Source organism: Dermacentor andersoni, chromosome 6, assembly GCF_023375885.2.
Source record: "Dermacentor andersoni chromosome 6, qqDerAnde1_hic_scaffold, whole genome shotgun sequence".
Lineage (NCBI taxonomy): Eukaryota > Metazoa > Arthropoda > Arachnida > Ixodida > Ixodidae > Dermacentor > Dermacentor andersoni.
The window spans coordinates 60,166,672-60,238,760 of NC_092819.1; the positions used below are offsets into that span (position 1 = coordinate 60,166,672).

General features: G+C 46.2%; 1 protein-coding gene and 1 long non-coding RNA gene across 2 annotated transcripts in view; one reads left to right on the plus strand and one right to left on the minus strand.

Annotated features, from left to right (window-relative positions):
- Positions 1-13,603: 13,603 nt before the first annotated feature.
- LOC129382396 (uncharacterized) lies at positions 13,604-29,249 on the plus strand. The gene is made up of 4 exons (XR_008610462.1): positions 13,604-13,871; positions 15,162-15,338; positions 23,252-23,374; positions 28,303-29,249. It is a non-coding gene; the product is annotated as an uncharacterized lncRNA (long non-coding RNA).
- Positions 29,250-48,522: 19,273 nt separating this feature from the next.
- Positions 48,523-72,089, minus strand: part of LOC129382502 (uncharacterized) — a 122,243-nt gene continuing 98,676 nt past the window's right edge. Inside the window, exons 28-32 of the mRNA XM_055066555.2 lie at positions 70,389-70,506; positions 67,290-67,475; positions 63,239-63,307; positions 55,160-55,234; positions 48,523-48,770 (exon numbers count right to left, since the gene is read on the minus strand). Coding sequence (XP_054922530.1) covers positions 48,630-48,770; positions 55,160-55,234; positions 63,239-63,307; positions 67,290-67,475; positions 70,389-70,506 — 589 coding nt within the window. The 3' untranslated portion in view covers positions 48,523-48,629. The remainder of the gene's footprint in view (positions 48,771-55,159; positions 55,235-63,238; positions 63,308-67,289; positions 67,476-70,388; positions 70,507-72,089) is intronic.

The following is a 72,089-nucleotide window of genomic DNA, read 5'->3' on the forward strand; positions in this document are numbered from 1 at the left end:
TGCGTTTGCGAACTTTTGTTCGGTGGAGCAAGAACGAGGTATGTCTCCGACAACATGGGACAGGAAGTAGCGGCCACGTTCTTTCAGCAGCTGCCTTGGCGTGCCATGGTGAAGCATCACGTCTTCAAGTAAAAAGTCTGCTACATCTGTAGCACAGCTGGTGGGCAGGGCATTTGTAATGGCATAGCGCGTCGCATAGTCTGGCAACGGCTATCCATTTGTTTCCTTTTATGTATGTGGGGAAGAGGCCAAGAAGGTCCATGGCGACACGGAAGAAGAGCTCCGTGGCCACATCGATTGGATGAAGGTGACCAGCAGGTTGCGCACATGGCGTCTTTTGACGCTAGAAGATGTCGCAAGCCGCAACGTAACGTCGCAAAGAGCGGTAAAAGCCTGGCTAGCAGAAGCGGCGTCGAACTCTGTCGTAAGTGTGGGAGGTGCCAAAGTCCGGCAGTGGGTGCGTCGTGAAGCTCAGCAAGAAGAGTAGAACGGAGATGACGAGGGACAACCAGCAGTAAATCTACTCCATCAGAGCTGACGTTGCGTGGATAAAGAATGTTGTTATTAAGCACAAACATTCTAAGTGAGCGATCTTATTGTCCTGAAGTCAAGCGCTCTATGCTGGTCCGGAGAGAGCCATCCTTGCGCTGCTCAGTAACGATGTCGCGAAAATGAGAAATGGCCAGAAGGCAAGTGTCCACATCATGTTCGTCGTTGTCAGGTCACAGCTCCAAGAGACAGTCTACCACGTCCTTTTCGTCTCCTTCTTGAGCGCACGGTCGTGTCCTTATGCACCCTAACCATATGGTTCAGCGTATAAAGTTGGCTGCGCTTCTATAGTAAGCCTATCAACTTCTAGTGTTATAATCTTGTCCCTCCCCTCTCTAATGTGCAGATGTGACTTAATGGCAAAATCAACCAATAAATAAACCCCGAAGTCAATAAGTAACGCATCAATCATTAGGAAGCTGCCTTCGTTCATTAGCGTTACATACATGACAACCAGGAAACCAACAAAACACTATATTGTGGAAAAATTTGACGGTGATGCGGCACTGCAATGAAACAAAAAGAGGTACACATGCTGTTCTTCAGGGTGAAAGTAGTTACAAATTATAAGATTGCATACGTCGACTTAGAATTGATACGGTTTTCTCAGAATTCCTTCACCATGCATAAAAGCGTGATTAAGAGCCGCCACACATCCACTAAGCCTTTTTACCATAACTGGGGCGCTATAACGTAAAACTATTCCAAACTTTTCTATTCCAATAATGCTATCAGCCCTCCACGACTGGTCGAAAACGTTTTTCAACCAGCCCCACTTCACCTGTCTGTCACGCGACGTCACGAAAACCGCGATACCTCCCCATCTGATATGATGTGTACACACTGATTATGCATGATTTGACAGGAAAAAGAAAAACAGTTATTTCTGATTCGTCCCCTTTTCGCCATTAGCCCTCGGCTATTGGTAAAAAGTTTTCGGGCTGCACCCACTTCACTTGCCTGTCACGCGACGTCACAAAACTGCAAGAACTCACCGCGTCAAGATGACGTGTACGCGATAAAAATGCATTAATATGCCGAACAAGACTGAATTTTCTCCGGAATAGCCGCAGGCTGCCCCGTTCCAAAAGGAATAAAGGATGGCTGCCGCCGATCGCTCAGACGCTGGCTACTCGCACCTGCCGGAGAGCATGGGTATATTTGCGTATAATAAAACTTCTTGCGTGGCCGTGTAACGTTTTCGAGCACTTTCGGCACGTTTACCCCCTCATTCTGCCAACTCTTCTTTGCTGAGGGTCCGTTTTAGCGTCATTCTTGAGCTTCCGTTGCATGCCGTTGCATGCCGTTTTTCAAGCAAACAAAAGTGACCTCCTATGACCGAGGAGAGCGTTTGATTGGTCTGTTCAGACAACCCTGCGGGTGACCGCCCGGTGCTTGCGTTGGTGGTTACGCAAATTTGACGTCAATAGATTGGAATAGAAACATATTAGAATAGCTTTACGTTATAGGGCCCCTGGAAAGCTATTGTACTATTGACATTTTGAAAAGGCACAGATACGTAATTATGCATGCCTACCATCACTACTACGAGTCTCGTTAAGAGGTGACACGAGGGAAGGCACACTTAATTAGATGCCCGAATAGTAAAATCCAGCGAAGGCTCTGAGTGAAGAGACTGGTCTATTTGCTTTTGCATGTTGGACGGACTGATAGAGGCGCGGGGCCTGTGTTACTTCCCCTATCTCCCACTTTCCGGCACGGTAGCCGGAACACAGCGGGAGACGGCATCCTTTCTGTTCAGCTCCTTCATTCCTCGCATGGCCTGGCCTGAATGCTCTCAGCAGCAGTTGAATGTGAAGAAGCACGTTCACAAGCGCACACATAAGCACAAGTGTCACAAGCTTCTTGCGAGAGCAGTTATTCTTCATTGGATAGACGCGAAACCTCACCGACTTTTAAGAGCGTGTTCCCCACCGAAGTTGCGGGCTGCCGATGCCCTCAGGCGAAGCAGTATGCTTTGGTACTCCTGCAGTCTGCTCTTTGCTTTGTGGGGGAAGGACCGTGTCCGCATACGGAGGAGACAAAAAAGAGAAGCGAGGTTCGGTGTCACCTTAAACATGATGGCGATCATTAGCTCTGTGCGCGGCCGTAGGTGTAGGCGGTTCACTTTTTGTGGTTATGGCGGTGGCAGGTGAATTGTTTACCTCGTGACGTAAGTGGTCTCTGTGCCTGTGGCAGAGGGCTCCATCGTCAAGCGGTATTTCAATGGACGGCAAGTTCGTACGTATGCTCTCAGCTAATGGTGCCCACGTAGACTCACAGTCGAAATTTACTTGTGAAACTACGTTCCTTCGACCATGGCAAATAAGCTTTTTTCACTGATGATTCGCGGAGCAGCTTTCGTTTCAGTGCCTTGTATTGCACTTTGTTGTGCGTGTTTCGATCTAATCGGTCCGTGGCCGTCTGCAACTGTCGGCCCTTCAAGAGCTCCGCCGGGTGTGCTCTCTACATGCGCACCTATATTAGTTTCCGCGGGTTTTCGTTTGTACTCATGAAGTTCATTAGCGCGCATTCGCAACTGCTAAATTACAAGTATTGCAAGTGTGGCGGTAATAGGTACTTCAATAGATTACTATCGCGAACTGTACAAATACTGTCTAACCGACCGCAGATGCGTGCACTGTAGCTTGGAGGAGGCGACGTGTAGGCGCTTTCCAACCATACAGAAAGGTCGCTTCCAAGGAAGCCGTTCTTACGCGTGGCTCAGCTCCATTGTTAGTGGCCTAAGTACCCACTCTGAGAATTTGCTCTTTGAGCGAAGATCTCTGCCTAGGCATCCTTCCATTTGGCGCCTCAGTCTTGCGCGGCGATTCAGTATCGGTTCCACTTCCTTAGCAATCACTTCGCCGATGTGCGAGACAGGCAGCCAAGACCGTGAGTTGTTTTGAGTAGCGCCTTGAACACGCTCTTAATATATTCCCGGTAAGCGCTGAATGTTTTAATTTCTTCTAATTTTCTTTTTCTCCCACTAAATTTAAGTATTGTTCAAGTTCGCTGAAAATATATCGTATATGTAGCCGCGTTCATGCCCGCCTGCGTTTGGGTGACTCCGAAACCACGATGTTAGAACCATTGAGATGTACTACGCCGTGTCACTTGCGCACGTGTGATTCGGGAACTACGAGGCCGGAACCGTTTAGGAATCGTTCTATATTGAGTTGCCCATCGCGATCAGGAAAACACTTCTATCGCGGATAAATGAAAGAAACTTTTAGGCATGTAACATTTAAAGAATGAGCTGCAATAACATGCGAAGCGCGCTGCTGATTGTACCTACTTAAATGCCCCCTTCTACTATCAAAGCGAGCGCATCGTGCACGTTATTATTATTCGTAACACGAATAGTAGTATGGGCTCTGTGCCGCACAGAAAAAAATAATTGTCGTGCGAAAGGAAGAGAAAATATCACGAGAAAGTTTACAGTATCACGCACATCACAAGAAAAAATAACGTAGTGACAACCAGTAGAATAGTTCACACTACAGATCTTCATCACGTAAGAAAGGTCGTAGTTCGCACCCATTCATATACGCTTATATCGAGACGGAAATTGAGCGAACGGAAAAGAGAAGTATTTTCGCGATCGCAGCCCTGTTTGCAGACGACGCCAGCAATAAGGCATGCGGCGAGCGCGTCGAAACAAAGCACTGTATAAGTGAAGGTCTGTCTGCGGCGCCTCCTCTCAATCGCGCGCAACGCCTCACCCGCGTGCTGCCCCTCGCAATTTTCCGATTAGTGAGGCAGACACGCCCCACTTCGTTTGTTTTCGACGTGCCGCACGAGACAGATTGTCCCCGCATGCGAATACTAGGTGTTCCAGCGGACGCTTTGGAAATTTGTTTTCAATTGCCTGTCTGATTGGCCTCTATGGTCGCATCGACTATAATTTTGCCAACTTTGTGAAGGACATATGCTGTTCGCAATAGCTGGAATGTTGGTTAATTTCTTTCTAAAAAAAATATCACCGACGATTATATTTCCTAATGCGAAATTGGAGCACAGCTGTATACGTGTTTCCATTTCGCGATACACAGGGTGTTTAAGCAAGCACATTCAAATTTTTAAAAATTCACCTGCTGCAGACGGCGCAATTCTAGTGCATGAGCTGCTCTACTCAAAGAGGGGACATTAGTCACGAAAAATAAATAAACGTGCAATCGACTAATTAAGAAACAATCAATGATTATATATTATTTAGCAAACGGTCAGTAATTATCTTTTAAGTAATTATATTATGGCACATTTTGCAATTTACAAATTCTAGCCGGTGAGTTCGCAAGGCTTCGAACGAATTCTCACACAAGTACCACTTTCCTGATATTAATTCTCCAGCCTTGCGGATAAATGCCTTTTCGTTCTGGTTAGCTCTGTGTTTCAACGTATAAAACGACACTTTGTTAAGAAAGTAAGTGGTACGATAGTGCATTCTTACCGCTAATTTGACGGCGCATATCTACTAAATGGTGCCATCCACACAATTCTTTTCAAGTGGGTATGGCTCGCAGTCTCGCCCGCTGGAATTTGCAAATTCCAATATGCTCCATAAGATTTAATTAACATGAAATTATGGCGTATTACGCGCGAAAACAACCATCTAATTATGAGGCACCCCATAGTGCGGACTCCGCAAAATTGGGCCATCTCGGGTTTTTTAACGTGCACCTCAATCTAAGTACGCATTTACGTACGCAATCTAAGTAAATCGCATTTCGCCCCATCGGAATGTGCCGCCGTGACCGGGATTCAATCGCGCGACCTCGTATTTAGCAGCCCAACACAATAGCCACTAAGCAACAATGGCATGTGGGCCATAAAATAATTCGTTCAAAAGTTAATTAGCGAATTTTTCTGAATTAGTTGATTAGGCCTTTCAATTCTTAGTGCAAGTAATGTCCGCCTCTTCGAGTAGACCAGCTTGTGAAATGAAATTGTGCTGTCTTCCGCAGGTAAATACATAAATGTTTTAAAGTGTTCGCTAACACCCCTCTATATCGCGAAATCAAAACGGATAGAGGTGCGCTCAAATTTCGCATTAGCAAGTAGGCGAACGTTTTACAGAAACAAGTTAACCAATATTCCAGCTATTACGAAAAGCATTTGTTCATCATAAAATTAGAAAAAATTACCGATGATGCGACCAACGCAGCCTATCGGACAACTCGCCCTACCGACATTATATGTGCGGCACGCGTCAATTGGGATTGGGCGACCGAAAACTCAGGGGAACGTCGCCGCGGTGATAGGTAGCAGTGTACATTTCAAAGCCTTGTCAAAAATAACACGCTTTCCGTGGAGCGTTTCATGTGTGCCTTATTAGGAGAGCCTGCCCCAATGAGTTCACAGGTTTGTGCGAAAATGGCACAATGCTTTCAGGGTTCCATTAATTACGGTTTACTGTATAAGCAAAGATGGTATGACTGTTTTGGCAGCGAAGCTGTTCGCCTGGCAGATCTGTATGAATTAGCCGTATGCATGGTCTCGTAGGTGGGGGGACGGGGGGGGGGGATCTGGTATGGCTAACGTCTGTAAAGAGAACAAGAAAATGGCGGCGCTGCGTGGTCTCGTGGCAGGTTATCTGGACTGGCTAACGTCCGCAACGTGAACAAAAAGATAACGAACGATAGTACAGCGCAAAAGTAAGAAAGGACACGTGATTTCATCCTGCGCCCCACCTGCGCAGTGGGCGAGTGCATCCGCACTGACCGCCGTTGCTTCCGGCTGCGTCTGCTGTCGTGTGCCCTCTGTACTCAATACCACAGCGCGAGAGTTGTGGCTGGAAAACACGGGGACGTGTGCCTTGGTAGCCGCCGCGGCGTGTAAGAACCGGATTGTGCATTGCAGAGGTAGAGCATCACAACTGTTGCAACTCCCACAAAAATGGGAAAAATGAGGAGACCACGCATTGCGCCCACGGCCGAAGAAGCCGTGATCACCATCGTTTCTAAATAAGATAAATAAGAATTATGTATAGATGTATACGTGTGTGTGAATGAATGATTTATAATGGGCAACCGAACCATTAAACAGCTTCGCTGGCTAATCTACCACTACGTGAATGGCCCGGACCAAAATTTTTTTGTCCTCTAGCTCGCTTGAAAGGCTTTGTGTCCTTAGAGAAGACTCATATGGCTAGCTAGGCAGGCAGAACGCGCAATGCATTCCGCAGTTTCTTCGCTGAAATCCTTGCGAATCGTCAAAATTAGGAAATCGACAGCAAGGACCCTTTCGGCTTCAAAGAAACACTTACATTCTGCGCCATAAGCGAGAAACTTGAACGCAACGAAGGAGCCGCCGTGAAGAAGATGTCGTAGCCATCTTTATTTATTTTAACATTGTTGCCAGCACAAGTAATGGATTCTTGAGTTGCCAATAAGTCGTAGTCTCACCTGGAATAATGTCTTTTCTCTCTCTCTGTCGGCGGGAATTCATGACATGAAAATTTTGTCTGTCATGAAATTATGCCATTGTTATGAAAAATATGTCTACCATTTTTAGTGCACTTTACACGCCTCCTGTAATCATATATATTATCGCAGGATCCTGTGCTTGTGAAGCTTGTTGAGGAAGCCCCTAAACCACCTGAATTCGGAAATTGTTGCATAGTGGCTGACGTGGGCTGGTTTATTGTGAACATATGGCAGAAATATATATATATATATATATATATATATATATATATTGTGCAGCAATATATGTTACAAGTGTTTGATGGGCAAGAACGCGGACACTGTTTTTTCTTGCCGCTGACCTACACTATCCCGCCCACTCGAGTGCTCTCTCCCTTGGCGTATAGGCTCACCAACTTCACGCAGTTCAGCCAAACCTGCCAGTCGCGTCAGCACGCCAGCAGAAAACGTCCTCTCTATCCTCCCATATCCGTCTGAAGCTGACTGAATGGAAGCTTCATATATTGCGTAGCGGTGCACAATAGGTGAGCCCTACTTCCCTCTCGGGACACGCAGCCGGCTCCTGTCATGCTGGCACTCTCGTTCCTCGACAACCGAGCAAACTACAGCTTTAACCCTGGTGACCTCACTTGGAGCAGCTCGTTGAGCACCATGGAACCACCAAGAAGCCAAAGGAGGAGCATGGAACTCTGCATTTGTTGCACTTCCATGGCACTTAGCGATGCCGAGTTAGCCATAAATCGTGGCCCCGTCGTTCTCTGCGCGATGCGCGTGTTCGCTTTAAATGCGCAAGAAATGTCAGATGTAGTTTATGGGCTGTTTATAAATAAGATGTCCCAAAAATCCGGAGACGACAAATTTAAATGCGTTCTTGCGCCGTTTTATATTTAAGTGTTGAACCTGTAAACGTACCCATCTGTCACTATTACAGCTGCCTTCCTTTTGTCTCAACAGGAGTACATTCGTACCTGATGTATTAGCTGCATACGCATACACAAGACAGTTCGAGTCCGACGTTGATAATTGCAGAGTCCAAGTTCCACACTTTGCAATGGACCCATGGAAAATATTTCCAGATCTTCCTTTCGGCAACTCAGTAGTAAGTAATTTTCTCGGATACATAGAGCCGCTAAAGAAGTGTAAATTTTCTGTTCTTAATTATGATTTCGCGCGGCGTCGCTATAAAGGACAATACTTTTGCGCAAGTGTGTTGCGACAAGAGAAAACCGTACATCCAGAACACATAGCAAGCTGACCAACTGAGATCTGAAGAATGAGGTTTTGTTGTAAGCACTTATTAAACGTGGCGCCCCAAGCATTCCGGTAACCTAAAAAGAAGCTTTAGCTCGGAACCAACTCCGGTACCGCCTATTCAAATATATCTAAAACACCGAAATGCTTTTATGAAGCAGATTCTGGATTGATATTATAATGACATTAGTAAGATTTCAGGGAGGAAGGCAAATTCTAGTGACTATAGGAACCGTGTGTAAAATTTAGGCCCTAAATCTTTTTACAAAAACTTAAAATTAGAAAGATAAAAATATAGATGCGCGAGGTTAAGGAATTGAAAACTGCTCCTCAGACGGACACCTTGGTTTGGTAAACAACATCTGCTAGACCATCTAAAGAGGACAAATGTGATATACAATTTATATCTTACGTAAATGTGTTACAGTGTTTATCGAGGTTTTCCACAAACCATCTTCACATATTAGGAGCATATTTAATGCTGATGCCTAATAGACCACTTTTCGCCTATGTATAATATTAGGTGCAGATTACAGAATTGTATAGTTGTTTCTGATTGCTAATTGAAATTCTCATATTCATTCACAGCTCGAGCTACAATTTTTCGGTCGCGTGTTTTTTTCGTTCCGTGCATATGTAGCATGTGTGAATCCACTTCGAATCCGAACCATGCTTATAATGGAGAGGGGCTTCTTTCGATTCCGTTGGAAAGTAACTACTGGCTGTGTGTTTCTGTACCTGCTCAAGCTGTCCAGGAATAAGGGAGGACTCGAAATTTCCTATCTGGACATCGTGGCTACTGCACTACACGTCAGGTGGACCCAAGTAGCTCCTAACACTAATATGCTGTTGACGTGAAGCTTTACCTCATTTTTCCTTAGCGCTCGACTCCGTTTGCTTTCATAAAGCACATTCTCTCACTGGGCCTCTTCGATTTTCCACTTCTGGCTAGCTGCAGACTGCCAGAGCCAGCCAGAGCGCCTTTGTTTTTCTAGAACTGCTCCGTCCACCGCGCCACGCACTTCCGCCTGGCGTTCATTTTTCTTGGGCTGGGTGGTACTGGCTACCCGTGGGCTGCCAGAACCAGCCAGGACGATTTTAGTCTGGCCGCTTTCTGAAAGTTATCTGGCTAGGTGACGACTAAAGGAGACGATGAGCGCTCACCACTATCTTTGTCGGGTCTTGACGGATTGCAATGCGGGCGCTTTACCTCGCTCAGGACTTTAGCTCGCTCAGCAAACTGGCTACGATCATGTTCGGATTTCCTTACTTCTAGCGTTAGCTCCTTAGGTTCCAACGTAGCGTTCTGCATTGTCAGGGAGTGCGATACGAGCGGCGGGGAACCGCTTGAAGCTTTTCTGTGCTTGCGTCCCGCGAATACTCCCGGCAGTGAACCGCGCGGCGCGTTCTCATGCGTGCATGTTATCTGCATCGTGTTCCGCACAAGTTGGAGACACTCATTCACACATACTGCAGTTCATCCTCGGTTCATCTTTCTCTTGTGGCGTTCCTTTTCACATATCTCATCTATATATGTGGTGATGTATCTCCTTTATCTGCAGTTAGGGAAGGCGTCGCAAGTAGCCAGTGTTCGCTCCGTCTCTTCGTCGTATGTTTGGGTGGCAGCTCGAGACCAATGTATTCTAACTAGGCCGTTGATGTTAAGGATGCACTGGTTGTGTAATAGGCGCCCTTTCATTAGCTTATTGCTCTCATGATCGCCACCAGTGTTGTTTTTCGTGCGAGACTATTCCATGGTCAGAGGTGGCGTGCATTTTGAGGTGCCAGCTGCAGTCCCAGCTCCTTAGGGTCAGAAGAGAAGCACCATCAGCCGAAACAACCTTTCTGAAATCGAAACCCAAACAGGCTGGCACGAAATTTTGTGCGTATAAGACGTACCCGATATCCTGTTTTTTGATATCTTGCCAAGTGATGACACAACGCCAATTCATCAATGTTGCCGTGGTGGGCGACGTGATCGCTGGGAGCACGCTTTCTCGAGCGATCGATTTTGAGGACGCAATCAATTACGCGTGATTTCGCGTCTTGGCATCGGATGCGTGGAAGGCCATCTGTTGCGCTGTGCAGTATGAGGTCGGCCCAGTGCACGTCCTGTGTCGAGCCGCATAAAATCTCCTGAAAGTGATCGTGTCGCTTAATGCAACTACATATTTTCCAGCTGGCAGCGCATAAATGGGCCAACTACGCCGAGTGCGCGTCGGCCTTGCTGGGCGCTGCCATGTTGCTGGTATGTTTACATTTATCCCGCGGCCTGCTGTCCCGCCGTTTGATTTTGCAAACTTCGGTCAGCTTCCCGTTGCCTTGGGATCTCAGCCCACGTGACTTCCTATCAGGACTGGAACTAGCAGGCTGCCAGCGGGCTGCCAGAACTCCTAAAAGCGAAGAGGCCCACTGTGTTCCTCGTTCTGGATACCCTTCTCTCTTCTAGGCGATGGCTGCCAACTCTCTGGAACGCCTCTTCCAGGTTCATGCCGACAATGATGTAGTTACCCCTCCGATTCAGCCATTCGGTAATTTCCTAACCCCATGTCTCCCTCATTGTTGTTTATGATACAATACATCCTCCCGCAAAACAAGCTGGAAACTCATAATGGCCAGCTTTCTTGACTATAGGTGAGCTAGTTCATGAACCTCCTAGCGCATTGCTGTCTGCCCATTAGCTGCAGTCTTTTCTCAGCCACAATGAATCGTGTGTTCGCTTTTTGCGACAATCATGGGATACGGTCAATATATTTTTGCTGTGATTTTGCTGTGGTTGCTTTCCCCAGCTCTCCTTAAACGAATAGCTAGTCTCTTTGGCTTCCCAGGTGTTACCTTACAAACTGTCCGCTTCTTGCACTGCTTGCTGAAGCAGGTGATCAAGATTTTCGTGCTTCTCCTCATACCAAGTTTGATTCGCACGCTGTAAATGCAAGTTTTGGCAAGCGGGTGCCGGCCTTTATGAAGTGCTTGCAAAATCCCAGGAGAAGGTCTAGTTCCGCCTCGCCCGGCACTTCTTGTATCTGACAATGGCACAACTGTACAGTGTAACTTTAAGTTATTACCAAATTCAATGAACGTAGCTTGCCAAATGACACAATCGTCGTCGTCGTACCTGACTATCTGCGCTAGCCTCTGCAGGAGCTCACACCCATCATCGTCATCTTCCTGATAAGCTGATGCGTCTGAACGCTGGCTGCTGCATATCTTAGCTGTAATAATGTTCCAAATATTTAGCTTAAATGTTTCCCTCGTGTTCCTTGAGCGTATAGAGAGAGTATGGTATCACTGGCGTACACGATGTCCAGGGCTAAGGAAAAAAAAATTACATATTTTTTTTCCTTTACTCCTACATTCGAAACATCTTCCGAGCAACTGCGGCCTATCCAAACCAAGGACGCAGTACTTAACCACATGCACATTTTCTTACTAAAGGTGTGTGCAGAAACTTGTAAACTTAACTCACGCTCTGGCTACCGCAGACTGCGCCACTCGCATATGAAGTTCATAGCACCTTACTGCGGCATTTGAAGCACAGCTCCTATATCCTTACCTCGGACGCTTGCGTACAACTAAATGTAAAGAAATCTGAAAGCATGAAGAATTACCCATGACAGTGGTTTAAATAGCGCTAGTGCACCGTTATGATGATGATGATGATTTATTGGCATGCCCTTTCCAGGTAGCACACAAGGTCTTCAAAACGTCGTATTATTGCATTTAACGTCTCAAACAGATTTTTGACCAAACTCGACGCATTAAAAAGTCACAAGCAGGATAGCTTAAAAACTAGGGGTTAATACGTTTCGAAAACGTTTTCATAAGTCTGGCCGTATCTGTTCAGTTAGCGTGCTGGGTTTTCGATGGCGCCATTCTTGGCGGGAGAATTCTCCATTTATGAAGCGGCACTCATGCCAATTGCTGCTGTATTCGCCCTGCATGAGCATGAGTTCGGCTAGGAAAAAGAAGCCTTTTGGGGTGTTGACCTCACGTCAGAAGAGACGAACGATTGCAAACGAAGTTGTCACCGCAACAGGCCACGAAGGAATGGTGCGCGAATGCAGTAACATTGAAGCCGCTCTTTGTGACGCGGACAATGGCTCCACATTGACTTCGGAGGAGCGCTGCCGGTCAGTAGACCATTCGGGTGTTAGTGCTGATTTTCACAGCGCATCCTCTACTTCAATAGCTTCCGCTTTCTCATAAACTTTATCATCATTTAATTCTTTCTGACGATTTCTTTCAGTGCCCTGCAGTAATTTTTTTTTTCTCATGACCACTTGTGCAAACGTGAAACGATCGATATGTCACTCTCATGGTGTTGCAAATGTATTCATACCACGCACTATCATAGAATGGAACAACTTGCGATCGCACGTAGGCACTGAAGGGTACGGAGCAAAATTCAAAGAGCTGCTACACACTGAGCGCAGTGCCCGACCTAATTAATTTGTTTACTTTTTACACGTTTTTTTTTTCAGTTTATTACACAATGGAGACCTATTTTACCGATGGCATGTTAGTTGTTCCCCTGTTCCATTTTGTAAGCATTCTCATGCGGTGTATAAGGCTTAATGTATATTACGCATGAGTAAAGGGATCGAGTTAAAGAGCGAACATCACTTTCGATGGCACCGAAAGAATGCTTCGGTACATCCGTTACTGTATTAGCTGTGCTCTGCAGAAAGTGTTGCGGTGAATTCTACTGTGAGCGCAATGTATACAAAGACAGGGCAGAAACCACCGTCGATGAATGTCAGTACAGGCGAATAGCCCAAACGAGCGAGTGAGCGAAAGAACGAGAGAGAGCGGGCGAGAGAGCAAAAGAACGACCGATTGTGTTCCTTGCACATCAACAGTACTTACTACCAACCACTGACCTCTTAACAGGCATAAAAACAGCCGGATACAGTAAGCTATTCGCTTTAATATTCATGGGACTCAACAGTATGGTCTCGGTACGGTTGGGCGCATAGCTTGGTGGATTCAGGGATGGTCAGACGCGCCGATCGTCTAACCGCAATGATGCGGCACTGACGGCGTCCGAAATGAATGGCCTGCGAAATGCACAACGGGAACGGCCAGCTCACTGCTCTGGTTTGAGTCGGAGCGGCATATCGAGCAAGCGAGCCAGCGCGCGAAAAAACAACGGAAAAGAGGACGGCGTCTGGCTCTGCGCGGCATGATTCGCAGTCGATACACAGAAACGCACAACGCGCGCGACGCGCCGACGCGCAGACCAAGCGCTCACACCGCGGGGCTTCAACAGTCCGTCAACACAATCCAACCTGACGCAAGGTGGCGGTACGATACCATCGTCACATCGGTCACATGACCAAGCGTGTGGCGAAGGCTGCAGTGGGAAAGCGGTCTGTGTACAGTTTCGTAATTGTGCTCGTTTGGGCAGTCATGTGTTTCTCACTGTTTTCAGTTGCGCAGTCCGTTGTGAATCAAGTATTGTGCTTTGTTCTTTTACTTCGCACTGCATGTGCAGCGATTTGGTTCTACGATATTAATTTGGTGAGCAGCTGAGCTGGTGGCCAAGGCTGCCGCGTGTAAGTGGTCTGTGCATGGTTCAACAATTGTACTCATGTGAGCTGTAGTGCGTTACACACTGTTTTCGGTCACGCTGTGCTTTGTCAAGTAAGTATTGTGCTTTGTTCTCTTACTTGTCACTGCATGTCAAGCGATTTGTTTGTGTGATTTTAATTTGGAGAGCAGCTGAATTTTTCATTTGAGAGCGCAGAGTTGAGGGCACTAATTTGTTCTTCAAACTCATTACCATGTCGCTATGGCTATGCGAGGGCCTTTCCAGTGACGTTGCAATTAAGGCGTTAAGAGCAGCATTAGGATGAAAGTTAGAGACTAGATGTTGCTTTTGGATGCCTAGCATCAGGATCGGCCTTAATGGGTGAAACGATTATCAAGTTTTGCAGGATGCGAAGAAAGGCGGGAATGCAAATTCTGAGCAAATTGCCGATATCATCTAGACACCAGTCACTGTGGTATTTCACTCTTCCGTTTAGCAAGAATGTTGCAGATAAGAGAACTGACAAACGGAATATTTGTTAATGTTCATCGCGAGTACGGTTGCGCAAGACATGAGGTGAAGTGCCGTCGCATTTCCGTGCCCTGGCCTACAGCGCACTCGTAGAATATTGTGTGAACCACACCGTGCTGTTATCGCTTGCGACAGAGCTTCCATTGTATTTGGCCCCTTTTATCTCACGTGACTGGTATTTCATGGCCTTAAAAGGAACTTTGAGTCCAATATGAGACGGCCGAATTCAATTTACTTCGGCGCCTCGGAATGCTAACAATATCTTTCGCTGCTTCTGAAGCTTTGTCCTTGTTATAGTTTCTCTTGTTCGTGATCGGGTACCGCATATACTATGTACAATTCATTAACGGATACTGCGCTCGTGAGTGTTGAATCCCCTTGGTGTAAAATATCCTGTTACTGCAGGTAGTCCCTATATTTTGCTGTTTCTGACTAGTGCCGGTCCCCGTCCTGCGCGGCCTCGAACTCGGCACACGCCGAGCTCGCGCGTGTGGCATGTGTACGCACGAAGTTTCGGAAGCGCTCGCGCGGTTGCTGTGCTTCACATGTACCTTATACTGGACCAGTACTGTGCAAACGAAGGGTGTAGCGTTGATTTATCGTTGTTGCGTATTTTTTTGGCGGGCACCAATCTGTGCCACGGCAAAACGCAGGAAGAGAATGGAATAATAAAATCTTCTCAGACTGACTTCTGAAGAAGGTGTCGCACAGCGCAGCATTGCGCGCAAGCTAAGAATTCTGAAGAGCACGCACTTATTCTGGAGCCATCCAATAACAGTGTAGTGGTGCGTTGTATTACTTGTGGCAACAATAATTGCAGTATCTGTACTTACTTGAACAATGATTCATGTGTCTTTCTTATTTTGTTTCAGCCAGAGGCGGGAGAAATTCTTAAATGTGCTTCTGACGGAATCCCAACCATGAAACTATCAGTGTTAATCAATTTTGCGGGAAGAATTTACGTCATGTATAACGACACGAAGTACCAGGTATTCGAGAAGTGCAAGAAAGTGAGATATAAAGACTACTTATCTATGATTCCTCGTGAGGTAGGTTGCCTTTCCTTCAAACGCCATGGGCTCAAAATCCACCCAATGTTCTCTCCACGTTAACTCTAAAGCATCATGAATAATTCTTGCTTCCTATCTCGCCCTTTTTCTCATTAGTTACTTCAACCTAAACCAAACTCAAGCCTTGAACCAATATTAGTTGAACCTTGAACTAATATTAAATATTATTTGAACTCTTGAACCAACCTAACCTATACCCTGAACCTCGATGGAAAATGCCGTTAGTAGAAGCAGCAGAGACAAATTGACTGGGCGTTTTTAATCAAATTAATCCAGAGTCCCGCACTGCGGCGTGCTACATAATCAGATCGTGGTTTTAGCGCGAAAAACCATAGACTTTAATTAAAGATAGACACTGATTCGCGCCCTCCACCTTTTACCATGGCGGGAAAAATACGAAAGGGGGGCGGGAACGATTACAAGACTTGCACCGTAGATTCCCGCTGGCTAAATTGTTAGTTAAATATGTGAGTTTTCCTACCCAAAAATAGATGCGCTTTGCCTTGGTATTGTTGTATAGAGGAAGGAAGCCACTACTCGATGGATGTGTCGCGCCACTTACGACATAATTGCAAATTAGTTTACCTTCGCGCGGGGCTTGCACTAATACATAGATATGATCGACAGGTGTACTTATTTGTCCTTTACCGGGGGACTGCATTTTATCCGCTAACAACTTAAACTTATCGCTCAGCGCAAGAGGCGCACGCATGATTGGAACGTACTCGATTGTTACCTTTGATTCTATCTGTTTACATGGTCTCGCGGAACGTTGTTTAATCAGACTGCATGCGCGACACGAATTACGCAGTATCAGAAGACACGTGGGCACCAGTGACTACCCTGGAACTTTCGACAAGTCATGTGTAAAAGCCGACTCGCTTGACCAACAGATCAGATTTCAACGATTGCCGACTGTGTGTGCCGTTATCGTTACGCTTATAGTGTACCTTCCTTCTGTGGGCAAAAGTTCTCCCAATGAATAAATGAATAAAGCCTTTCCTCAGGAAGAGGACGGCTCTAGGCCGCTGATGGGGATTAGGAGGGAAGGAAATGTGGGTTCCCAGACTGTTGGCTGAAGCACATCTTCATCTGTCTTGGATCTTCCGCTTTATGCAGGCTCAGGTGCATGTTCAGTTCCGCCGCTGTCACATGGGCTGATCGAACCCTTCTACACTACTTGAAACAGGCCACTTAGTCTGCCATATGTCGCCATAGCTTTCTGTGTTTCAGGGTTAGTTTGTATTCCAATTCCTAGTGTTCTAATGTCTCCGTGTAGTAAATGCTGAATGTTGGATCTCCCTTGTGAAAAAGCTGCACGGCTCCAAATGAGGTGTTGCATGTCTGCTCTGCATGGCTCCTGACAATGTGTGCATCGGGATTAAGTCTTCGCAATCGTAGATTGTCTGGGTTGGTGCCATTTCTCAAGTATGTGTGATGCGTATGCAGCGTTGGCCATAACCTTATTAAAAAAAAACTCTTCCGTGCGAGTAAGCCCGCTCTTGTCGTCAAACACATGTACTGGTGTAGCTTCTAATAATCTCCGCTTACTGTCTGCTTTTATTTTAGTACGAATGTAATGCACCAGTGCTCTGCTAGGAGAGCCTTCGGCCAATATATTTAGGTATGGATTTTGGTCCGCGGTGTTTGGCGAGGAAATGGGGTGTGGGGAGCTGTACGCGTAATCAAGCCCACCCGCTTGATTACCCGCGTAATCAAGCCCACCCGCTGCGTGAGCGGCTGCGTTTCCCCCATCCGTGCCGGAGTGCCCCGGTGTCCATAGGATTTCAACAATTGTCCCATTGTCCTGTATTCTCTTTAGCTTTTTTCTAGTGTCGTTGGCCACCGCATCATCTGTCGTAGGCCCCGTTAATTCGGTCACTGCTTCGTACGAATCAGTAAGGATCCGATAATTTCGCACGCTCTGCTTACAATGTCTCTCATGTCAATGGGAATATTGTTGACCGCTCCCCATATAGCTAAGAGCTCAGCGTGCTAGGTTGCACCCCCAGGAAGCTGACATGTGTGATAGCCATTGTGTTACGGTGCAGATGTGCTAACCCAGGCCATGCTTGCTATGTCGTTTGTGATTGCAGCGTCCGCGTAGATGTCAATGCTGTGCTGCGGCGTTCGTAATTCCAATCTCTTTTCAAATATTTTTCTAGCTTCCGCGTTTCGTCTGGCGATAGGGCGTTGTTGCCTCCGTATGCCCAGTGGTGCTTCCCATGGTGGCGTTATGGTCGCTTCCGCGGGCTCTGGCTTCGCATAGACTTGTTTATCCCCTGCCATGATCTGTTTTCCTCGGGTCGTATTTTCCAACCGGGATCGCATTGGAATTCGTGCTTCACTGATTATGTCCCGTATGGGTGGAACCGCTACGAGCTTGAGCAGGTCCTCGTCCCTCGTGTGCTTCGGTAGCCCAGTGATCGTACGGAGGGTGGCCCTGTGTAACTTTTCGATGTCGCCGAGGTCTCGTTCAGAGCCATAGTCTGACAAAGGCGGAGGTCAATTCCCGACTGAGGAGTTTTTCGGCCATCGCTTGGGCCATCGGGAAGTTCCGACCCTACCTGTACGGGCGCCCTTTTCGAGTAGTAAACCACCACTCACTGTGCTGGTTTTGCGAGTCTTAAGGACCCTTGAGGCCGCCTAGCTCGTTGGAGCCTCCGCCTTGAGGAGTTTGACGTCACAATGGTTTCTCGATTCGGACAGAAGCACAAGGACGCCGACTGCCTCTCACATGCACCTATACCTTACAAGCCAAATGATTTAGAGCAAGACATCCCGTTTCTTGGTGTAGTAGACACTATCGAGATCGCTGACCTCCAACGTGCAGACAGTACATTGCTTCCCCTCATCCTATACCTGCAGGGATCCGACGGTGTTCTCCCATGACCGATGTCACAAGGGCTGATCTCCTACTGCCTCCGCGAAAACGTTCTCCACAAAAATAACTTCGAAAATAGCCAAGAAACGTTTCTTCTCGTCGTTGCAGTATCACTGCGCGAAGTGCTGCAAGCGTGTCATGACGACCCATGTGCCGGACACTTAGGCTTCGCCAGGACGTAAGCGCACATGCGCCAGAAGTATTACTGGCCGCGGCTGTTCTCGTCCGTTCAGCGCTTCGAGAGGAGCTGCCGAGATTGTCAGCGGCGCAAGGCTCCACCTTTGAAACGCGCTGGTCTGCAACCCCTGGATCCTCCTCCAGCACCGTTTCAACAGGTATTGGATCTTGGTCCGTTCCTTGCGTCGTCCGCAGGCAACAAATGGATGGTCGTTGCAACGGACTACCTAACGCGGTACGCAGAAACAAAAGCTATACCCCGCGGAACAACAACAGAAGTCGCCGTGTTCTTTGTTCATGACATCGTATTACATCACAGGGCCCCTTCCCTCTTAATAACCGGTCGAGGGACTGAATTTACAGCTGACCTAATACAGGAGATCGTCACATTGACCCACGCCAATCATCGGAAAGCAACGGCCTATCACCCAGAAACTAATGGACTTACGGAGCGCCTCAATAGAACTATCGCCGACATGATCTCGATGTACGTTGACGTAGAGCACAAGTTATGAGACCAAATTTTACCGTACGCGACATTCGCATACAATCCGGCTGTTAAGCAAACCACCCGATTCACACCATTTGATCTCGTTTATAGGCGCTGCGTAACAACAAATTTAGACGCCATTCTCTCGGTCGACAACGAAAAAAGAAGCAACAATGCTGACGACATCGTCCAGAAGGCCGGAGAAGCTCAACTGCTTGCTCGCAACCGCATCTGCCTCCAGCAGAGTACTGACGCCCGCCATTACAACAGTGGCCGAAGGACCATCCAGTTGGAACCCGGCGACTACGTTTGGGTCTGGACACCGATCCGTCATGAGGGGCAGTCGGAAAAATTACTACGTTGATACTTTGGCCCGTACAAAATCGTCAAACTACTCAGAGAGGTGAACTACGAGGTAGTCCCTCAGAGTACGACTATGAGCTCGAGCCGACGATGGCCACGAGCCGATATTGTCCACGTAGTACGGAATAAACAGTACTACGCCCGCGAGGACGTATGCGTCTCAGTCTTTCTGCCGCGCCCTCTGTCGGCCTCCGACCAGTGACCTGGACGGTCGCTTTTCACTTGGGAATTTATGGCGCGAAGTTAGCTGCCCACTACAAGTCCGGATCGCCAGAAGTCAGCTGCCCACTATATACAGGCACCGATCGGCAGAGAGAAGACGACGAAGGGCGCAGTTGTGCCCCGGGGTATTTTGGGTGTCGGCCATCATTAAAAAGTGGCTGTTCTGTTTCGGTGAACTCACCATAATAATCTTCGTGACAATATCATATAGAAGATCTCATAGGAGGAGACAGTCCAATTTCACAGCCTGAGTCCTCTCGGTGGTACAATGCTCCTTAGTGTAATTGTCGCAACCTTGTCTATCACTAATACTGCTTCGCCTTACCGTCGAAAGTGCATGCTCTCTTTCGTTAACATTTTCTTCTTTTTCTGTGACTGCGAGTATTAGCGCTGCTGCGCATGATTGCTGTTCATTCCGATTTGGAGTGAATTCAGCTTGGCCTCATATTGCATATTGTTTCCAGTAGAGTAGAGTAGCCGCCAGTAATTTATTCGTCATTGAGTTTATTTCGGTAATTGCAAATAATTATGTAACACGAGATTTACTGTCCTAATTTTCATTGTCACTCAGGCATTTGTAGGCATCCAAAATGGCATCTAACTGCGGTGTTTTCAGCGACGTACTAATTGCGCACAATTTTTTACGGCTGACAAAGAAACCTCACGATGTATGAAAAACTGCACGCCAAAATTAAAGTGATGGTTTTATTTTTCGTGAAAGTGTATGTGTGCTGCAAAAAGACATTCGTGTCAAGAAATAAAATTGAAATAAACAGAACGCGAAGCGACGAACTTGTAGAGAAAGACAAAACCGATGAGTTCAAGAAAGTATACCACTTCTAAATGAGCCGATTTCGTAATCAGGATGTTTGCACAGAAAAAGGAACAAACAAATCAGATGTCAATGTGCCCTCATTAAGTACGAATTCGTAAGCTCCGTTGAACACCAGTTGCTGCATAGAGGAAGTGTTCGAATACGTCTCCTTTTCGGAAATACGCAGTACTGTGTCCGTTTTATTACATCTCCGGTGGCTTTCTTGATGACCTACGTCTTAATTCTACGGCAGACATCCGTTATCCTTGCATTGAACCAACCTGACGTCCGTCTCGTTCATGTACGCACTATCTTTCACATAAACCCAAAGAAAAAAATCGAGCAGAGGGAGGTCAGGTGACGTAGCCGGCCAATATACAGGCCCGTCCGTTCCAATATTTTGCTTGACAAGTCGCATCCAGCTAGGTTCGTACTCGGCTGCTGTTGTATGCTGGCGCCCCATCTTGCTGATACCACAGAAGCGGATGACGTGACAGCGGGACTTCGCTCAGAACCTCATCTACCACTCCTTCAAGGAGTTCGTCCACGTAACGCTCTCGAGTCAGTGTGTGATTGAAGAAAATATGAACAACTATAGCACCGGCGTAAATTCATGACCACACATTGAACTACCACTGGTACTGGTGCCGAGTGCGCTTTACCTGTGTGGATTGGAGTCACTTCCATAGTGTGCATTATGTGAATTTACCTGCCGGTTCTGCAAAATTCGCTTCACTGTGCAGATGACGTTGCTCAAAGATTCCGATGACTCATCGGCATTTGTGAGGACCCAGTTCGAGAAATCTAGACGATTTTACAGGTCGTTATCTTCCAAGCATTGGTGCTAGTTAAGGTGGTACGGATGAAAGGCTGTCAGTTAGAATTCTCCAAACTGATGACTTGGAAATTGGTACCTCGGTGCCACGAAAGGCATGTTAGAACGCGGGTTTGAGGCCATTAATGCTAGAACATCCGTGCGTAAGGTATATGCGACTCCAAGGCGGAGCCCTACGCCGCTCTTTCTGGAAGCTGCCGGTTTGTCACAGGTTTTCATAATTTCTTATGATAGTCGATGCCTTTGGTCTACCGCCACACTTCCATGACTGATATATATATTTTCGGCCTTCCTCTTGTTGCCATTTGCAGATCCCAAGGCAAGGATCTTGTTTACCTTCTGCTCATTAGAGAGAGACATGGCGACTGGAACGCAACAAAACGCTCCTATAAACCTTTGCACTGACGTGAATTCGCCTTTGTGGTGATAGGTGTTGCGGCAAAAAAACAAAAGAAAAATCCGAGCACTTTGTCTGCGCTAGGACAACAGCCATCACAGCTTGTTTCCAACTAACACCAAACGCGACCTGTTAGTTCGGCTGGGGCGCGGCAGAAAAGGCACTAGCTCAATCACGATGTGTTTCTTTGTTTCCTTTATTTCGTTCTGGATAACTCAGAGGGAGCCTGTTCGACGGCGCTGCTTTGTGATCCGGGTGGGAGCGCAGTCACATGGTACTTTCCTTATTTCGATAATATTATTTATCAGTCGGAAAATAATTACTACGCAATAAGTCTTTCGCTGAAAATACCTCAATTAGATGTCCCTTGGCTGTGCCTTCAAACGTCTCGTTGTCAATTTGATAATTAGTATAGTACGGCTCGAGTTTCATAATTAATTACAATTACCTTATTGAATCTGAGTAACAAAAAGTTACTGGCAGCTACTCCACTCTATTGCAAACAATATGCACTGGGTTTTCTACAAGTAACTCACTGTTTTTTTTTTCTTTTTTTTAAATCTTGATGCATGATTGTTAATTGGGACACCTTGTGTATATTTGTGACCTTTGGATGCAAGTGACGATGTTTCGATTCCTGATAAATGTTGTAAATATCTAGAAATGTTTTTTTTTTCACGAATCGTTAGCATAACTTGCTGCAAATAGTAGCAATACTGAGACATATGTCATTCACGTGCATTTCATACGCCGTAGATAAACTCTGCCGAACTCTGCCGAAAGCGCGATTGAAGTCTGCAAGTTTTTTTTTTTTCATGGGCAAAAAAGCATGCAAAGCGATTTGAAGGGTGGTGAACATGCAGCAACGTATTCATTCTAGAGACATAGGCTATCCATACTTTTAGAAATAATTTTTAATTGGGTACCTCCATGTCTTTCAAAGATATAATAAATTTTGTCCTGTGTGTATATTTAAATATATTTTTATGTGCATGGTGCTTACATTCAAAGTGTAAAACAATGTTGAAGTGAGAAAATATGGATGAGACAGCCACCGCTAGTGCTTCTAATGCGGGTTTCCTACTGTCAGGATTCGCAGAAATAAAGCGAAAGTATGAATTAAAAGCTGTGCGCGTCCGTGCCAACAATGATGCAGTAAGCTATTAGCCCCAATACGATTTCAAGTGACAATGTCAGAAAAGTCAAAAGAAACCTCAAATGATGTGGGTGACAAAGCTGTGGCAATAAATGTGTATCACGTGGGAGGGGGGTGCTCTGGCATCGCCCGGTGAAAATCTAGCCCCCCCCCCCCCCCCTCGCAGTAGATGCCTATAACTGCGAATACGGTGAAGTTCTCCAAACTCTATCTTTCTGCGTATTATATCTCCCTAAAGGATTGATTTAGTAGATGATGACATTGATTCATATGGCAAGGAGACCCTTTGCATATTGCTTGCTATTATTTTAGAATAATAAAATGATCTGGGTTAAGCAGCTTTGTAAGTAGATACACGACGTGCCTTCTTTATACTATCACCTATCGCCACTTGCTCCCATTGTTTTTTTTTACTTTCTCTTGCATGGTAGACATCTGCAGATTATGGAAAATGTTTGCACCTAAACATAACAAAGATCAAACAATTGCTCAGCACAATATGCTTGAAAACATTTACTGTTTATAGAAGTCAGCTTTCTTTTTCTCGTGTGCAGATTTGTGGAGTGAAGAATTTCAGAAATGAAACACTCGATCCTCGCTTCGATACATACTCTGCTAAATGGCACAAAGGCCATCACTTGTTCCTCTATGACGGCACTGATTCAATTCAGCGAAAGGTAAGGAAATACTGCTACAATAGGCATGAATGCCATCGGAACCTAGTTCACTTACATTCCACTTAGTCATCGTTCGAAGCATATTTAGTGGAATGAATATGTCAGATATTTACGCGTACGCGGAGATGGCGTGAGCGTAAATTAGCGAGATTGTGTTTGAAGCCCCGAGGGAAGCGAGCCCCTGAGGGGGAAGGCACCTGCAGGTGGGGAAGTGAATCACCTAAAACCCCTAAACATCGTAAAGTAGCGACAATCTCCTACTCCACCTTAACTCCTCGCCGCTTCTCTTTCACGCTCACTCCTCGACCGTGGCGCCGCCTACACCGCTCGAGCGTAGCAGACGACCTTTCGCAAAGTGAAGGCACGCATAGCAGGCCGGTGCGCTTTAGGCGGTCGCGTTGACGTCTAGCTACGAGTAACTTCGTGTACAGCATAGGATTTCTATATGGACGATTATACAGATTCAGTAGCGGTGGAATTCTTTTCTTGTTTTGATGACTATTTTTTTTAAGTGTCTGAACGAGCGCTAACGATGTGCCATGACGACTCCCAGTGTATTGCGTGCGCTACAATTAGGTACGGAACATTTGTCAAGTGCATGTCGAAAGGTCTTTCTGCGAATGGTCGTAAATAACACATTTACGACCGAATGTCAGCATCGATCCTAACCTCCAGCAAGCCATCGGTAGCCTAAATAATCAGCGCCGGCCTTACCATGTGAAATCGCGGCCTGTATCAGCTATGACGTACAAAGGCCGACAGAAGGCACGAACGATCGCTGCTCTGAAGGTTCGAAAGAGTATTACAAGCTACAGTGCCGCCAACGTACGTTTGATTGCGAAAATAAAACTTGATTGATTGATTGATTGATTGATTGATTGATTGATTGATTGATTGATTGATTGATTGATTGATTGATTGATTGATTGATTGATTCTAAGCACGAGCATAGGTTCCGAGGTGGGCGTTTGTGCTATTATGTTTCTTGTGCCTCAAAGTCAACAGAATAGGCGCGGCATACCATCGAGTCGGGATTCTGGGTATATAGAAAATAAAGCCAGTGTTTTAGTATTCGTTCGCGAAGCGGTAATGCGGTAACAGGCCTTCATTCAGGCTCAAACAACTGCATTATTTTTGCAGGTTAGTGACTTCTCACAGATAACATTTCATTGTGCGTTAGCTCGTCCGTTTACGAAGTGACGCAGTTGTAGTGAAATAAGTTGCGCTAAGGCTGTCGCATTGAGGACGGTTGCGCTCGCTCCGAAATAACATTTGAGAGATATGACTTAAGTGAAGTGATGGACCGCGCAAAGCTTTGCCGCACTATTACCCAGCCCAAATTACGGTAAGTGAAATGATGCCCAGTGCGTAATATTTATGCACCATTTGTTGTCTCATTATCGGTGTCTAAAAGACGTAGTTGTCGAATGAGCTAATAGTTGAACGAACGAGTAAGTTAACGACTAAACGAACAAACAAACACGAATAAACCAGCCAGTGAAGCAGCGGGCGACAGCACATTTTTTTTGTCAGTGCTCCACCGCCTCATCTCAACCTACACAAACATTAAAGCGAACACGCACGTCTCAGACTGATGCTGTCGTTCGGCGACGAAAGCGGTTTCGGGAGAGCACGTACACTTTTCGTTTGTATCGCAAATCTACCGGGTAATCGCCAATGACGAACACGAAAAAAAGAGGCAAACAAACCTATTCGCTCTAAAGAAAAGGTATACGGACCGCACGGTGTTGTGGTACTCCGCTAGCCAATCACAGAAGCAAACAAAGACGTCGTCACGCAACGTTTCCAAACTGGCGTCATACTCGATACCTCCGGAGCGTCTGCGGTTCTTGAAGAGTCTTCATCGGCTGATGCGATGAGGTGTGCAAGAGACATCGGACAAAGTTTGCGGAGTCTGAGCATTTCAATCTTCAAAAATCCTCGGTACAATTAATTTCATTTTTGAGCCCGTTTTACTCGTGAAACGTCACTGGCAACTGAAGTGAAACTTGACAATAAATAGTTGCAGCGTAGCAAGCGTTTTATTTCAGTTCAATAAAGAATTAGGTCTTCGTCGTGCCAATATAAAAGACAAGTGCAAACGTATAAAATTGCGAACTCATAACTTTATTTATGTGGTTTCCCTGTTATTTAGGTAACAGGACAAGTTTGACCTAAGAACTATTTGGAGCCTCGCAGAGGAATAGTGGCTAGTGTTTATGAGAGTCATGAGTTAGTAAGCACGAAATGCATAGAGTTGCTTTCCTAAGATGAGTGTTCACGCTCGAGCCTCAAATTTTGCCAAAGGGAATGCGCTGAATCCTAAAGGTTTCGTAATCACTTTTTCACGCGGGTCCTCCTTTGCCGGCGAATTCAAGCCTGTTGGCGTAGAATATGATTAAGTGCAGCAGATACAACCACGCAGTGCTTAAGTAAACTAAGTACACATCGCGTAGGACTATACTATGAGAAACTCGCAACTACCTCGTATAGTCGTGTGGAGAATGTTGGTCTGAAGTTCTCCCTCCCAATTCGGTGAATCCATGTCTTTCTTCCTAACCCGTAGCGCTTAGCGGACGGGATCGCGAAGAGTTTATTTTCTTAGCTGAAACAATTTTGGCATACGAACGCGCAGCAGGTTATGGTGTTAGAAAATTATGCAGATCCCACACACTGTGGGAATTAATGTAAGCGAAGCTTTTCATGCTGGATGCTTTTATTGACGATAATTAGGGGTGATGTTGACGGCTAAAGTTTAATTTCTTCAACGTTTAGTCTAACACGAGAGTGGTGAGTTGATGCTAAACGTTACCTTGCGTGCATCACTGCTGTTTGTCTGCGTAGTACACAGAACACACAGGGAGAGCTGTTTGCTTGACGCGTTGTTGTGCGCCATATTTTATAACCTCTGAGAGGGTTGAGCGTGGTCATGTGCTCACATGGCACATCGCATTGTGGCAGAAGTATTAAGCTTGTATTGGATTATGGGGCTGTACTTGCGAAAACCACAATCGGATTATGAGGCAAACCGTAGTGGCGGACTCCAGATTAATTTCGACACCGTGATGTTCTTTAACGTGTCCCAAATTCTAAGGCCATGTACGTTTTTTATTTCGCCCCCGTCGAAATGTGGCTGCCGAAATTGGGATCAAATTCACGACCTCTAGCAATTCCGTAGCCGCAAAGCTAACGCGGCGAGCACAGAAGTGTTGATTTGACGGTCGAGCGCTTCCGTAATGTCTCCTGGACTCTGCGGTGCGTTTTAATTAATGCGGCTCTGCTTCTGCACGCCCTACCTACGTTACCCGCTTGACATATTTGCATGGTATTTACTTCTCAGAAATCGCAGCAACGCACTGAACTTAAGCTTATCCTGTTTCCCCGCAGCCGCTGTCGTATTGTAGTGGGGTTTCCTTGCCTTCTCACGCCACCTTCCCCACCTCTCTCATATGGCAAGTGCTCTTCTCCTCCCTCTCCCTCTTCTGTTCTCTCTACAGTTCTATCTGCGTCCCCTCTGGCATCGCACATTAGTACAAAGGGAAGCGCCGCAGTTTCTGCAATGCTTCTCAGGGAAGTCACGGATAATTAAAGCTGTCAAGCGGCTAATGTCGCACGGCCAGGGAGCTCCAGAGGGTATTGGGCACATTCGACGCGGTGGGGTAAAAACGAGTTTCTGCCATCCTCTTTCCTCTCTTAATCGCGCCTGTCATCTATATATATGTTCTGAACCACCCCACGACAAGGTTCGCGCGACAGCAGCAGCCGCAGCAGCCGCAGCAGCCCACAGCACAAGTAAAACTCTTGTTTGGGCTAGTTGGTTCATGCTTGAATATGTAAAGGCAAGGCGTAGAAGACCAGGACTCAAGAAGAAGAACACAAACGACAGCACCGGCGCCGGTCCTGTCGTTTGTGTTCTTCTTCTTGAGTCCTGGTCTTCTGCGCCTTGCCTTTACTAATTCAAGCCCACAGCAGCAGCAGCAGCAGCAGCAGCAGCAGCAGCAGCAGCAGCAGCAGCAGAAGAAGGTATATCGAAGGAAGAGGCAAAGAAAGAGTCGCTTTGAAATGCCGTGAAGCGACGTCCCACTTGCCACAAAACTTAGTTGAAGACGTTCGCAAACAAAAACAGCACAGAAGAGCAACGGCGCCAACATGTGCTCTTCGCTACGCCGTGGACGCTTCTCAAGCGAAAATGGCGCTGAAGCACGACTGCAAACAAACGAATCTAGTGCGAGGGCCCTTGTGATCCCATTAGGCCAATAGCTAGGAGGCGCCGGCTTCGGCCAGAGCACGCGAGGAGAAGGCGGTAATCTTCAAACTGTAGTTCTACTTTACGAAGTTTAATGAGAAGTGTGTGGACAGTGGTGCTAGTTTCACTATCAGTAGGACACGACATTGTCGTCTTCTCTGCTTTGTGGTCTTTAATTCACGTTTAAAAGGCCAATGTAGTACGCCTGTCTTGTCCTACGCCATGTGACTGACAAAGAAACGAGCCCTGAACAACGAATACAATACCACTTCTGTAGTTTTATTGGTTGTCTGTTGTCCGTTGCTGCTCTTGCTGGTGGATGTGTTTCACAGTGCTATTTCACAAAGCAATTGTAAGCAATAGTCTGTTTACCGTATACTTTACAAATTTGGACGCAGTGGTAGACAAGTTGGCGACCAGAACGCACCAGAGATTAGGTTGATCGTCATTAGTTCGGTGGCCGTTCATAGTTCTAAGGAGCCATATCTATACGAAATTTCCCTATGAAAGATTACCATGCAATGCTAGATAAGAAAAGAGTAAAGTATGCAGGAGAGAAAGCAAATTTTTAATGGGAGGTTTCAGAGCATCAGATGTTGTTGGCTTGACGCATAAGATCATTTTCAATGTGACTTGGGGCATCAACATACCTTGGTGAACTGCATTTATATTTCATTTACAGATGTGTAACCTGAAGAAGGCCTTCGTCGATTTAAGGTTCGGCATTGGAGTGGTCAGAATCGAGGCTCTAAAGGACAAAATCGACTGCATGGCACACCTCAGTGGATTCTACTCTGCACTTGTGGAAGTTCAATATCTTGAAACTTATATTACTAAGCACTTTAATGTGCCCGAAGCGTACGCTAACTGCCTGCGTTACAAAAAGCTGGCAATTGTTTAGATAATACGTCTCTAATGCCTCATATTTCTTTATTGAGTTGTTTATTTATTTATTTAGTTCTTATTGAATTATTTACCTACCTCGCAGGCTCAAATGTTGGTGTATTAAGTGGGTAGGGATGCACAGTACGTACAAAAGAAGAAAGCACATCCTTATAGAGCAACTAAAGAAAAAAAGTCAGTTAAAGAACAGAACTAACAAGCAAGGATATAACAAGTAGCGGTAATGCGGAAGAAAAAGAAAAGTTAAATATGGTGAAAGCTCATATAATACTCGAGGAAAGACAAATGGAGAGAAACAAATCCCGAAGATCACGGTTGTGTGTTATTCATAAATAGAGGTAAAATGCATGTCTGTACTTATTCTGATCGCGAATACAAACACTCTCATCAGGTAAATGGTTCCACAGTTCAACGGCGTCTGATAAGGCGGATGAATTGCAGGCAAGAGTGCGGGCAAAAAGGTCTATGAAGCTGTAATGATTAAACGACACGACGTATGAGGTGATCTCGAAATGGGAAGGGCTGTTGCCTGTTCGCTGGAATATCACTCAGCAACGTTCGACCTCATGTTTCAGGCCTGCGTCATATTTGCCTAAAAAATGCACCATTACTTCATATGTTTTCGGATGCGTAAATGTAATTTCTCAGAAAGTCTATAAAATAACGTTGACAGGATTTTGACCCTCGAACATTCTGCTATCCTGCGGACGCCCGTGTCTTGCAGTGATCGACACATCCAACTGCGAGCACATCGCGCTCTTGTAGGAACTTTGAAAATTTTGTAATGACAATTGTTTTTACTCTTAAGGCCGCATCTTTACAGACGGAAGCGGCGTTTACAAATACGTAATACGTAAATACGTAACAAATACAATAAACAGCAACAGCGTACATATTGAGGCAGACAAACGAAAGAAATATGCCAGCAGAATTCCTCTTTGATGAATGTTGACGTTAATGCGATTAAAAGCTTTCATATAAAAGCACTAAAGACGAAGTCGAAGGAACACATACGACAGAACATATGTGTTCCTTCGACTTCGTCTTTAGCGCTTTTTTATGAAAGCAGTCAAGATGAGCCAACTCGCCCAAATCAAGGCATTGTTGTAATGCGGTTAGTTTGGCGTAATACTTCAAGGGAAACGCACAAGGTGAAGAGAGGTAATTAATAAAGAGAAAAGAAAATGAGACGTCCGCGCAATCGTAGCAGTTGCGACAAAGGAAACCCATACAGGTTTCTCGAAAGAAAAGGCTTGCAGCTGAAGAAAAATTTGTCCTGGTCCTGGACTCCAGCCCGAGACCACCACCTTTCCGGGGCAGCCGCTCTACCTTCTCAGCTAACCAGGCGGCTATTAGATGACAGGGCGAAGCCGAACTTGTCAACAACTCGAAGCAAATGCAAGAGTTTGACGTAATAGTTCCGTGTATACCTACAAGGTAGAGAGAGGTAATTATTAAAGGGAAAATGAGATGTCCACCCAATCATAGCAATTGCTACAAAACAATTAAACCCATACGGGTTCCTCGAAAGAAAAGCCTCGCAGCTGAAGAAAAATTTGTTCTGGTCCAGGACTCGAACCCGGGTCCACCACCTTTCCAGGGCTGCCGCTTTATGATCTCAGCTAACCAGGCGGCTAGTAGATGGCTGGGCGAAGCCGAACGTGTCAACAACTCGAAGCAAAGGCAAGAGTTTGACATAATAGTTCTGCAAAAACCCGCAAAGTGCAGAGAGAGCAACTCACTAAAGCGTTGGCGTGATAGGTGTTCTTTGAAACGAACACTTACCCAATGCATATATGCTGTGCATTTCCCCATTCCCTGCTAATGCGTCGGTGTTCTGTCCTTGAGGAACCTTTATGACTTTGGTTCGATTGCACACAACACTGGGGAATTTAAGGGATACTGTCGTCATTGTACGAGTAGAGCGGCACATTCGCAGGGGCACATACCCGGTTACCCAACTTGGGGTCAAAGATGTTCATAGAAGAGCGCTGCATATCCAGTCGCCCAAGTTGGCATCAAAGAGGTTAAGGGAAAAAGGCTCATTGAAAACCAGGACAACGCGAGTGGCACATGTCCAATGCTCCAGGTTGGTGTCAAAAAGATTCATTGAGCAGCGGTCATCATCATCAGCATCATTCATCAGACACTTAAAGGCCCCTTCAGGGTCATTACATAACGGGGGCTTGGGGGCATTAATCAGAACAGCAGAAATCATGCTCAGCTCGAAGCGAAATAAGAATTTGCGTCGAAGTCATGTCACAGAAAACACATGTGCACAGAGCTTGTAAAGTAACATACTGGCGTGCGATCGGAGATCGTTGTTCGGCGCGTTCGTTCGGTTACCGGCGCGCGCGATTGGCCTACACCGCGCCGACGTCGCCAGCCGCGGGGCATGGCCACGTTTTCGGTGACGTCAAAATGATGACACGCTCCTGTCAATCATCGTGCAACCGAGCACGTCGTCTGCTAGGCGCCGAACCTGACGGGAGTTGGGAAGTTTGGAGCGATCATGCGCTCGTTACGAGACAGGCTTTGCATAGCGCGTCTGGTGGATTGGATTGGGTCTAAACGGCGGCTGCGGGATGCAGGTTTGGATCTCATCCATACATTAATTTGAGAAAATAGCGCTTGCGTTGGGAACTTTGGTTGTTGGGCTGGCGTTGCTCGAGGAGGAAGAAGAGCGGCTGGAGGTGCGAAATGCGTTTCAAGAAATGACAGAAAGCGAATTCCGGCGTCGCTTTCGTTTTTAAACAAATAGTGCGTTGGTTGTACAGCGCAATCGACCCCGTCATCGGGTGCCAGCGAACCGCTGGAATGTTGCTGCCTCTTGAAAAGTGCGCCACTGTTCGCGTCGTTTCTTTTCTTTCTTTCTTGTTTTTTTTTGTTTTTTTTTTGTTTTTTTTTGCTGTGCGCCACAGCACCTATGGATGACGCAGAGAAACTAATAGTTATAAATTGTAGTAGTCACACGTATTACTATTTCAAAACGTGTTTAAGCTTGAGAAGAAAAAAATGCATTCTTTAATAAAGATTTCATTTACAGGAAGACGAGAAACTCCGTTTTGTAGTATGCAGTCTGCAAGCAGAGACAAACGAGGGAAGTCAACTTCCAGGGAGTTCGCCGCATGCCGATTGGCTGCTCTCTCCTCCCCGTTTTCGCAAATTTCGCATACTGCCACATTCTGACGTTGCAGCAACCGAACAGAACGCGTATCGAACAAAGATATCCGAGAGCGCCCCCTAATTACCTAAACACGTAAGAAGTAACAATATTATAAACACACATAAACGTCCTATATACATATTGCAACCACCTGGGATTGACGAGGGCACGGAGCAGCACCACCAACAAATGCACTTTATAAACAGACCCTTGCAGCGTTTAACACCCGAACCCTCTCGAGTGAGGCTAGATTAGCAGGACTCTTTAAGGAACTATCAGACATTGTTTGGGATATCAAAGCCTCAGGGAGATTAGAAGAACTGGTGAGGCGTATTTATTGCTGAATAACGCACAGGTCCTTTGCTATAGAGGTATTCAAAATAAGCAATACGAGGTAGGATTCCTAATCCATAAGGACGTAGCGGGCAACATTGACGAATTCTATAGCATTAATGAGAGGGTAGCTGTAGTCGTAATCAAACTTAATAAGAGGTACAGATTAAAGGTATTACAAACCTACGTTCCAACATCCAGTCACGATGATGAGGAAGTAGATCAGTTTTATGAAGATGTTAAATTAGCAATGAGAAAAGTGCAAACTCAGTATACGGTAGTAATTGGCGACTTCAATGCAAAAATGTGGAAAAAGCCGGCTGGTGAACAAGCAATTAGCAACTACGGCGTCTATTCTACGAACGCTAGAGGAGAGATGCTGGTAGATAAGCTTCGAACAATGAACACCTTTTTCAGGAAGCGTTGCAACAGAAAGTAGACCTGGAAAAGCCCTAACGGTGAAACAAGAAATTAAATTGACTTCATGCTTTCTTCTGATCCCAGCATAGTGCAGTATGTAGAACTGATAGGCAGGGTAAAATGCAGTGATCATAGGTTAGTGAGGGCTACGATACACCTCAATTTGAATAGAGAAAGAGCGAAATTGGTCAGGAAGAAACACGTCCACCTAGAGGCAGTAAGGATAAAAGCTGACAAATTTAGGCTGGTACTTGTAAACAAATATGCAACCTTAGAACAGAGAGATGATGATGACATAGAGCTAATGAATGAAACCGTAACTAGGCAGAGGCAGCAATTGGAGTGAGAGGCAAGGCACCAAGGCAACCAGTAGGCGAGCTCCCCCAAGTAACAAAGGACCTAATAAAGAAACGAGAAAGAATGAAAGTGCCCAACTCAAGAGATAAGATAGAATTCGTGGAACAGTCAAAACTGATCAACAAGGCGAAAATAAGTGATATTGGAAACTATAACGTGGGGAAGACTGAAGAAGCCTTAAAAATTGGACGCAGCTTGAGATCAGTGAGAAAGAAACTAGGCATAGGGCAAACCAAGATATATGCACTGAAAGATAAGCAGGGTAATATCAGCAATTTCGAAGATATAGTAAACAGAAGCGGGAAAATTCTATACTGACCTGTGCAATACTCAGTGGAGTCAGGATACCTGAATTGGAAACAGTAATGAACAAGATACAGAAACTCCTCCTATTACTAGCGGTGAGGTCAGAAGGGCCTTACAACACATGAAATGAGGAAGAGCGGCAGGAGAAGATGGAGCAGCAGTTGATTTATTCAAAGATGAAGGAGGCATAATGCTTGGAAAACTCGCGGCTCTTGATACGAAGTGTCTATCGACTGCAAGGGTCACAGAAAACTGGAATAATGCAAACGTCATACTAATCCACAACAAGGGAGGCATTACAGAATCGAAAAACTATAAGCTCATTAGCTTACTCCCAGTATTACATAAAATATTTACCAAAATAATCTCCAATAGAATAAGGACAACACTGGACTTTAGTCAACCAAGGGAATATGCTTGCTTCAGGAAGGGATACTCAACAATGGATCACATCCATGTCGGTAATCAGGTTATCGAGAAGTCCGCCGAGTACAATAGGCCTCCCTATATGGCTTTCATAGATTACGAAAAGGCATTTGACTCAGTAGAGATGCCAGCAGCCATAGAGGCATTACGTAATCAATGAGTACAGCACGTTTACGTAAATACCTTGGAAAATATCTACAGATGTTCTACAGCTACCTTATTTCTACACAAGAAAAGTAGGAATGTACCTATAAAGAAATGGGTCAGACAGGGAGACACAATCTCTTCAATGCTATTCATAGCGTAGTTGGAGGAAGTATTCAAGGTATTAAATTGTGAAAGCTTAGTAGTAAGGATCGACGGCGAATATCTCAGCAACCTTCCGTTTGCCAATGATATTGTTTTATTCAGCAACGATGTAGACGAGCTACAATAAATGATTGAGGAATTTAGCAGAGAGAGTGTAAGAGTGGGGTTGAAGATTAATATACAGAAGACAAAGATAATCATGAATACCCGGGTAAAGTAAAAAGAGTTCAGGATTGCCAGTCAGCCTCTAGAATCTGTGACGGAGTACGTTTACCTTGGCCATTTTTTCACAGGTAACCCTGATCATGAGAAGGAAATTCATAGAAGAATAAAACTGGCCTGGATTGCATACAGCAGACATTGTCAGCTCCTGACTGGAAGCTTACCATTATGGTTTAAAAGGAAGTTGTACAATGAGTCTATTTTACCAGTGCTGACATATGGGCCAGAGGCTTGGAGACTGACAAACAAGCATGAGAACAAGTTAAGGAGCGAGCAAAGAGCGATGGAACAAAGATTGCTAGGCATAACGTTAACAGACAGAAAGAGAGTGGTTTGGATCAGAGAGCAAACGGGGGCATCGACGGAATTCTAATTGACATCAAGAGAAAAAAAATGGAGCTGGACAGGCCATGCAATGCGCCGGTTATATAACTGTTGGACCATTAGGATAACAGAAGGGGTACCAAGAGAAGGGAAACGCAGTCGAGGACTGCAGAAGACTAGGTGGAGCGATGAAATTAGGAAATTCGTGGGCGCTAGTTGGAATCGGATGGCGCAAGACAGGGGTAATTGGAGATCGCAGGGAGAGGCCTTCGTCCTGCAGTGGACATAAAGTAGTCTGATGATGATGACGATTCTTCGAAGAAAACCAACAACGTTCTCTTAGTCTCCACGCTTAACCTAAACACCCGCACCACTTCAACCTCGTCCCCAGTGGCACATAACCGCGGTAATATCGTTGTTCCAAATATAGTTGTACCATTTGCTCCCCCTTTAGAAAAGATCATCCTCCGGTGACAGAGGCTTGGAAAACAGGGACAAAAAGAAACTGCGCAGTCTTGTTAGTCTTCATAGCACGGCTTCATCCGAAGCACATGAACGACCTCGGGTAAATGGTGTCGACGCTTTGAACAGCGAGAGCCGCCTGGAATGACTTCGTAGTTGACGTCACTGATGTGTCGGAGAACTGTGTAGGCCCCGAAGTATTTGCGCAGGAAATTTTGAGAGAGCATAGTATGACAAAGAGTTGTCCAGACCCACACTTTGCCGCCGATGTTGTGTGGTACGGGTCTGTGCCGAAAATTGTAGTGTCTGGAGTCGCAAACCTGCTGTTCGTGGACTCACAGACGCGCAAGCTGCGTAGCTGCTTCTGCTCTTTGTGCGATCTCTTGAGCACCCATCACGTTGTCATAAAATTAATGAGCGAGCTCTGCCTCTAATATTGTCGTAAGCTCAAGGCCACATACGAGACTGAAAGGTATCTTGCGAGTGGTCTCTTGACGAGCCGTATTTTACGTGAAGGTGACATAAGGTAAAACCTCGTCCCAGTTCTTGTGTTCTACATCTGCGTGCATGCTTATGATATCAGCCAGTGGCGTATTGAGTCGTTCCGTCCGTCCATTTTCTTCAGCGTGATAGACCGTTGTCTTCTGGTGGGCGGTACCACGCAGACGTAGAACGATATCCAAAAACTTAGCCATGAACGCGGTACTTCTGTCCATGATGACTTCTGCGGGACTGCCATGCCTTAAAACGATGGATTCAAGAAAAAATCGTGCCGCTTCATCTCCTGTTGCCCGTTTCCGAGTACCTGTCTCGGCATGACTAGTGAGACAATCCGTGGCGATGATTATCCACCTATTGAGGCAAGTAGACGTTGGGAAGGGGCCCAGAAAATATGTGCCTACTAGGGGAAATGGTGTGGCCAGTACTTCAACAGGGTGCAGTAGGCCGGCTGGCTTTGCGGATGGCGCTTTTCGAAGCTGGCAATCGAGATATATCTGGACGTAACATTTGACGACCGCACTAAGTCTCGGCCAGCAGCAATTCTGCCGAATCCGTCCCAATGTGTGAGTATAGCCCAAGTGCCCAGCGGTCGGCTCGTTGTGGCAGGTGTGTAACATTTCACGTCGAAGCGATGAAGGAACAACCAGTAAGTAGTTGCTGCCACTAGGTGACAAGTTCTTCTTGTAGAGGACGTTGCGGCGCAAGCAGTACGATGGCAGTCCTCTTACATCCTTTTTCCTCTTACAACAAGAGACCGAGAAAGGCAGCCGGCATCTGCCTGCCTTTTTCCCGCCTTGCATGCGACAATAACGTCGAACTCTTGAAGTAGAAGACTCCAGCGTGCCAGCCGGCCGGAAAGATCTTTCAAATTAATGAGCCAGTAGAGTCAACGGTGGTCGCTAACGACGGTAAAAGACCGACCGTACAAATATGGACAAAACTTCGCAACTGCCCGTATCGTTGCGGAGCGTTTTGTTTCAGTGGTAAAGTAGTTATCCTCAGCTCGGGACAGTGTCCCACTGGCGTAATCGATCACCTTTTCGCTGTCGTCGTGAAATTGTACTAGTACTGCCCCTAGACAGAAAATGGAGAATTTTAGTGCGTCCGGTGTACCGGCAAGCGCGGGCGGTTTGCTGGATGAGCGGGGGCGTAAACCTGAGCGGCCAGATTGGTGGCGCCAGCTGGCGGCACGAAGCTCAACCACCTAAACACAAAGAAAATTACTATATTCTTCTGAGCTGGGGTGTAAGTTTTCAAAAGCGGCGTAATTATGAATACAATTACGCCGGTGCAGAAATTTGCGCCAGCAGCGAAGCAGAATAAGATGGGTTACTGCAATTTTAGCTCTGTGTTTGCCTGGTTGAGCTACAACACCAGGCGGCTACACTGCTCCCGCCGCTCACGTTTACGCCCCCTACCATCCGGTAATCCGCCCAAACCGCCCCCTTTTGCCGGAATAGCTGATACGCTAAATGTCTCTATTACTAGCGTCTGTGTACTATATCGTTGGGGCGTCTTCATTGAAGTGGGCTATAGCAGGGGAGGCGCTTGCATGCGTTACCAGAGCTCGTGAAATGCCCGTTGCTTGTCTTCGCCCCAACTAAAAGCAATATCTTCTCTGGTGAGCTTTCACGACCACGCGATGCGCACAACATTCGCAATAAATCGCCGGTAATATGCACAGTCCCAGAAAACGTCGCACGGCCTTTTCGTCTGATAGAGTCAGTAATTTAGCGATGTCAGCAACATTATCCGGATCAGGTTGGACTCCTTGGCTACTGACGACCTTACCGAGGAACTGGAGCTCGTAAAAACCAAAATGGCACTTCTCAGGCTTCTAAATCAGACCAGCAGAGCGTTGCTTCAAATATTAATTTTCAGGCTTCGTAAGTGTTCGTTGAACGTTGCGGAAAAGACAATCACGCCATCCCGGTACACAAGACATGTTTGCCATTTGAGTACAGAGAGCACAGTGTCCATTAGACCGGGAAATGTTGCTGGTGCCAAACACAAACAAAAGGGAAGTATTTGAAATTCATAAAGTCCGTCAGGCGTCACAAAGGCGGTTTTCTGACGGCCTGTGATCCACTTCGATCTGCCAATAACCGCTTTTCAAGTCCATTGACATAACGTAGCGCGCGTTTCGCAACCTGTCGAAGGAATCATCAATACGTGGCAGTGGATAGACGTCCTTCTTTGTGACCTGATTGAGCTTCCGATGGTCAACGCAGAAGCCCCAGGCTACCGTCTTCTTCTTTACCAAAACTACAGGAGATGCCCAAGGACTATTAGATGGTCGAATAACACCATCTTCCAGCATCTCCTTCACTTGATTTTCTATTGCTACCGCACAAAGAAAACACAGAAATCTGAACTTCACAAACATCATCTATTAGTCGCAAACAAAAAAACCTTTGAATTCAAAAACTAAAAAGTCGTCACAGGAAACAATTTCTTGAAGAGAGAGTCGGCTTGCACGAACGTTCAATAACGGAAATAATAATGAAGTTAAGAACATGTTCTTAAATTTGGTATTATTATCTTTTTAAATGTTCGTGCAAGCCGCCCGTGGGCACTGGCGTGGTATTACTATCTCCCCGTTATAAGAGAGTTGTAGCTCAACAAGTCAGTAGGCCAGCAGGCCAACGTAGATACCAATGTGCATTGTGGTACAGCATGCGCAATGGCGTTTACGCTGGCAAACTGGCTCGCTGAACTACAACTATTGATCTACGTACGCACTGACACGTCAAGCAAAAAATATTTGCGTAATCGACAGCAGCATATGCTAGCCGTACATATTCGCGCCAAAACGCATTAGATGGACATAGCGTTTATATTGCTAAAGGGAATAAAAGGAACATTCGTTTCGGGTGCTCCTATCTAAGGAACAGGATGAGTGCACAAAATTGCAACTGCGCTGTCACGGTTTGCCTACTTCGAAACCACCTCCCCCCCCCTCACCTCCTTCCGTCTGCCTGTCGCTTTTGCGCCAAAAACTTCTGAGCAACCTCGTGCGCGTGCGCGAAAAAAAAAAAAAAGAGAGCAACAGGCGCGCGATTGCCTGCGCCAGTAGTGACGTCGTTGCTCTCGGTCGCAGCCTAGCGCGCGAGCAACAGTTTCTTTCCGGCTCCGAAATCGGTAGGCCACGCGTCATACGTACTCCTGAGGAGGAAGCAGCTCGAGCAAGCAGCTACATCAGCAACGCCACGAGCAGAAACGAGAACGAGCTCGTCTACGCCGTGCCGATGCTGCAGCCCGGGCACAAGAACACGCTTTTGCAGGCGAGCGCAAGCAGCATATGCGTACCCAGTATCCGGTAGCCTACCAAGCCAACGTTTAATGAACCATCGGTATTAACCCAGTGATAAATGCCGGGGCTGCACGTCTCAGCTTCGATGGCTAACCGTCGGTACGGAGTCCTTGGGCGGTGACCTTTTTTGAATAAAAATTTCTTAGTGCACCTTGTATTGTCCGGTAGCAGCACTATGTCGTCCGCATACATCAGTCCTTGGACCTTCTGTTGCATTTCTTGTGCATTCGCTGTTTTCCAGTCGTCTTTCTATACCGTTAACATAAAGCCTGATAAGCAACGCCACGAGCAATGCCGTGACAAGTCCCATGAGCAACGCCGTTACTCTACCTTGCGGACGGTGGTTTGTGATTCGTCCGGTTGTTCGTCCTCCAGGCCAGCGTTTTGTACCGCTTTGTACAAATTTTGGCGTCCACAGTTCTTCCCTTCTGTTTCATCCCTCGAAACATTCGTTCAGACTTAACAATAAAATCACCATAGCATGCAATATAATCAGCTCAATGCAGTCGGCGCGTTTACAATGAAATCGGGCCAAATTGTTCACAGTGAAGTACCGCTGCGTATAAGTTAGGGCACCGCACAGGTCCGGGCTGGCCCGAAAGCCTGGGCCCAACCCCCGGGCTGGGTTCGGGCCGGGTAAGCAATTGTTTACTCTTGCCCCGGCCCCGGCGCAATTAGAAGCAATTAAAGGAGCATTTATACTTGCATGGCGCAAAACGACTTATTGAAATTTTCCGTAAAGGCAGTTTTTTTCAGAGCAGAAGATGCGCCTAAAGGCAGAGCCGTTTACAATGTGCAGATTTTCTGCCGGAGCCACTGCGAAGTGATTCTCGGGAATCGCCCGGGCCTGCAAAAGCGGCGCGTGCAGTGCTTTAGTCAAAATACCGGGTGTCGCAGTTGACTAGGACCGAGATTTAAAAAACAAAAGTCAAGAACTCTACAGAAATTGTACCGATTGCATAGTAGCGGCAGTACTGTGTACTTCCACCCAGTGTTTTTTATCAAAAGATATTATTTGCGTTTAATTAGTGAACTTTTTAATTATTCTTGAATCGCGAACATGTCAATTACAAGGTTGTAAGGCACCTTTACTAACCTTCGATTCAAACATTTATTGCGTGCTGAAGTGTGCCATGTTGTTTCTTCCAAAAAAGCTAAAGCCCGAGAAATACACAAAATATCAAATAGATGCGCGCTCGCGCGCCGCCACTCAAGTGCCTCCAAGCAACCTCTGAAATATATATGGCTGCATTCGTTTAGCGCCGCATCGTACAAGGCTTTGTCATGAATGATGGCTTGAGAGGTTTCGCGACATAACTAGCGTGGTGCGATAAGCATCAGAATCTGCGGACGCAAGAACGTTGTGTTCGATCATGAGGCATTCGGCGTAACTTCGGTATCCCGTAGCATGCAATATAATCAGCTCAATGCAGTCGGCGCGTTTACAATAAAATCGGGCCAAATTGTTCACAGTGAAGTGCCGCTGCGTATACGTTAGGACACCATACAGGTCCGGGCTGGCCCGAAAGCCTGGGCCCAGCCTCCGGGCTGCGTTCGGGCCGGGTAAGCAATTGTTTCCTCTGGCCCCGGCCCCGGCACGGCTATAGAAATATCGAGTCAGGCCACGACCTCAGACAAGCCCGGAACCTTCGCGTATCATGAAGCAATGTTTAAAAAAATCAGGAAACAAAGGCAGCTTTCGTAAGAACAGGAGAGATGCTCATAACTTATAATTCAATAAAAATTAAACCGAAACCACGTAAGGCCCCTCCGCCGCCCACAAAGAAACACCCAAAGGTGCATCTGGTTTAGCTATTTACCCTTTCTGACTCTTACACTCTGAAAAAGAGGCCAAACAAACCCGTGTTGAGCGATTATTTTTCACTGCCACTTATAGCACGTCCTAAAGCATGTCACGGTCGGAAAAAGTACTTTCTTCTTTCCAACACATGCGCTGTTGCAGCTTTAACTAACGAGGTCGCATCTCGTGGCAGACTGCTTATTTTTGCCTTTGTTGCGTCCGGTGTAGTAGTTTCGCTGCTTCACACGCGATCTTTCAGCGGTGTCATGTCCGGCAACCTTGCAGGCCAGGTACCGGTCCGTGCCCGCCAATCCACTGTCCAGAAAAAAGCTTCTCCTGCCACGCTCCAGACTGACTACTACTATGCGCAGGAGCAACATTGTGTTGAAACCAGATGTGCCGAAGGTGCGCCAGTGGAACGTTTCAAGAGGCGTTGTTGACGGGGCCCGCGAGGATATCGCCGACGTAGCTTTGCGTCGTTAGTGTGTTGTCAGAAAACATGGCTCCGATGATGTTGCCATCAAAAATTCCGCACTATATTTATTTTTTAATTATGGGGCTTTTACGCGCCAAAACCACTTTCTGATTATGAGGCTCCCCGACTGAAATGAGGCTCCTGAGACTTACGAGAATCCTGAAATTTTGACCACCTGGGGTTCTTTAATGTGCACCTAAATCTAATACACGGGTGTCTTCGCATTTCGCCCCCAACAATATGCGGCCGCTGTGGCCAGGATTCGATCCTGCGACTTCGTACTCAGCACCCCAACACCATAGCCACTCAGCAAACACGGCGGGGTACCACACATTGAAAGACCACTGGTATTGGTGTCGTGTTTGTCCAAGCCGATGAGTTAAGCCCGGTTCTTCTTCACATTTCTTGAATATACAATACCCCTTTTGCGATACATGTGGCGTCATAGTGCGGTGGTCACGGGAAACAATTTGGCAGGCACCGCTGCGCGCCGCCTGATATCCGCCCCACGTGAGACTCGTAACCAAACAAGCAGCGCGTGACACAAGGTCGGAACAACGTGTACGCGCCGTCAGTTTCTCATCGTCAGCTAGATATGGAGCCCGCTGGTGAATGCTTCGTAGTCGGATGTATCATCAGCGCGACGAACGGATCGAAAAAGCGCTTCGGCAACGCTTTACAAGCTCCTCCTCGACCTGAAACCAATGCACCTGTGTTGTCCTAATGTGAATAAGTAATAAAACAGGATGAGAACGCACAAAAATGCATGGTTGGAATAGGGCATTAGGTGTAGTTATTAGGGCAAATATCACGTTTCACCACTGTATGCCTTGCTTTATGGTATACCCATAGTTCTAGGTGTACATACATACACAGGCAGTAGGGACGCCAAAATAGCGACACTTTGCATACGTTATTTACGCACATAGAGAGTTTGTACATGCACAAAAATACCAAAAGATGGTCATAATGTCCAAATAAGTGATACCTCCTGTTTGTGGGGCACCTGTCTTCCTCTTAGAACGCGCAGTGATACGAACACAGCGGCCGACCGCGTCCCCCCCCCCCTTTTTTTTTTTGAACTGGTCCGTATATACGAACAGCGTCAGTATGAAGTGCAGATGTCTGGGCAACAGCGAAGGCGATCCTGAAATGTTTCAGTGACCATTCCATAATCGAAATCAAGCTCAGGGGAGGCCTCGACAAACGCAGGGGTAACCGCATATCATATTGACCGCAAATAAAGACGGGGACAGCGGAAAAGAACACGGTGTCCACACACACTTCCGCTGTCCTCGTCTTTAGTTGCGGTCAATGTGATATGCAGTGAACACCAACTAGGCCTAACTGAAGTTCTTCTGCAGCAGTAAGCAACTCAAATTAGTTTATTGGGTGAAATTCAGGAAAATCAGGGAAAAGAGAAACATAGAAGCCATTAATGACATTCATCAATGGAGAGCCAACCTAAAGGAAGACATCTCCAAATCAATGCAGGTGATCCCGCAAGAGTCTCAGCTAGAAGCGATAGACTGCAGGCTCTCGCACATGTGGGAGGCCCAACAAGGGCTGCAGGAGCGATAGAAAATGCAGAAACATAACAAGGGATTAAGGAAGAAGATAGCCTTACTAAACAAAGAAACAGAACAATATGCTCAACAGCTCCAAAGACGCCAATGGGAGGAACTATGTACGTAGATGAATGAGGAACTAAGCACGAGCGAGGCATGGAGGTTGCTCAAATACCCCCTTAACCAAGAGGAAACAAAAACGGTGCATAGGCAAAAGTCATATATGCGTATAAAGAAATCGAGCAAGAATTCTTGAAAGAGGTCGAACTCAAGTACATATCACAGGCATCGCCGTGTATTCATCTCGAATACGAGGGAGAACAGAAGTCCGACCTCGATCAAGAGTTTAGCGAAGCAGAAATACAAGCAGTCCTACACAAACTCAACATCAAATCGGCACTGGGCCCAGATGTCCTTACAAACAAGGCACCGAGGAACCTGGACAACGCGTTCATTGGCAAATTAACAGAATATACCAACGAGTGCTGGAAACAAGGAAAGATACCGCAGCAGTGGAAGACGGCATCACTCATCCTAATACCAAAGCCTCGCAAACAACTACAACTTGGGAATTTAAGACCCATATCGTTAACTTCCTGCGTGAGCAAACTATTGAAACATGCCTTCATCGCGAGGCTCACCAAGTACATAAAAGACAATGACTTACTCCCAAACCCCATAGGATTCCAAAGAAACCTGTCTACACAAGACGCCATGCAGCAACTGAAAGCACCAAGTAATAGACGGACCAGGAAGATCGACCCGAGCCATCCCCGGGCCAGATCTCAAGACGGCATTCGACAGTGTGGCACATCAAACCATACTGCACCAAATCAGCAACCTTTGCTTGGGCGAGCGGGCGTACAACTATATGCGAGACTTCTTAAGGGAGAGAAAAGCAAAAATCCTGGAAGGAGATCTCATGTCCGAGAAAGTGCCTATTGGCAGTGCAGCCACATCGCACGGACCGCTTACATCGCCTGTGCTCTTTAACCTGGCTCTGATTGGTCTTCCTAGCAAATTACAAGACATCCAAGAACTTAAACACACTCTATGCAGACGACATCACGTTATGGATAAGCGATGGCAGTAATAGATGAATTGAATAGGGACTACAACAAGAAGTTGAAAGTCTAGAAATACCTAGAAGGTCTAACATGCTTGGCCGAAAAATGTGACCTGTTGCTGCACAGACCAACGCTAAAGGGGAGACCTCCCAAAAACCACTGCACACAAACCCACACAGACAACTCAAGACCCAAGATGGGCAACCCATCCCCACCAAAGTCGACAAAGTAAGGCTGTTGGGAATGATCATAGAAGGCAAGGGCACCAACGGAGAAACCATTCGCAAAATCGAAGCCAAAGCTTCTCAGACGATTCGATTGATCAAAACAATCAGCAACAGGCACGAGGGCATGAAAGACGCTAGCATCATGAGAATCATCCAGGCGTTCGTCATAAGTCACATCAGGTATGTGGCGGCATACCACAGATGATACGCCGCCGAAAGTAAGCTAGACGGCCTGATTAGGAAGCATTATAAACAAGTGATTGGACTTATGCTAAGCACGAGCATGGAGAAACTCCTAGAGCTGGGGCTGCACAACATGCTAGAAGAGTTAACAGAAGTGCAACGTATAGCACAAAACGAGCACCTCTCCAAGACGACGGTGGTCAGACACATCCTAGATAAATTAGGGAGCCGCTACAACACAGAAGGTGGAGACAAACGAGACATAAGCAAGGAATTAAGGGCCAAGCTTACGGTACCCCACAACCCGAGAATATGCATCCTGTACACCACGAGGGCAAATGAAAAATCAGGGCAAAAACATGGCGAAGAAGTATGGAAGAAGCAAGGACGCGGTCTTTGTAGACGCTGCACGTCACAAACACAAACGTAGCTTTGTCGCAGCAATACTTAACCACAAGGGACAATGCTGCAAAAGCTGCACAATGCTGCTGCACAATGACAATGCTGCTGCACAATGACAATGCTGCACAAGCATAACCAAACACGACACGCATCCAAAGGGCGGAGGAAGCGCTATAGTTAGCCATAGCAGAAACCAGTGCATACTACATAATCAATGACTCCAAGACGGCAGCACGCAACTTCGTGAACGGCCAGATCTCATCTGAGGCGCTAACAATACTCAGAAAAGGAGAAACAAGGGAAGACAGATGCGGCCAAATCCGATGGATACCTGTTCACATCCCCCTAACCATAACCCGGCGGCCCACAACGTAGCTCGAGGAATCCCTTTCCGAACTGCGACGAACGTAGACCCCTCGACAGTGCCTTCTGAAGTATGGGAATGGCAGTATACATGCACCTCTGTATATATATATATATATATACCGGGTTATTATTTGCGTTTAATTAGTGAACTTTTTAATTATTCTTGAATCGCGAACATGTCAATTACAAGGTTGTAAGGCACCTTTACTAACCTTCGATTCAAACATTTATTGCGTGCTGAAGTGTGCTCAGTTCGAACGCGGAGTATCAACTCTAGGCAGTCCAGCGCGGAAGGAAGCCGCCGGACGCAAGAACTCTTGGCCGTAGCCTCGGCGGGGCGGAAAGTCCTTTGTATTATGTGGCTCAATTTTAGGCCGGCCTTCAGACTTTTCTAGCCGCCCTGACTACGTGACACCTGTTTTCACATACATCCGAACTTCCGGACAGATTGCAGTGCAGCAGCATCACTGGGAGGAGGAACGCCAGAAGGCATACGCCAGACCAGGGCAAGCAGCCATTGCACAAGAAAGCAACTATACCTAATCATAAACTATAACAGAAAATTGCGAAGTCTGGGAGTGGAACTGTCGTGGATATGGGAGCCACCAGCTGTCATAGCCCTTCAAGAAGTCGGATCCCCTCCAAACCTTCAGGGATAAGAGGTGTACACAACCCGGACTCGGAGAAAGCAATAGCGACTTAGATAGCGAAATCAATCACCGCAATCAAACACCATCATTTTACCGACACGGATATTAACCATTTACTAATAGAAATCATATATAAAGGCCTGAACAAAAAGATTGCCTTTATACTAAACATTTACAGTCCACCAAGCCAGAGAAAGACAAAGTTTGACAGACTCCTGCAGGAAACTACCCGCCTGATAAAGGGAAGACCACTGGTGATAGCAGGTGACTTCAACGCCAAAGATCCCAGTTGGGGATACCCTAAACAGGATGCTAAGAGCAGAAATATTCCGGAACAAACGGAACGGTTCTACATGACAATTATAACGGATCCTGCAGTGCCCATTAGACAGTGCAACAGTGTGAGCATGGACCCCAGCTTTGACCTCACGATAGTGCATAATTGTGACGATGCGCAACGGATAAACGCCCTAAATGACTTCAGCAGCGACCATTACACAATTCGGACTGGGAAAATCAAACGACACATAGGAATAGCCAAAATTACCGACTGGATGAAATACCGCCGGATTCAAAGCCAAAAAAGCACCACAATCGATGATTAAATGGTGTGGAAGTTGAACACAAAAGGATAAAGCCACAAAAGAACTAGCCCGCACAAGTGAGACACCTGAAATAGCCCCTCACTTACTGCATCTCTGGGAGGTACGCAGAGTACTAATGAAAAGATTGAAGTGACCGACACAGAACCGGAAGCGCATTGCAGTACGCATTGCAGAAATCACCTGCAAAGCGGAAGAGTACGCAACGCAACTAACTACGTCCAATTGGGGACGCTTCTGTGACTCCCTTAATTACACACTGAGTACCGCAAAACCTTTGAGCATACTAAGAGCAATTATGGAACCAACAAAAACCAAGAACGAGGGCTGTAAAGCGGTGGAACGGCTAATCCATACGTACCCAGGGACGGAACAAGAACTCAAGAAGCATTATATAAGTGCTTCGGAACAGACCCATCTCCCCCACCCTGTACGACCAAATACGGGGGGCAGCTCACCCTGAACTCGATGAACCCATCTCCATCGAAGAAGTTAGAGCTGCCATAGCAAAAATGACCCGAAACACAGCGGCAGGCAAAGACCGGATAACTAACCCGACGACTAGAAACCTAAGCGATCAGGCTTCACAGGAATATATTACATTTATAAATGAACATTGGCAACAGAGTACTATTAGTAACCTGTTGCCCTGTTAATACCCTGTTAGTAACAGGGTATTAGTAACATTGACAACAGGGCACTATTAGTAACCTGTTGCCCTGTTAATACCCTGTTAGTAACAGGGTATTAGTAACCTTCGACCAATCTCCCTAGCTTCCTGTCTGGGGAAACTATTTAAAAGAATGGTCAACTCTAGATTACAAAACTACTTTAAGGACAATGAAATCACTCCAGAACCTATGTTTGGATTTAGACCCAAGCTCTCAACTCAAGACATTCTCCTACAGTTGAAGGAAGAAGTCCTGACAAATATGCGAAGATCAAGCGAACACGTTGCCATGGCCATCGACATAAAAGCAGCCTTTGCTAACGTAAGCCACCAAGGAGTACTCGATGGCCTGGCTGAAACAAACTGCGGAGAGCGGATATACAACTGTGTTCGCAGCAGTGATCTCGCCAACGCTATTTAACGTGGCGATCATAGTTGCAAGGAAACTACAAGCCACCCCGCGTATCCAGCACGCCCTATACGCGGATGGCATTACAGTCTGGTGTGTCACCGGGTCGCTACGTGAAAAAGAAGAACTATTACAAGCAGCTGCCTGTGAAATCGAGACATACGAGCGAGCATGAAGGCTGCAATGCGCGCCAGAGAAATCGGAGATTATACGAGTCTGGAAAGGCGAAGGAAATCGTAACGTCCCGACGGACCCTGCTCTTAAATTGGAAATCAGACTTGGCAATGATGCAATACCTGAGAAGACCACAATCCGGATACTAGGCATGTGGCTACAATCTAATCAACACTGCAAACACGGGCTTAACCTCATCGAGACGACAACACAACAAGTCGCAAGAACGATAAAGCGGGTAGCCACGAAAAGGACGGGGATGAAGGAATCGGACGCCCTTCGCCTTATCAGAAGTCTGGTGGTTAGCCGCTTCATTTGCAGCTTGCCGTATTACGAGCTAACGAAAACAGGGGGATGCGATCAATTCGTGCTTAAGGAAAGCATACAAAATCGCCCTACAAATACCGCGGTGTGCCCCAACCGAAAAACTGATGTCTCTGGATTCTCTGGAGTGCAGACTCGGGTATCACGAGCTCCTAGAAAAACAACCAAACTAAACCCATCTCCACAATAATCAGAAAGAGCATCAAAGTGACCCCAGTACCCAGAAATATGGACCCATCTCCACATGCATAAACAAGAGAAGCCAGAGCTGCATACTTTGAGAAAACGCACGGCGACAAACCAAACTCCCGCTTCGTGGACGAGGCAGGCAGAAAAGAACGGTAACTGCTGTCACTGACTACTTGGGCAGAGAAATCATTAGAGCTTCTACTCACAACACCACTATCGTGAAAGCAGAAGAAATCGCAATAGCCCTTGCTATCAAAGCGACGGAACCAAACCAATAAATAACCCTCCCATCAACTCTCAAGCGGCATACTCAGGGGACGAGTATACCCCGCAGCCTATAGGATTATACAAGATATAAAACCCCGAGCCAGATTTCCCCCTTTTATGGGTAACCAGTCATGAGGGAATCAGGGGAAATCAGGGGGAATCAGGCTGACAGAGTAGCTCGTGGGCATTCTACACACCACGGGTGCTCACAGAACTCCTCTGACGACCCGATCCCGATTGACCAGTACTCTGCAATATCAGTAAGGAAGAACAGGTTATATGGAGAAAGCTGCAAACCTATGCATATAACAACCTGCACATTCTCCATAAAACTCATCCCGAAAGATATACGGACACATGCCCATGGTGCGGAGCCACGCCAACCTTAGGCTGGAGCCTAAGGCTGGACCACATCTCCTGGGCATGCACGGCATATCCACAAAAGACAAACACAGAAATTACAGAGCATACACAATGGGAGGCGGCGCTATCCAGTTCACAGAAAGAGGTCCAAAAGGCCATCATCCGACAAGCAAGAGGGCGCGCGGAAGCCAGTGGACGCAATGGGTTCCACCCATTGAGCCTTTTATTCTTCAGTAAAGTTGTTCTTGTTCGTCTCCCGACTGGCACTGTTCCTTGGCCGCTTTTAGCAGTTCAAAGTGCTCGTTGGCACAGTTCATGTCAAAGTCTACGTTGACGATTGTCACTCCTCCGATCCGACTACAAGCAGACACCTGCAGAAGACAAAAAAAGTACTTTGCGGTGAACTGTTCCCAACTCCCAGCAGATGTTTTTCAAGCTGCAACATTTTTCTGCTATCGGAAAAGAAAGTTGCCCGGGAAAGCGATTTGTTTCATGGTATCCCTTGTCATTAAGAAAGCCACCGCTATCCGCTACTCATCATCGTAATCAGCCTTGCTACGCCCACTGCAGGCCAAAGACCTCTCCCATACCTCTCCAACTACACCGGTCATGTGCTAATTGTGGCCAAACTTCTTAATCTCATCTGCCCACCTACCTTTCTGCCGCCCCTTGCTACGCTTCCCTTCTCTTAGAATCCAGTCCGTAACCCTTAATGACCATCGATTATCTTTCCTCCTCATTACATGCCCTGCCGATTCCTTTTTCTTGATTTCAACTGAGATGTCAAAACTCACCTTTGTTCCCTCACCCAATCTGCTCTCCTCTTATCCCCCTTAACGTCACACCAATAATTCTTTCCGTAGCTCGTTGCGTCGTCCTCAATTTAGGTAGAACCCTTTTCGTAAGCCTCCAGCCTCCAGGTTTCTTCCCCGTGGGTGTGTACGGCTAAGACACAGCTGTTATACACTTTTCACTTGAGGGATAATGGCAACGTGCTGTTCATGATGTGACAAAGCCTGCCAAATACACCCCAGCCCTATCTGCCTAAAGTAGATGTGTTCCCTTACCATTTTCAGTGCCTCCACCTATCCTGAACGGATGTTCTCTTTCAAGACTTTTTAGTCCCACCCTTCTGCTTTGCCTGTCCAGGTCAGTGAGCATGCATTGCAATTGATCCCCTGAGATTAATTCTTATCCTCAATTCTTCCCAATCCAAGTCTCTGGATACCTCCTGTAAACATGCTGTGAATAGCATTGGAGCGATCTATCTCCCTGCCTGGCGCCCTTCTTTATTGGGATTTTATTGCTTTCCTTATGGAGGACTACGGTTGCTGTGGAGCCGCTATAGATATCTTTAGTATTTTTACATACTACTATTTGATGCTTAATTGTCCTTGGTGCTCATGGTTCGCAGCATATTGCTGACAGTGTTCACAACGTATTTCAGTTCCCAGTGAGGCCAAGAACTTATGTGCACTTTGTATCACTGATGGTTTTCCGCTTGCATGTTATGCCGGGAGGGCAGCATTTGTTGCTGTCGTACTTTCGACGAAAAGAAGCCACCAGGTTTTTCTCACTGTCCAACATAACTGCACTGTGCGGTGGGAATGGACACTTTGCCAAACTGTTGCGCATGCGCGAGCGAGCCGCCTGCACCCTTTCTGGCTGGAAAGCAAGCAGACGGCTGCCCTCTGGCTGGGCATTCCGGCACGCTCAGGCAAGCTCCCGTGAACACGTTTCTGAATGCTATACGAGCAAGAATACCTTCGGTATTTTTCTCCGTCCGAGTAGCGGTAGCTGCTAAAAGAGAGTCATGGGTGAACGCCGTAAAGCGATTGAATGCGGACTCAGTATGGCAGCCAAAAGTGCAGCGAACAGGTATACGTGATGAATTTTGACCTGTAGAGAGCCCTTTGTATTATTTGGTCTTCCATTTTAGGCCGGCCTTAAGACTTCTAGCCGCCCTGACTACGTGACAACTGTTTTCCCATACATCCGATCTTCCGGACAGACTGCAGTGCAGCAGCGTGGTCGTTTACAGCAAGTAAATAGTTTTAGAATAGGGGCCCCAAACATCTGAAGCCCCAAAAGAATTAGTGTCGAAGCCAATGCGCGAGACGCAAACTTCGTTTGGGTTTTACGTTGGGCACGCTATATCACCTATTGAGCGGGAGCCCCAAAAGCTGCCCTAAAAACTCATCAACAAACATGGCGGCAACCATCGAAACGACGGCTGTAACCTGGCACCATACTGGGCTCAATTCGTGGTAACGCGTGACATTCGCAAGCTAGGAGAAGACTGCGATGTGTGTTATGAAGAGAGACTCCGCTGATTCCGGATTAGATCGTGGATTCCACGGCTCGTAAGCCTCATACGGCTTAGCTTGGCTGAAGAAGGCACGTAAGATTGCTTACTCAAAACTAAGCGCAACTAATTGCTTGCTGCTAATAGAATAAATAACCTCCCAATTGTAATTAAATGCGGATTTTAAAATAAGAGATTTGTTTATAACAGCTTTCTTTGACCCCGTAGTCGCGCAGCACACAAGCGCAAGACGCTTAAACCCCGAAATGCGCCTTGGCACGCGCGCTACAACATCGGCTAGTGGTTTCAGGGATCGCACTTTTCTCGGTGTACGCTCATGTTCTTTGCACGCGGGCTCGCTCCACCGGAGTCTCGCCGTCTTAAACCGCACTACGGCAGTTTCTCGAGAGTTAAGTGTGCATGGAATTTGTGAAGCGAGCGTGAAATTCACATATGCCGGCGACCATATCCCAGGCGGCACGTCAGGTCGGGCCAACGTTGGAAACATATTGGCACTTCCTGGCCCAATGACGGCCCAAGATTAACAGCGTGGTTCCAATATTGGCAGTGCCATTCTGAATCCTGGCCCAATGATGGCCTAAGGTTAACAGCGTAGCGCGAATATTGGCTGTGCCATTCTGATAGAGATCCAACGTTGGCCCACAATACACAGTCAGTAAACAATATTGGCTGTGCCATTCTGATAGAGATCCAATGTTGGCCCACATTACACAGTGAGTAAACAATATTGGCACTGCCGTTCAACGAGGCGGGAATTATTGGACCGACTTTCGAACGGATTTGCCAATATGGGTTAATAGTTGGCTTTCATTGGAGGACATTGGCCCGTAATAAGCCAATTTTCCCATTGTCGGTTTTTAGTGCTCTACGACTTGCTGATATTGAATAACGTGTTTTGAAAACTAATGCACTGATCACAGGCACACTGCGCAGGAACCAGAAATATGCTCTCCCGTGTTAACTCCATGCATGGTACACCGCCATTTTTGTACTTCGCGTTCAGCGAAATGCGCCCCCTAAAGAGAAAAGCCAGTGCACCACGTAGCAAGCAGGGGAAGTCGCATAAAATTAGCCGCTGCTTTATTGATCGTGCATGTGAACATGAGCTTTCCATAAGAAGCAACGGTATTGCGAATTTGTCTGCGCATTGTATATTTTGCATGTACGCTCCGCGGCTTTGGATGATCAGGATTCTGAGGGGAATCGATCATTACAGTGCCACAGAGTTGATGGAACCGTTTTATATTGCATCGAGATGGAGCGCATATGTATTAGTGAAACTTTTGCTTGTTTGTTTAGCATGCATGGCGTGTTGAGGTGACATAATCATCATGCTCCTATTCCAATATATTTGTTTTTTTGTGCATGTTTAGTAAGCTCCTTGTATGAATGCCCCTGACAGAAAAAAAAAAAATTATTGCACGTTTTGGCTTTTCCTCTTGTCTTTGCCTGTAGTTGGCACGGCGCATTCCGGATTTTTTTTTTCCGCCTAACTTTTCGTCCTTAAGCCCCCACTCGCCTCTCCTCCACACACCCACGTGAGCCTGTTCAAAGCTATCAGCCAAGCACTCAGGCAGCTATAAGCTGCTGTGTCGAATTGGCTGCTCTCGGAATACGGGGAAAAGCAGTGGGGTCACTATTGTCCTCCTTGTCTCCCTCCGTCGCTGCCGCCGAAGGAACGCGGTCGGGCTAGGTCCAGTGGGGGAAAGTGGCGTTTACACCGTTTTCTTCATTCACCCTTTCCTTTCACTCTTTCCTTCTATGCATCGCTAGCACGCCGACTGGGTGCAACACCGCCTGAGTGCTTGCCGTCTTGTCCGTGTTTGTCAGCGCACTCCTATCGTGAAAAATGCTCGCTTGCGGTCGTCATTCCTACTGAGAAGCCTGCATCTTGAAATACACAGCAAAGTGGCCACGAATTTTCGTGAGTGTTAGAATTAATATAGGCGAAACAACAACCAGAAAAAAAGTCGGCGCTCGTGGCCACCGTCTTCGATGTGGGATGAACTCGGATACACATCGCATGGAGCATGAATCTTACAATGGTGAGTGCATTTGTTTTGCGCATGTTATAAGTTTTATAAGGAGCAATATCACCCAAGCAATATCACGCGGTATATATATTACTGAAACAGGCCTGGCTAATGTAGAGTGCCTGTAATTACATAGCTCTTTTTATTTGCAGCCTTTGAATAGTGCCCGGAGTAGAACCACGTGTAAATCTCTGTGAATTTCACCCAAATTCCAGGACTATGATTTTATCAAGCCACGCGCGCGGCCTGATCCTGCTAGTGATACCGAGGAACCACGCTTCTTCTCACTGTTCTAGGTCAAGCATCATTTCCAGCCGACAGTATTTCTTTCTTTTCGTATAATAAATGCCTCTTTTACTAGTGTTTCCTGACGGAACTTCTCGGTTTCCACATTAAAAATTTCGCCCGAAGATCGCATTGTGTCTACGCAGTCTGAAACTAAGCTTTTAGTGCTGTAGCAGGTTTTGCTGCAATTTTTCAATTATAAAGTGCTACGCTGACTAGGTGTGGGCTGTAAACAAGGCGGACGGATCCTGTGCATTTTATGTCTGTTCTAAATATTACGTTGCACCTTGTACAAGATATGCCATATATGTCGAAATATTAAGAAGTGTTACCTGACAAATCTCTTGCAAGAAAGTTTCTTGATTCACCCCTTCGAACTCTCTGATCAGACTTATAATATTGTTGCAGTATGGCGATTTTTCAAATGAAAACGCTGCCACATACATTTGTCATACCAACATCTCTGATAATGTTTCTTTTTATTTTACAGTGCAAGCATTTCCTCCAAGTAATGGTGAAGTCGCTATGGGATAGGGTAGCAATATCAACGAAACCACGGCGTTATCGTGGTCCTCGTGGGGCCTGATCAGCCCGCCGAAATCCAAGCACTGACCAACCTGCCTACCGACGTCAGCTCCCTGCCCTGAAACCCCTGGCCAGCCCACCGTCCTCGGCACCTTGCCCAATTCCTATCCTGAGGGCAGTGCCTGTAAATAAACTGTTTGAAGATAACCGAGCGTCACCCATCTAGGTCCACGGAAAATGCCTGTTTGTGAAAATTTATTCGCAAATAAATTGTCATAAACGTCAATTACAGTATTCTTTTATTATTATTTGCAAGCATATATGACTTCTGCTTCTTGACATCTTTTTGTCGAGCTTTCCTAGCTACTATTGAGGAAGACGGTAAGGGGACAATTGCTACAAAAAATGCCGCTAGCAAAATGTTTGCGGTAAGAATGTGTGCGTGCTCTAAAGCCAGCATATCTAGAATATTCGTCATGCAAAGGGCATTGGCTCAAAGCTGGCATTAATAATGGAACGATATGGCTCAACACTGGTCCTACGCTGGCAGCACGATGGCTGCTGCATTGGCATAACATTGGTCCAATCTTGGCTTTAACGCTGGTCCTACGATGGCTGCTGCATTGGCATAACATTGGTCCAATCTTGGCTTTAACGCTGGTCCTACGCTGGCAGCACAATGGCTGCTGCATTGGCATAACATTGGTCCAATCTTGGCTTTAACGCTGGGCCAACATTGGATTGGGTTGCACTTTGCCAATATGCCAACATTGGTCCAACATTGGTACCAATTTCTGCCAGCATTGGGCCATTGTTGGACCAATGCTGGTGTGCTGCCTGGGTATAAGATAAGCCGTTGCAGGTGCTTCAGCTTCCACAACACTGAAAGAATAGAAAACCAAGAGAATCTACTGACGTCAAACCCAATGGGGCTGCTGCAAGATGCCCAACAAGACCCACTTGTGTGTTGCTGGCGCTCAGATAGAGCATAACGTTCTTCACATAATCCTCTTCCATAACCCAACCACGAAGGGCCTGACAAACGGTCGCGATTGTTGAGTGCAGATAGCTCCACACCTGGTCGCCGGCGATCGAGCAAAGTCCCTCCCGTGTCAATAAAAAAAAAAAAAACGGAATACAGCCTTAGTCCATTTTTACATGACGGGAGACACTAAACAAACAACGTAAGCTGAATTTCACATGATCAAACTCCAGCAACAAATACTCTCGCACCCAGCGCCCTCAGGCCTACGGCAGGGGGCGCTCACTTTTTTGCAAAGTGTCCACTAGAATTCAAATTCAACGCGCATCAACTCTGGCTGAAATAGAACGGCGACGATGCTTTCCCCACAGGAATGTCCTTCCTTATACAAGCAATTCGAGAGAGTGTCGGCTTCTTTACGTGCTAAAGAATTTTTTGAAGCAGCCTGACGCGTATTTTCTTCTTTCATTGACCACACACACAATGGCAAGGAAACGGTTGTCCTGTCTTCCACTAGCCCAGCAAGCTTTGAGCAGTAGCCGATAGGACTAATATGACGGAGAGATGCTTTATTCTTATGTCTGCGAATGCAAATGTTCATGTACCTACCTTGTTCTTGAGTGTCTCCGCTGTTTCGAAGCTTGAGTATGTCATTCTTCTTCCCCTTGAGCTTCGCCCCTGTGTCTGTGTAAATGAAGGTAAATAAAAAGTCACCATTAAATTCCAGCCGTCAATGGTTCAGACACAAGCCAGTTTTATTCATGCTTTAACTAACCGTCAAAGCGCGAAGTTGCCGCTACTTTTGCAGTGGCACTCACTAAGCTGGGCAGACAGCGCTGAAGATGGCGGTAATGGCACAATTCAATTAACCGAGAAGGGTAGGCCTGCACTTGATCTCTACTGGACCCCGTTTCTCACACAGTAATTGTCCCGATTGATAGCATGAGCCGTAGACGCCCACTAGGTTATCATCAGCCAAGGCACAAATGATTATCTTGACAAGGAATACACTTATTTTCAAACATCTCGCATGACACCAGTTTCCACTTCGCGGGAACACTGATACAGAGACTGCGACTAAGCAGTGCCAACTGCAAGTTCTGCACAGTTCATTGTGGATGGGATTCCTGAGGCGACAGTGCCACCGTGTAAACGCTGTGCACCTATAGAAGTTCCCATATGCAGCGATAAGGTATGCCGTTGTAGCTAGGCTGAATCCCCCCCTCGAGATCCAAATAGAGCTCAAGAAAATAATCGCATTTTGTGCTGTATTTCATTACTGAGTGGTGTGTCCGTGATTGTTCTTGACATTTCGCAGGCGCCAGAAGCAGCAAGTCTTCTTCGTACTGAATGCAGCTGCAATGGCGCCGCGGTCATTCAGCAGTGCAGAGAGATGACAAAGCACGCATGTAAAGTGTTTCGTGAAAGTGCGTTGTGGCGGCGGGGCTAGGGAGGAAGGAAATTCCGCTGATATGACTGATATGATACGATATGATAGGCATTGAATGTGTGCCTTTGTTATAGTTCTTTGACCAGACTAGACCGGTCCTTTAAAAACGGGCACTCGGGATGAGGCAGGGATGAGGCTGCGGAAGTAAACGTTGTCCTCCACCAGAATCTGGCTCTTCCTTCGCGTTGCCAGCGTGCAATCGGGACATCAGGGGGTGCCATCTCGGACCTCCACAAATTATGAGCATCCAGTCCCGCGATGAAGCTCGCTATGCCGCCTATGCCCTGTTCCTTCTATGCCGTTGAACTCTTCTCGTATAACCCCAGGGGTAATGGGCCTTCAGTACATGCTTCCCATATCATTTGTGCTTAAGGGCGGCGTGTGCGCGGGTATTTTCTTCCCCGAAAGGGGACTTCTGCGGCGACTTCGAACCACCTCATTGTATGGATGACTTACATCGCCGCTGTTCCCGCTAATAGCTTTCTGTTCTCTTAATCCCGCACCCTCCTCCCCCTCGTCGCTTTTCAGGTCAGCACCGCTACAGCAAGCAACTCCCTGCAAGAATTGATGGGCGACCAGCCGCGGTAGCCGAGGGGCTATGGCTCTGCGCTGAGGAGCTCGAGGCCGAGAGTTCGATCCGCGCAGTGGCAGTAGCATTTTTATGGGGGTGAAATGCAAAAACGCTCATGTACTTGCACTTAGGTGCCAGCCCAGGTGGTTAAAATTAAACCGCCACTACAGCGCTCTTCATGGTCATTGTGGTTTTGGAGTTAAGGACGATTCCCGTGACACTCCGGTAGCGAAGGCCAGTTACTCCTTTAGTCTTCTGACAAAGTAGACAAGCGATCCCTAAACACCAGCGTTGTTTCCTTTCAGTGGCCTCTCATTAATATTTCACCTTAAGAAACGCTGTCGCTGCATAATAAATCATACATGTCTTAAAGACAAACACAGAAAACCACAAAGACCCACGCCACCTAGCCTTTCGTATATCTCGCTTAACTCTCGCACGAGCTGCGGCAGGTGCAACAGAGGAAATGTAGACAGAATATTCAGGTAGCACAGCTCTGATTCCAGACACGGCTGGCCTTAGTTATTTGTTAGGCCCCAGCGTTAAAATAAATTTAAGCACTTCACTATTCTCACTGCCTCAGACACAAGCCAGTTTCCTTCAAACATCTCGCCTGACACCAGTTTCCACTTCCCGCGAACACTGACACAGAGACTGCGACTAAGCAGTGCCAACTGCAAATTCTGCACAGTTCATTGTGGATGGAATTCCTGAGGCGAGAGTGCCACCGTGTAAACGCTGTGCACCTTCAAAACATCTCCAAAATCAGTGTTAACTGTAATTCCTGCACAGTTGGTGAGCCGTGCAATTGACGTTAAAAATCGGCGAGGCTGCACTTGCATTGGAACAATTATAGGCGTGTAAACAGACCTAGCCCAATATTACTCTGTATACGCATCAGATCCGACCACTTCTCGTTTGATGATATTCACGAAACGATGTCAATGCCCAAGCTGTGTGCCGGTTCACTTGAAATCCAAACAAAATAAATGGGACCCGATGGAGATTGCCCTCTTTACATGTCATTCGCGCACGTCCTATGCTCCTGCGCTACACAACGTTTATCTGTTCTTTTTCTTTTCGTTGTAAACCACGCGTGAAACTGGCTGTGTGTGCGCCTACTCCAAGGAAAAAGCGTAGCAGACGACGCTCCGACTGTATTTTGCGCTCCTGCGCGTGGTATTGCTGATCGCGTTGCTTCTCGCTTGGGGCTGCGGCAAGAAAACTTCTCCAAAAGCAGTGCTAACTGCAATTTCTGCACAGTTGGTAAGCCTTTCAACTGACGTTAAAAATCGGCGAGGCTGCACTTGCATTGGAACATTTATAGGCATGTAAACAGACCTAGCCCAATATTACTCTGTATACGAATCAAATCCGACCACTTCTCGCTTGACGATATTCACGAAACGATGTCAATGCCCATTCGACACTACGATTTCGTGAAAGAGGCTTAAACATATCTAAAATATTAACATGGCGTGCTCAAAATATCAAATGAGCATCATGCACCTGGCTGTGCAATTGGTAAAAATCGAGCACTGCCAATACAGAGGCATATGTTTTATTGTATTCGCATCACTGGTGATGTTTGCCACGTTGGCTTAGTTTAGAGCATAGTTGAATGTTTCATGGTATCTTTTTCGATAGTAACGTGGATGGCTAAATATTGCTAAGTGGTTAGGTGCGCCCTTTGGTGAAACAGATTCGGATCTGCTGTTCGAACAGTTTTTACTGCTCCGAACAGGAACAAGCAGGCGAAATTGCAGAACTGCAAAATTAAATCCAAACCGAACAGTTAATTTCCTCTCCATTTATCCTCTGGTATCTTCAACACTAGTTAAGGAGGGAAGGTGTTTTAAGGTCCGAAGTCGGTGCCCTTCGATTCGAGTGCACGGTGACAGCGCGAAGGAAGAGCAGTTGTCCGATAAAGTGACGCTTCATTCAAACGCCCGAAACATCGCTCTCCCCCACAGAACGAAAACATGACTTTTTAAACTCTCAGTTTCACAAAGGAGTCGAAACCGGTCAATCAAACATGCGAGTTCTCATAATTTCAACGAATATCACAACCACCTTCGTACCGCAAACGGATAGGATTGCTCAAAGGCACGAGTCATCTCGTTCTCCCCTACGTTAGGCTCCGAGTATAGGCCCTCGATGTCCTCCCCTTTTCTCCTGCAGGCGGCTGCCAATCAAACTGCCGAGAATGTTTCCATGAAACCACGGTTTATTCACTGCATGTCTACGGGACAGTGGGCTGCCTTCCTAGTACTGAAAAAACTGTCATATGTGCAGCAGCTGTGGGCCAATTCGCTTGAAATCCTAACAAAATAAATGGGACCCGATGGCAATCGCACACAAAAGCATCCATCGGTCGTAGCCGGCTAAGTGGTGGTAAAGCTACCGCCGTTTTTACAGGCATTCTCAGAAGGCGCACGCCAAACATCGACACTCAAACCGGCTGGGCAATGTCGCGTCCCCCGATTTCTGTGACCGAGACGGTCGACGGGACATGTGGGAAGCGCATGGGCATTAGCGGTGACAATGACCTGGCAATGAGCTTGGCGTGGCAATGAGCTTCAAGCCAGTCTCCCCGAACTCTCCCCGTCAGCTCGGACCGTCTACCCTTTTGTTTCGAACAAGAGTGCAGATCTGGTGTTTCCTGTGTCCCCTCTTCGCGGGACCCACCTGCCGCCTTTGTTTCCGGTTATTGGCCGATACAGCAGCGTGTGAAATCGTCCTGCGCTTCGCTGTAGTCGCCTAAACTGGGCCACACAACAACAGCAAGACCAACACCGCAACATCAAACTTACTTGACCTGTCCAAGTTACACACACTAATGAAACAAGCGTTTTGTCTGACATCCCTGTACGCTTGCATACACCCTCGCGAGCACTGTTTCAGAAGTTTCAAGTTTATAAGGCCTCAAATGCTGGCAAAATCAATTTACCTCAAGTTTACATGTTTCAATACCAGCGTTGTTTCCCTTTTTTCATTATTTTAAATTTCCACTGTGCCCGCACACAGTATATTTAAATATTTATATTTTCGAAAGAGATGGAGGTAGTCGATTGTTTCTAAAGGTATGGTAGCCTGTACCTAGAATGAATAAGTTGTTAGTTTACCTCGCTTCAAATTGATTTGCGTGCTTTCTTTATCCTGAAAAAACCTGCAGAGTTCAGTGACCCTTTCGGCAGAGTCTTATCAATGATGTGTGAAATGCACGTGAATGATATGTGTCTCAATATTGCTTCTCTTCCGAGTAAGCAATGCTAACGACTCATGAAAAAAGGCTAATTTACAAAATTTATCAGGAATGGAAACAGCGCACTAGCACACAGAGATATATAAAGGGTGTCCCAATCCACTATATCCAGCTCCCAGATTTAAATATAAAAGCAATTGACAGACTGGAAGAAAACCTAGTGCATACTGTTTTCGGTACAGTTTAGTAGCTGTCAGTAATTCTCTTCACTACTGAGAATTTGGGTATTTGCAGTTAATTATTTCACTCGGCACGTACTTTCCTAATGATTAAAGTTTCAATGATGCATATGTAGGTACAGCCAAGGGACATGTAATTGCAGTATTCTTAGCGATTACTAATTGCCTACTAATCCGAGTGATAATTAACCCCGCGAAATATGAACACATGACTGTGCTCGCACCCGCATCATAATGCAGCATCTCCGAACAATCTCCTGACTTAGCCAGAATGAAATTCATGAAATAAAGCGTGGCAGTTTGGGCGAGTTGGTAAGTCATGACTGTTTTGAGGCTCACTGTTTTCCGTTCCCTTTGATTACCCCTACCTCCTTCCTTTTTTGCTCTTCCTGAGCTGCGCTACAAGCCTAAAACAGTCATGAAATAAAGAAAAACGTCGCGATCGAGCTAGTTCCTTATCTGCTGCGACCCTGAAGTAACACATCGCATTTGGTGTTAGTAGGAAATAAGTTGTGACAGCTGTTCTCTTAGCGTAGATTAATATTGCGGTTGTTTTTTTCTTATCTTTCTTTTTCCAGAAGGCTTTTTACCACAAAAGAAGCTAATTGACAACGTCAGTATAAAAGTTTAGAGGTGCGTATTGTTTCCTCCTAGTCGCCGTGCCTTTCTCTAATATGGGAAACATGATCCGTGACTTGGGAGCTGCAAATACCCTACGCATGGATGTTCTAGCATTTATGGCCTTAAACCGTCATGCGGCTGCCCAGGTACCAAATTCCAATTCATCAGTTTGGAGGATTCTGTATCACTCGGCCTTTCATCCGTAGCATAACCTGCACCAATGCTTGGAAGATCGTCTAGGTTTCTCGAATCGTTCCTCAATAAAGCCGATGAGTCTACGGACTTCTTTAGCAACATCATGTGCACAGAACAGATGAAGGCAACGTTTGCAGAAACGGCCAGGTAAATTTGTGCAATGCACGCTATTGGAGCGACTCCAATCTACACTGGGCGGTGCTAAAATTGGTCCCAGCCTACACTGACTGACACTGACTGGACAGCGCTACTTGGAAGAAATCCTTGGAGCTTCTCAGCGAAGTTCCGCTGTCATGTCTTCTACTTCTGTGATATCAGCAAGATGGGGCGCCAGTACACAGCCCAAACCGGCTGAGTACAACTTTTCGTGCGCAATAGATTAGAGGCATGGGCCTGTAAATTGGGCGGCTAAGTCACTTCGCCTCTCCATTCAATTTCTTTGTGGTTATACGAAAGATCATGTTTACATGATCGACACGACGACGTCAGATGAGCTCAAAGCAAGGATAATGGTTGTCTGCCGTAGAATTCCAGTGTTGGTCAAGAAACCCGCAGAAGACGTGATAAAGTGGACTCAGTATGGCGTCGCTGCATAATGAGCCCTATTCGAACACGTCTTCTAGGCAGCAGCTGGTGTTCCATGGCGCTCACGAATTCCTAGATAATAAGGGCACAGTGAAAGCTGATGGTTCTAAATGCTTGCGCATTTAGAATATCCTATTCGCGCTTTCCAGATACGCTAGCGCCACCGCGCGGATTTTTTCGGAACCCGCGAGGGGGTGATGGATTTTCCGCTCACGCGGTTTTTGCAGCTGTGTTGGCGTTTTGGTACTCTCCGATATGAAAAAGAAAAAAAAAGGTCCACGAGCAATGAGCAACCGCATGTGCAGTGTGCCATAATGCACAAATCGTGCAATATTGTGAAAGTATTGGGAAAAGCACCAATTTCCAAAAGACAAAAAAAACGGAGGAAGTTGTGGGCGATCAAGCTCCGCATTGGGAAGCAAGTGAGCGAGGAAATGGTTGTATGTGGCGAGCATTTCAACAAAGACGACTTCTTTTCGGGCCAGCTTGGTGTGTAATTGACTGTTAATGATTTCATTATATTTTTGTTGCGAGCCCTTACGAAAGCGACTGAATAGAAACGCCGTGCCTTCGCAAAAGATCCCGCTGAGGTCCCACGAAGCAAGAGTGAGACCTAAGGTTTCCCGAAAAACGCCCTCTACAGATTCCAAATATAAATTGAAGTGCGCAAGTGTCACTGTTCATTAAGTTTTCTGCCTGCACTCGCGCTGTTTCGGCAAATACTCTGCGACGGTGCCTGACGCTGCGTCACGAGCATTGCAAACTAGAGAACGTATTCCGCAACGGTTCTTAGTCGTTTTGTTTAGGAATTAAACAGGCGGCCTATGCACAAGGCGCTCGCTGGTTTTTTTGGCCGTAGCGAAAGGTGTATACCGATCGGAGGTCGAGCGCACGCGTTTCTGATTTTGTATTTTCGTTTGGTCTTAAAGCATATCTCTTCTATAACAATGTTGCAGGAAAGAATAGTCAGGACTACGCACCGGAAGCTGTCATTTATGAAGATTGCGCATGCGAGCATCCCTACAGCACGCGAAAACGCTAATCGTGCGGCAAACGGGGCGCGCTGGCACACCTCATTATCTCGTTCATATATTCTATATTCATATATTCATATTTTCATTCATATATTCATATATATTCTAAAGGAAAAACCGTCGCCCGTCTGTCTCATCAGAAGATCGCTTTCAACATAGCACCCGCAACAGCGAGCGAATTCATATGCATGCAGCCTCTCGCTTCAACACCACCGAAGCGGTCAGAACACAGCACATGCCGCAAGCTGCGGCATGTGCTCACACACCATCAACTACCCCGAAACACCAAGTCAGTGCCACAAAATGCTTATGCATCATTCAGGTAAATATCAGAACATTCTGCGTGTTTTTTTTTTATTTGTGCAGACGTTCCCCATGGCAATCCGGCTAATTTAGAAACACTACATTTACTTTCTTAAACGCAAGGAACATTACACGAATGATAGACGCCAGATTCTTGGTGGTGCGAGAGGACTCAAGGTGTGAAAATGAACTGTCTCCTAATACTAAAATATATCGAAATGCCATGTGGCTGGAGAAAACGAAAGTAATGTTTACCGTACGAAAGTAATGTTTACCGTATTTAATCAACTTCTAAAATACTCTAATTAAATTCATAGTGTCAATGAGAAAATTTTAAAGAAACATGAAAATTCCCCATGCAGCTTTCTGTTGCTCAATATGTGCTATACATGAGTACACCACGAGTACACGCAAAATACTCTGGCTACTCGAGGCATTTTAAGAAGTGGGACAGGTCCAGCAAGTAGCTATGGCTCCATCCTTACCATGACCCAAAATTCTTGTTGAAACATCTGGTCCAGGCCTCGACGCGTCCAGCCTGTGGCTATGCATACCTGCAAGAAATATCACAGTGGGGTTTCATCGTGCAAGAAGCTCTCCGTTATTTTAAAGGAATTGAGCAAGAAAGCAGCACGCACGTTTTCTTTTATTTAACATTTATGTGACTTTTCCACGTTACTCTTGTTTTCTAACGCTTCAAACCTTTTACTATTAACGTTTCATGTGTAACCTGGCCAACCAGAACTGCTAAAAACACGTAAGTTCCTTAAGTCGCCTCGGATTTCTAGCCTATAACGACAAATCCTTGCGCTTATCGTCATCATGTTCCGTAAGCGGCCTGACTACCATATGCAATGAGTGCGAGGGCAAGCGTGAAATAGTGAGCTGAGAATGGCCCTTTCCAGAAATACGCGTGCACTGTTTGCAGCCGCCGCCCGAGACTGGCCTATTCGTATTGCCTACATTGGGTAAGCCGCGTGCCACCCGGCTACTAGAACGGTGCTTCTCGCAATGCCTTGCACTGCTCATTCTGCTGTGGGAGAAGGGAGAACCGAGACACTCCTTCCCTACCTCCTTGAAGCAGCCGCTGAGGGTTCGCGCACTAGAAGCGAGCACGGGTGTTCTTGAGCGGCAGCCGTGCCTGCAAATTTGTCCGCGCGGCAAAGCGCATACGCGACCTACGTGCGGTTTGTACGGGACAGTTGAGGTGGCTTGTGCATTCCTGTGGCACTGTCATCACCCGCCTACTGTTAGAGGTTGCGTTAACAGATTCAGAAATGTTGCACAGCTGAAATGGTAAGGCAAACGGAAGCATGAAGCGTTTGCTGCGTCCTGGCGATGCTCCTTATCGCGCCAGCTTTCTGAAAACAATTTCTTGTGGTCATCGTGCGTAATTGTTGTGTTTGTTTGCACCTACACACATAGAGTACGAAATACCGGTTTAAACACTTTGTTTGCACCTACACACATAGAGTACAAGATACCGGTTTAAACACATGCACCTCGACAACGTAGCACGTAGCCGAGATGGCGAGGGCCCCGGATCTTCGTACAGGGACTTTGGCTTGAACAGAGGATTACTGAGCGCTTACTGTAAGAGGCCCGTGGACCACGCATCGAGATGTTAGAGGGCGGTGCATAAGTATAAGGAGAAACATTGAACAGTTAATGTGAAACAAGGACAGAAAGAAAGAAAGAAAGAGAGAAAGAAAGAAAGAAGGAAAGAGAGAAGGAAAGAAAGAAAGAGAGAAGGAAAGAAAGAAAGAAAGAAGGAAGAGAGAGAAAGAAAGAAAGAAAGAAAGAAAGAAAGAAAGAAAGAAAGAAAGAAAGAAAGAAGGAAAGAAAGAAAGAAAGAAAGGCGATGACAAACGTTCCTGATGTCAAAGCAGGGGCACTATTCCATTGAAGGTGAAGAGAGCCATTCCATTGAAATCGCGTTGAATATCACCTACGGCATCGGCCCTAAAGCGGACAGTGACAGTCACCCAGTGCTGATAATCTCTGAAGCCACTTTTCTCCCCAATGAAGCGAAAGAAGGAAAAAAAACATGCCCTAGATTTCGCTAGATTGTTGCAAAATGCACTTGTCCAGTTTTAATATAATGTTTTGTAAATATACACTTTTTTTTGCTACGCAAATAGCTCGAAAACTTAGTTTCAATTCCCAAACTCGCTTTATAAGCTAAATACACAAGTCGGTGCACTGTAACTGAAATTATGTTGCTGTACAAGCTGCGCTGACCAGAGTCCTTCAGGCTCACAACACGGCCTCCTGCTTGAAATTACTATCACAGAACAAGACAGCATGTTTATACTCCCTCCACACAAAACAAATTGACAGGGAGCTGGCACCACACAACACCAGATTAAAGATTATGTAGCAATGTCAAAACAATGTGTCTAATAAAGAATCCAATAAAAGTATAAGATATGCGCAAAAAAAAGTTCTTGCATCCTGTGATATGCTAGTACTACGTATGCGCGCTTTCAAGTCCTTTGTAGAAAAGCATTTGTAGAGGCATTGCAGCATTTGTAGAGGCATTTCTGGAGGAGCCTTTGTGGCAGCATACGTTGGTTTTGCCGATCGCAGATAAATATTTAAATGAGTATATTCCTATCTTGTCATGTACTTGACGAGAGGCATTTACTGCACCGGATTACAACGACAGTTTTCTTTTTTTTTTCCTCTGTGTTCCAGCACAAATATTTTATCCAGTAAGTTGCCTATGTCCCTAATGATACTGTCTGCATCTCTTATTTCTACAATAACCCTCGTCGTTTCGTCAGCTTTGCACCCCACGCTCTAAGCTGAGCGTTGGCACCTGGTGGACAGCTGTGAGAGAACTGAAAAGCTCATGCATTACGCTTAGCCTTAAGCCACTGAAACACCCGTTCACACATACAAACGCACGAACACATTTTCTTACTATCGCCACTGTGCCCTCCTGCTAGGTACAGCTTTTGCGGTGACGCTTATTTGCGCGACAATTAAAACCTTGTAAACTCAAATTTCACTGGACAGAAATAATGTTTGAATTAAGCAAATGCCTAATTATCGAGGGTATCAAGAAATTAATAAGCAAATGTTTTGTACGCCAACAAGCTTTTACTTAATGAATGAATCAGCAGATTCTGTTTTTCTGCACGAAAGCAGTGCGGAAGCTGCAATTCTCCATATATCGAGATTGATTAGCACTCGCAGTGGTGAAGGCGCCTCGCGGCTTTCTTCGCAGCAAGGCCGCGGCATGCGTTCTTATCTGAGACATGCTTTTCACTATCCCGCGCACATCCGGATTATTTTTTCGCCAGTGAGCTCGTGGCCTACATATCGTGAGTCCCTCGTGATGTAGCCGGTGCTCTTCATTCATAGCTTTGCATTAAGTCAAAACTAAACTTTTTTTGCCGTAACCGCTGCGGACGAAACTGCAGCCGCTATCACCGCAATCGTGTATGGCGACCATGAATATGTGAAGGCACACGGCCGACGCAGCCATCTAGTCAAAACCAACTACCGTTTGCTACAACTGCGTACGAAAGCGCCGTCGCTGCCGATGCTATAACGGATAACCACTGCACCGTTTTTAAGGCACGGGGCTGATGTACTCACGGGGTCGAAAGACTACTGTTGGCCGATATCGGCTGCAAGCGAAACCGTGGTCGGTGTCGACACGATCATGGATAGAGACTACTCAGTTGTGAAAGCACGCAGCCAACATGGACTTGCGCACGGCGGTAAATTAATATATAGGGACTTTAGCGGCACAAACAGGCATAATGCTTTCCGGCTTTGCTGTCATTCAGGTACGGTTTCCACCGAAGACTATAGCACAAACAATGCATGGCATACAGTGGTACCGAGTCGCAAAGACCTCAATTATTTTTACGTAACACCACGCAGTATAATCATTGCAACATCTTGCATTCAACGCCTACTTAGATTTCCAAAAATTATCTTTCTTTAGTACACTACATAACGACCAAACGCACCTACCATTTACTTCTACAGCAGTTTTGAAGAGCATCGTCATCCAAGCTCTTACGTAAAGCACGAGTTTTCCCCTAAGAAGCAGGAAAGGTATTGCCATATTTCAGCTATATAATCCGCGCATGTGCTTAGTCACAACACGGAACATTGATGCCATTCATTGTGAGACGTGTACTTCTGTACTTTTGAAGTACGTAGTTTAACATTAGTATTGCGGTGAATTTGGGTACGCATGATATATATATCGTGTAATGCCTTAACAAGACACCTCTGAGGAAATAAACTATACTTTGCATGTATGTAAACTTTACAGCACTTAAGACACCGCCTGTTGGCTTCAATATCGAGGCTTTGTAAGGTATGGAGTGGTGTCGCACTGTCTGCAGCAACATATTGAGATGACCTAAATACACCCAGAGCTATATCTCACCGATGCAGACAGTTTTAAGTCAATAATGCTGAACGAAAGTGGCTGTTGCATATTAGTTTGCCGCAGAGACTTGTAGGCTATTGTACTTTCCAATTCCAAGATAATAGGGTTAAAATACTTACATCGCCCCTGGATACTGTAGTCCCGATTTTCGATTCTGGCTTTCGCAGATCTGACAGTGGCAGAGTTGAACTTTGTGTAGACCTTTCCATTACTTTTGCGTACACAGTTGCACCTACGCTGACTGCTGGCATTGAAAACGAGTCATGCTTGAATTGTGCTTGATTTTCGTGGTCCAGCCATGCTTTCTGGAAGCAGAATAAAACCAGCTATATGCAAGACAACATTTGATGTACACTACTTAGCAGGGCAAGCTGACTGGACTCGTTTGTGATCCATTATTAGTGTACAGCGCGAAGGTACAAAGATAACGCGCAATACTCTATGACAGAGAATGAAAAGAATGAAATTTGGTGACAATATTTGACGAAAACCTACGCTTTTTCTGATAAGGCCATTTCACAAACAACCGTTTAACACTTTTATATTGTTTTGATTGTGTAAACACGGCAATATGCTTTGCAGATATTGCCGTAGCAAACGATCCCTCTTACAATCCTATCAGCTTAAATGTTCATCCAAGCTCTGCAATACATAGTGATAAACAAGCTGTGGGAACGGGCATGTTACAGTGTAACATTGTTTGCACCAGCACATACCATTCTGGTCCTTACAATGACAGGCTGTAAGTGAGAGATGCGCGCCATGCAAAGCACGTAACTGCACCTCTGCATGCGCGGAAAGCCCCGCCGTGTTACATACTTCTAGTAATCAGCCATTGGAATTAAATATCTCTGGTGTAGCGATTAAACAACAATTTGCATCAGTGATTTACTATCGTTCCTGACTGCTACGTGGGCTATTAGCTCCGAAGGTCATTTTTTTAGCCTAAATGTTGCGAACTTCTGATCTATTAACTGGACACCCGCTCTCGGATAACTTGTTTCTGTGTGCGTGCATGTGATTAGGAAAAAATTTGCGGTCGAACGGCCATTCGAGGCACTTTGCTGGTATTTACGGTCATATCTCATGCTGGAAAAAATACTAATGTAGCACGCACTGAGCTATTAATAGGAAGCTGTAATTAGACGGAATGCTAAAAATGTGAGTATATCTCCAAGAAAAGGCCGACAACATTACCTTGATTCTGTCTAGCTACGTGGCATTTGCATATCTTTAGGGTTGGGTTCAAGTTACATTCCATTAGAATGTGTTGAGCGCTCTCCGGATATTTGCTGCAGCCTATACAGGCCTCATTTTGTTGCAAATATTTACTCCGGTATGTATTTTTCCTTTGACAACCAGCTCGATACTAGCAAGGCTAGTCACTTCCCTTTGTGTTATCGTACATATTTTCGCTCCCAATTTTTTTCTTGTTATTGTTTTTCTTGTTATTTGTGAACTACATGCGCTTCTACGTGCTCTATAGGCTAAGAAAGGAGCTTCGGAGCCCAAAATTTTTTCAGCTGGTTGGCTACACTCAATTACTCTGTGGTTGGTTGTCAACTTCCTCCATTCTGCATCGCTAGTCTTCAAAATTCATTTTCCTGTGCGCGTCTCTTACTTCAATAAAGCCCAACCCATTTCAGCCAGCACTGCCTCATTTGTGCGTTTAACGTGTGCTCCTAAAGTTAACCGTCCTACCTATATTCGATTAACTTGAAACGTCGACAATATATCCGATTTTAAGCACACAAGGGAATTTGCGAATGCTAGCGTTGACACCATTACTTCTTTCTAGATTCTATGCACGACCTCATATTTTGGAATATGGCGCGCTTCGAAACAAACGTTACACGGAATGAACAAGTATGAGTGCTGTCACTCTGTTACATTGTTTCGAAATACGCTGCCATATCCCATCACGACTAGCCCTCAATCAAGAATCGGGCTGACAGATGGTGTAGCAGACTGTGGTATATAGGTTAGAAACAGGTAATAAGGTGCCTCAGAAAGGCTGGCCAACGTTTCTATAGGAGGATGTATCTTCGTCACAGGTGGCCTCGTCACCATCAGCATGTTAGTTTTAAAGGGTTAGTACAGTGACGTCACGTGCGGTTGTTGTAAGTGGCGGCTGGTCGTAAAAGGAGACAGTGCAAAGAAAATGAGCGCGGTCACCTGACATCTGTAAGCATGGTTTCTAATACAAGAGCGGAAGAGTGGCAAGGCTGGAAGGAAAAAGAAAGACAAAGGAAAGAACAAAAGAAAAAATGACCGGGAGGAAAAGAAAACACGAAAAAAAAAAGAGCATGCGAGGGTGTTGCGGGAGCGAGAGCTTAGGGGGCATTCAGTAACAAAAAAGAACGAAAACTGCACCACTTGTCAGGTTAGGTTAGGTTAGGTTGATTCCGGCTGATTCCGGCTAGGTTAATCCGGCTGATTACTGATGTCTGACAATTTTTTGAAAGAGTTCAGATGGCCACGCGGAGCCTGGGGTGCAACGCATGAGGTAGCTAGAAGGCAACGGCTTGGTCTTTCAAGAGACGTTAGCCTCAGAACGTAAAACGTAGGCGTCGTCACGGCGGTATACACTAGTGGCGACACCGCGTGTGGCTGAGGCGCCGAAAAGCGTGCACTGGCGTCTGGGACTTGGAATGTGTTGGTGACGGTGTTTAAGATAATTGAATTAAATTGATAAACAGACAAACAGAAAAAGGCGGACCGAAACCGCAATAACAAATAGAAGGGTGACATGAGTAAAAGCGGGTGGGGGCAGGTATATATGGGAAGAGGAGTCGAACAGTTGATATATGCGTAAAAAAGTGGAAGAGTATATTAAATTCAGTAGTAGGCTGGGAAAAATTGGAAATGCAGGTATTGTGCCGTGACTAATATGAGAATTTCAGATCTATGTTGCAGCCCTTACCGATTCTAAGTTGCCACGTGCTAAATTCCCGTCAGGTGTCTGCATTTAAACTTGTGTATGAGGTACGATTCCGTATACTTCCTCTTGCGAGGTGAACGGAAATTAGTATATAGAGCCTTCCTTTGTCGAATATATGACCATGTTCATTTATTAACCTGGAAATCCTATTTTAGGATTGCTGTGTAATATCACGGTTTCGCAAACGGGCCGTACGGCACACACAACTAGCACCTCGACAGTTTGCGAATATGTGCAAATAAGGTACTGTGTACGTTTCTTTTGCGTAGCAACGTACCAGACTAGGCCTCCCACAGTCATTTGGCAAGAGCCAGGCCGTGCCTCCGACAAAGCATTTTGACCCCACGCCTGCTGCAGTCTCATATGTCTCGAGGACGAAGATGACCTTCCGATTCCTGTAAATATAGACAATGAAACTTGTGCGAAGAGACGTTTTCTTAGCGTCTTCCTGCACTTTGATAGCATAATATATCCAGCATCACCTGTGCTTCCACTACTCGTACATATCTTGAGTAATACCTTGAAGCTAGTAATGCGATTAGCGTTCTTTTGGAACTTCATCCAGTTGGCAATATGTACATGTGTCTAATCCCATTCAGGCCACGGGATTGCGTGGTCTCCTGTAATGTTTCTCCGGGGCCGAGTGCAATCAAACCAGCCTCACACGCGTTCCTAAAGCGCAGCAACTGGACGCTTTAGCCAGCTGTGCTGAAATGCACGCGATATGTGCCGCTCTTCCTAAAACGTCTTTCACATTAGAGATATAGGGACTCAAGCTTGGAGCTTATAGCTAAAGCCTGCCAACATGCTATGCAAGAAGTTGATGGCCTAATTAATTTAAAAGATGGCTTAAATTAAACAAAAATAAAAATACATAGAAGCCACATTTTGCTCAGTGCTCTGCGATTGTGGAATATTTCTTTTATGACTGTGGGTGCAATTGTCGAGTACTCCATAGACGGCTGAAGGAAGTACGTTCAGATATGCGTCACAATTGTTGTCATTAAACTTGCCATTCCTCATCCAACAGGTTTGGCCACTCTGGCCTATGAATGCACTTGCACAACAGCGCCATCTTTCTGTAGTTCATGAGATTGTTTAGTGTGCGCGCACCGTGTCGGACCGAGCCACATCGTGCTTCGGAACTGTGCAAGAACATAGTAGCGGCGCCACACCTTGCACAATAATTCGTAGTCACAAGGTTGCCAGAATTAGTGTAGACATCGCTAAGTGTTAGGGCGTACCCGTGTGATGTGTGCACCTTATCACTTTACACACAGTACATATCATTCTGACATGTATAGCATAGTAACTATGAATTTAAGCAGTAATTGAGCGCTATATTCTATTATTGTCAGTCTATCCCTCACTAAGCAACATTTGTGATGAAATGAGTGGGCGTTCGACGTACACGCCCCAGAAGTAAATAAATTGTAAATTATGGGGTTTAACGCGCCAAAACCACCTTCTGATTATGAGGCACGCCGTAGTGGAGGACTCCGGAAATACCGACCACCTGGGGTTCTTTAACGTGCACCTAAATCTAAGTACACGGGTGTTTTCGCATTTCGCCCCCATCGAAATGCGGCCGCCGCGGCCCGGATTCGATCCCGCGACCTCGTGCTCAGCAGCCCAACACCATAGCCACTGAGCAACCACGGCGGGTGTAAATAAATTGGTTCGAGTACATCTTGCATTCATAATTAGAAGGTCAGACATTAGTAACTTATTTTCATCGAGCGCAAATAATTTACTGGTGACAAAACAAGTGCCCTCTTTCAGCTAAACCTTTATGTACATCCGTTGAGTGGTATTTCTGGAACGTTTTTTATTGCCCGTATAGGTGTGGAGCTATATATCGGGAAATAACGTCCCACCACGCTTACAGGTCTGCGTTAACAATGATAAGCAGTTTATTAGAATGTTTCTTTACAGCCGTGCGTGAACCATCCCTGGCTTACGTGGCATATGCGACTAG